The sequence below is a fragment of the Hevea brasiliensis genome, unplaced genomic scaffold (assembly GCF_030052815.1).
Source record: "Hevea brasiliensis isolate MT/VB/25A 57/8 unplaced genomic scaffold, ASM3005281v1 Scaf218, whole genome shotgun sequence".
In the NCBI taxonomy this organism is placed as follows: domain Eukaryota; kingdom Viridiplantae; phylum Streptophyta; class Magnoliopsida; order Malpighiales; family Euphorbiaceae; genus Hevea; species Hevea brasiliensis.
In genome coordinates this window covers 52,320-124,408 of record NW_026614716.1, presented here as the reverse complement: position 1 = coordinate 124,408, position 72,089 = coordinate 52,320, and the positions used below count along the sequence as shown (strand labels likewise).

General features: G+C 35.1%; 3 protein-coding genes and 1 pseudogene across 7 annotated transcripts; 3 read left to right on the top strand and 1 right to left on the bottom strand.

Annotated features, from left to right (window-relative positions):
- Window positions 1-6,962: 6,962 nt before the first annotated feature.
- LOC110640033 (COP9 signalosome complex subunit 4) lies at window positions 6,963-10,948 on the bottom strand. Of its 4 annotated transcripts, none has more exons than XM_058141742.1 (11): window positions 10,662-10,947; window positions 10,406-10,557; window positions 9,656-9,759; window positions 9,467-9,527; window positions 8,756-8,848; window positions 8,560-8,660; window positions 8,343-8,451; window positions 7,638-7,682; window positions 7,393-7,461; window positions 7,211-7,302; window positions 6,963-7,106 (listed from the first exon to the last, which is right to left on the bottom strand). In XM_058141742.1, the coding sequence occupies exons 1-11, from the start codon at window positions 10,789-10,791 to the stop codon at window positions 7,025-7,027; spliced, it is 1,038 nt and encodes a 345-aa protein (XP_057997725.1). In that variant the 5' UTR covers window positions 10,792-10,947; the 3' UTR covers window positions 6,963-7,024. The 4 variants fall into 4 exon arrangements, 2 of the variants coding, with proteins under 2 accessions (XP_057997725.1, XP_057997726.1); XR_009146629.1 differs by having other exon boundaries at window positions 7,058-7,106; window positions 7,393-7,507; XM_058141743.1 differs by lacking the exon at window positions 7,393-7,461 and having other exon boundaries at window positions 10,662-10,948.
- Window positions 10,949-29,803: 18,855 nt separating this feature from the next.
- Window positions 29,804-32,385, top strand: LOC110640027 (uncharacterized). Of its 2 annotated transcripts, XR_009146627.1 has the most exons (4): window positions 29,832-30,074; window positions 30,283-30,355; window positions 31,803-31,950; window positions 32,050-32,385. XR_009146627.1 is itself a non-coding variant. In XM_058141741.1 (3 exons), exons 1-3 carry the CDS (start codon window positions 29,990-29,992, stop codon window positions 31,813-31,815), a joined length of 171 nt encoding a protein of 56 aa, XP_057997724.1. In that variant the 5' UTR covers window positions 29,804-29,989; the 3' UTR covers window positions 31,816-32,041. The 2 variants fall into 2 exon arrangements, 1 of the variants encoding a protein (XP_057997724.1); XM_058141741.1 differs by lacking the exon at window positions 32,050-32,385 and having other exon boundaries at window positions 29,804-30,074; window positions 31,803-32,041.
- Window positions 32,386-53,984: 21,599 nt separating this feature from the next.
- Window positions 53,985-57,036, top strand: LOC110640049 (zinc finger protein GAI-ASSOCIATED FACTOR 1). The gene is made up of 4 exons (XM_021791207.2): window positions 53,985-54,575; window positions 54,700-55,096; window positions 55,208-55,401; window positions 56,087-57,036. Exons 1-4 carry the CDS (start codon window positions 54,434-54,436, stop codon window positions 56,845-56,847), a joined length of 1,494 nt encoding a protein of 497 aa, XP_021646899.2. The 5' UTR covers window positions 53,985-54,433; the 3' UTR covers window positions 56,848-57,036.
- A 1,334-nt stretch (window positions 57,037-58,370) lies between these two features.
- LOC110640034 (cytochrome P450 734A1-like) lies at window positions 58,371-60,381 on the top strand (annotated as a pseudogene).
- Window positions 60,382-72,089: the final 11,708 nt, after the last annotated feature.

Sequence of the window (72,089 nt, the reverse complement as noted above, 5' to 3'; positions counted from 1 at the left end):
CATAAAGTTTATTGACTTGGGCTAATAAATTATTGTAGAAATAGATGATTCTCATATTTTTCAATTAATCTGTACATGGGTATTTATATACAATTGATTCCTATAATTGTGTTATACTAATTAGGAAGAAATCCTAAATAAGAAATCCTAAATAGGAATACAGAATACAGAATATACACAGAAATAATATAATGATTGACTTTCCATAACACTTCCCCTCAAGTTGGAGCATAGATGTTAATCATGCCCAACTTGTTACAAATGTAGTCAATCCTAGCTCCATTGAGCTTTTGTGAAAATATCTCCTAATCGCTCTCCGCTTTGATATGTCTGTTGAGATGATCTGTTGTTGAATCTTTTCACGAACAAAGTGACAATCAATCTCAATATGTTTGGTCCGCTCATGAAATACCGGATTAGAAGCAATATGGAGAGCACTTGATTATCACACCACAATTTCGCAGTGTGGGGTCTTAAAACTGTCTCATCTAGTAATTGAAATATCCACATTACCTCACACCGATTGTGCCATGGCTCTGTATTCGGATTCAAGACTAGATCGAGAAACTACACTCGCTTCTTGCTTTTCCAAGACACCAAATTTCCTCCAACAAAACGCAATATCCAAAGAGTTGACCTCCTATCAACCTTAGATCCACCGGCCAGATCGAAAAACATTCAACATTCAAATGCTCATGATTACCATATAACAAACCTCTTCTGGAGCTCTCTTGAGATAGCACAAGATTTGTCCCAAGGCTTCCCAATGAGCAAAAGTTAGGAAGACATAAACCGACTTACCATACTAACGGCATAAGCAATGTCGGGGACAGTGATGAAGGTAGTTCAATTTTCCTACCAATCTCTGTATCTCTCCGGATCTTCAAACAACTCACTATCCCACAACTATGCTTGTAAATTTGGAGTCATTGGTGCACTACAAGGCTTAGCACCTAATTTTCCTGTCTCACAATAGATCAAGGACATATTTTCTTTGAGACAAGAAAATACCCTTCTTACTTCTCATAACTTCAATACCCAAAAATACTTTAATAATCCCAAGTCTTTGGTCCAAACTGGTTTGGAGGAAGATTTTAAGAGATGAAATACTGCAGAGTTACTCCCGGTGATGATAATGTCATCCACATAGACTACTGGGAGAATTAGACCACCTCGATTGCTTATAAAATCTTGAGTGATCACACTTACTCTTTTGCATACCAAATTCTCATCGCTTCACTGAATCTCCCAAACCAAGCCCTAGGACTTTGTTTCAAGCCATAAAGAGACTTAAGCCTACAAACTTTACCCAACTCCCTAAGCAACAAACCGGTGGTTGCTCTATATACACCTCCTCCTGAAGATCACCATGAAGGAAGGCATTCTTGATATCCAATTGGTGTAGGGGCCAATCATCTATAGCTGCTAAAGAGATAAACAAGCGAACAGAAGTAAGTTTAGCTACAGGAGAAAAAGTGTCGAGTAATCAACCCCATATGTCCGAGCATATCCTTTGCTACAAGGCGTGCTTTTAATCTAGCCACGTAACCATCAGGATTTACTCATCAGAATACCCATTTGCAACCAATAGCTTTCTTCCCAGTGGGCAAAGGCAACAGTTCCCATGTACCATTAGCATCTAAAGCCTCCATTTCCTCTTTCATAGCAGCACACCAGTCAGGATGAGACAGTGCCTCACCAACACTATTAGGGATGGGAATAGAGTCTAAAGAAGTAACAAAACACTGAGAACAAGAAGACAATTGATTATAAGAAACAAAAGAAGAGATAGGGTAAGTACATGAACGTTTACCTTTACGAAGAGCAATGTGTAAGTCTAGATAGAATCATGATCGATGAGTGCAGGATCTCCCAACGAAGTAGCCGGTGGGATCCGAGTCAGAATCTCCAATCTCTGGAATAAACATGAACAACGGGAGGCCGAGTAAGTCTAGAGAAGGAATAAATAGGCTGTGAGAGAGGACTAGAGATGGGTTTGACTGTATATATTAAGATATCATGTTCCTCCCCCTGACTCTCATAAACAGATGATTGAGAAAAAAATGGTGTGGACTCAAAAAATGTGACATCTGCAGAAACAAGATAACGATAAAGAGTAGGAGAGAAATAACGGTACCCTTTATGGATCCGGGAGTACCCAAGGAAGACACAATTGAGAGACTTTGGATCAAATATAGTAACTCATGACGAACATCACGTACAAAACAAGTACAACCAAAAATACGGGGTTCAACTGGAAACAAAGATTTTGTAGGGAACAAAGCAGTATAAGGAATATCCCCATTAAGGACAGAAGAAGGCATACGATTGATCAAAAAACATGCCGTAGAAATCGTGATCCGCCAAAAGTGTTTAGGAACTTTCATCCGAAAAGAAGAGCACGAGTTACCTCAAGAAGATGCCGATTTTTCTTTCGCCACGCCATTTTGGGATGGGGTATCCACACAGAAGATCGATGAAGAATGCCATTTTGTGTCATATAAGATGAAATTGTCTTGAAAAATATTCTTTAGCATTGTCACTTCTTAATATGCGTAAATATTAAATTGAGTTTTGATTTCATTACAAAAGGCACAAAAGATAGAAAACAACTCGTAACGATTCTTCATTAAATATAACCAGTAACACGAGTAATCATCAACAAAAGTAACAAAATAACGAAATCCGGCTTTTAGAAGTAAGTAACAAGGACCCCAAACATCGAATGAACTAACTCAAAAGGGGATGAAGCCCGCTTTATTGACTCTAGACACGTAAGGCAAACGATGATGTTTTGCAACCGATACGACTCACATTCTAAGATCGATAAAGATCAAATCGAGGACACAACTTCTTCATGGTAGACAAAGAAGGATGACCCAATCTACAATGAGCTTCAAGAGGTGTTAAGGTACTGGAGCAAACAAGCGATCGCGGTACATGATTTTCCGAATGTAGAGACCACCGACTCACGCCCTCTACCAATAATCTGGCCGTAAGATCCTCAAACAAACACCGATCAAAAAAGGAAATAGAACAATTTAAGGTAATGAGTAAGTTTACTAATGTAAAGTAGATTAAAAGAGAAATTTGGTAGACACAAAGCAGATGACAAAGAAATTGACGAAGTCGGATTCGCAGCCAGTAACCCATAACACAAGAAGTAGAACCATCGCTAAAGTAATGAGAGGAAGTGGGATTAGACCGAAAAGTAGATAGAAGACTAGAATTACTGTCATGTGATCTCGTTGCACGTAATCAATAACCCATTTGGATGAGGAAGACACAAGGCATGTAGTGGATTTACTCGACTCGATCGCATGATAGGGAACCGGTAGGCTTTAGAGATGCTCGATCGGGAAAATGCAAAATCCTCTCGGATACCAAAACAGCTTTTCAGAGGAAGATATCAGAATCCTCTCACGCCATATTTGCCATCCGTGATCGCTGATTTTTCCTCTAAAGTTATGGACAATTATATTTTGTATGGCTGCTCATGACAATAATAACAAATGACTCCTCTTAAGTCCCGATTAGAACTAGCCTCTCCATTACGATTATACATTGCACCGTAATTCCTCCTCTACTTCCTCTTCTATTACCCCGTTGTCCATTTGGATTACGCTAATAAGAGCACTACCGGTGTGAAGATTGGGTACTCTCTGTACAAAGGACCCGTGTGAATATTTCATGCAAAGAGGAAATCTCGTAATCGAAAGAATCGAGATTTAGCACTCATACTCGAAGGAAGGCTGCAAGAAAACTCATAATGACCAGTTGCTCCGTTGGGCTCTGAACTTTCACATCGTAACTAAAAGGCAACAATACATTAAGTTCCTCATATACCCGCTTAAAATCTATAAAATAAGCCGTGAGAGACTTATTCTCTTTCTCAAAGTAGAATGCCTTACAAACATCATAAATACGAGATATTCCTTTAGAATACGAAAATCTAAGTAATCCATCAATTCCTTAACAAATTCACGGTGATTAATTAAACTAATTACCTCACCGTGAATCGAGTTCAAGTCGCAAAAACAACCGAGCATCCTCCCTTAGCCAAGTTTGTTGTGTATCATCGTGAGGTGGATCTTTAGTAAGGTGATCATCCTTATCAATGCTACGCAAATAGACCCTAATAGCCTTACTCCACTCCGGATAATTCGAACCATTAAGTTTGTGTTCCGTGATCTTAGTCATCATCGGAATCACATCGAAATAACATTCTTATTGTCCGCCATTTGTTGAGACAAAGAAAACTAACCAAACGCTAATCCAAAGTCCGATAACAACAACAAAATAATCCAAAATCACAAATCAAGCAAATATCAAATAGGATCCGAGAGCCAAACCTCGAAGTCCTTTAATGGTGTAATCGGATCGAACAAAGACACAGTGGTGGAATGAGGGGATTGAGGCGACACTGCAATGTTGATTAGAGTCGAAACGCGGCCGCCAAGGTCTCTCCCGAAATGGGTGGTGAGAACAAATAATCACCCTAGATAGATGACACGCTCGATACCATGTAGAAAGAGATGATTCTCATATTTTTCAATTAATCTGTACATGGGTATTTATATACAATTGATTCCTATAATTGTGTTATACTAATTAGGAAGAAATCCTAAATAAGAAATCCTAAATAGGAATACAGAATACAGAATATACACAGAAATAATATAATGATTGACTTTCCATAACAATTATCAACCTTTTTTTCAGTCAATTGGGCTTTTTCAACTGTCAGGTCCATTTTTGAGTCAATTTTTTTCAGGAAAGCATTTTGAGCCTTGGCATTTAAAGTCTGCCAGTTGAGGACCTCTTCAGTATGAGTTAATGGCTAGGTTGTCCGTCTGAGCTAACAGCAAATGTTTGAATAAATGGCCTAGATGTAAGCTATTGTGCTAGATCAATCTGATGCCTGAGGGGTGGAAAATCGGATTCATATACGTCTTTTTGTGAGAACATCATAGAGGACTGTATAAGAGGAAGTACCGGAGGTGGTGGAGCAAGAACCATTTTCTCTTTCTCCCTTTCTTTTCACAAGATTTCTAAGGCAAGTTCATAGATTGGTAAGGGATTTTTCCTTTGAGCATCTTTATGAATACCAATCCAGGGTCCTGAATCTGGAAAGGAGTCCCTTCTAGGTTTCAGGGTTTTGCAGAGAGAGTCTTGCTTCTTTTTCCCTTTCTTGCATCGTGACAACCCATCATCATCATCCCATTGTTCTAGGTGAGTCACATCCTTCATCACACATTCTGAACCTAGAGCATCCTAAATGAAATGTCCATGAATTTTATCTCAGATAGATCGCCATCCATCTGCCCGAAAGGAGTGAACAGGAATCTTTTCTCTTTTTCCTTACACTGAAGAGATCATCATAGTTTGGAAGATTGCAAGAATTTATGAATTGCTTCCTAGTTCCTTGAAAACTGTCTTAACAGTACCATTTGCTTACCTATGAAACGTGGGCTCTGTCACTTGGATAGGTCAGGAATTATCATGCAGCTTTTCATAATCGGTAAACCATTCCCCTGGGATGATCTTTACTAAATCTTCTTTTGACAGTTATCAAGGAATCTGAATAATAGTGGGTGTGGTTTCTGTGTCTGCAAGGATGAATAAAGCATCAGAGGACACTCCTGGCTGAGATAAATCTATGACATGATCTTGAAACCTACAAGTTATATGGTGGTGTAAGGTAGCTGCTACAGAGAAGACAGTTTGTTCTGCCCCAATAAGCTGGACTTGAACTTTCAGTGTCGTGGGAAGATTAGGGTCTTGAAGAGACATGTTGTAGTTGGGGAAGAAAGTAAGAACCACACTTTCAGTGTTGAGAGTGGTTATACAAGTACCAATCACAGCATATTCATAATTGAGGAACCTGATATCCAATAAGGACAATCTGGCTGTCACTAGGAGACCTCGTCTGCCATGGAGGGTGACCACAAGGTGAAGAGGGATGGAGATGAGAATATCCCTGTCTTCTCCATGAAGAGATAAGAGCTGAAGAGATTTCAAGAGTCACATATTTTTCTGTAGTTGTGGATTTAAGAGCACACTGATCCAGACGTGAAGTCTGAACATACTCCTTGATAGCCGTTCTTCTGAAAGGGAATGAGAGTTCTAATGCTTCTAGTAAAAGATCCAGAGCGCCTATAAATATTATATGGACTTATCAGAGGAAGAAGAGATTCTTCAACCTGTGCGCCATCAGAGATGTGTGAAATTTCAACCAAATTGTCTATTTTAGAGGCTAAAGTTCGTCTACAGAAAAGTGATAGGGATAGAGAAGATGTGAGGTTAACTGAATCAAAGGAAGAGGATAAAGAAGATGAAGCTGGCTCAATAATGATGTTTAAAGATGGTATTGGTATTGTGCAACTCATGGTTAATTGATTCTCCTTACTTATCTCAAATTAAACCTTATTCATATCCCTCTCTTGGACAAAAATCTAGACTCTGATACCATCACTGGCCAGGAGCCCCTAAACCTTAATCATAGTTTTTATATTATTTTATTTTAATCTCTTAATGTTTTATATTTTTATTTTCGTCTCTATATTTTTAACAAAAATTTCATTTAATTCTTTTTAATATTTACTTCTCCTCCTCTCCACCTCCTACCCCAAAAACCCAAAACCCCAATGGTGAATTTCTAGTTCCACCTCTACTGGCAGAGCATTTACAAAAGCAATGCAAATATAGCAAATATAGATCATAGAATTTAAAGTCTTAAACAGGCACAAAAATTGGTAAAGCTTACTTATAGCCTGAGAGACACTAGTGAAGGTAAAGCCAATATTTTACATCCTGAGATACACTAGTGAAGAAGGTTGGGGAAACAAAATAAGCAACAGCAAAGTGTACACAAGAAAATCAAATTCTAATCAGATTGTAAAATAAAATATCGAAGTAGGAAGAAATATCGACTTGAACACATGATAAGCTTTCAGTTCTTTGTAAGCTAATGCAATATGCTAAATCAATGATAAAACTAACAAGAAAGCGATGAACAATATTATTAATTTTCACAACTATGGAAATTAGGATAGAACTGTACCTTGTTTGGAGGAATTCCCAGCAAAGTGCCCAACTCATCAAAACTATGACAAAGAAGAAGTGGAAAACCAAAGCAAATTATTTAGCTTATTACAAGATCACATCCAGGTAAAATTAAAATGAAATATAAAAGCATCATATCTCAAACCTTATATTTGAGTAGAGTTTACTAGCACTAAGAAGATTGTGCTCAATCATAGCACGATCCAGAACAGTAAAATTGTCTGGCAGGAGAGCTTTCTGTTGAGCCACCAAAAAAGAGACATTCATTATGCTTATATTGTTAAATGAACCTAAATCCCTAAATACAGTAGAAAGGATGTTTAAAACCTGATGTGCTTTTAGTTCTTCAGCAAATGCATCAATTTCCGGTTTTCTCAAAATTCTCTCTAAATAGACCTTTTAAATTTTGAATGAAATTTCCATTAGCAGAAACTGTAAGGTACTGGGAAAAAAGCAAAAATGAAAACTGCAATACAAGCAGATGTGCTGCATACATGCAAGTGTGAGTAAGCATGCATGCACATGAGAGAGAGAGAGAGAGAGAGAGAGAGAGAGAGAGAGAGAGAGAGAACCTTTTGCAATATAGGATAAATTTTTAGCTTCGAGCATCGTTCATCCTGCACCATATCTCAATACATCAGTATCTTGTAACAGTATAATGCAAATTACATTGGCCTAATCAGAGAAATAACCCAAATCTTTTCGTGTTTTGGCAATCTAATTCAAGCATTTAAATCTTGGCATAACTGGTCAGATTTTCAAACTTTATAAAAATTTTATCCAAAATTTTAGAAATTTTGAAAAACTGTTGTAATTTTATTGTATTTTTTTCAACATATTCTTTCACTCTATTTTCTCACTGATCCAACCTTATCACTACCATAAACTACTTCTAAACTTGATTTTGATATCTATGGTGCATCAAAATTCTTAGCCATTTGGTCAAATTGGATGGTTTTAGTCACATACATTCTCCACACTATCGCCAAATCTCATCACTATTTGATGCTCAATGATTATCAAAATAAAATTATGGAAGAGTAGGTGAATGTAGTAAAGTTGGCTGTTCAATGGTAGCTATAAACAAGTCGAAAAATGGATTTCAAAATTTGATTGACAAAAATTGGATAAAATTTTAAAAATTTTTAAAAATTTGGTTGATTTTGCCAAGATTTAAATGTTTGGATTAGATTGCCAAAGTGTGAAAAGGTTTGGATTTTTTTGTAATTAGACCAATTACATTTACATATGAACTTTTATCAAGAAATTGTTTTTACCTTGTACAAAGTGGCAAGAACACGAGAACGTTGAGGACCTGCAGCAGCCAAGATTGTACATGTCACAGCAGCAGAGAGAGCCTGTTCCAAAGCTTCTTCATCAATGGTTCTTCAATGAACACAACAGAAAAATAAGAAAAACTTCATTCTAAGTGCTATCATTTTCAGAACAATAAAATGAAAAAGAAGTTGGTAAATAAAATTCAGTTTGACATACTCATCTCCTATCTGCCTCTTCTCAATTTGAGATATATCATAATAACGCAGTGCAGCTTCCAAAAACTTCCTCTTCAAGTCCAAAATCCTGGCATAACAAACCTGACGACAAAATAGAAGAAAGCAACCTTAACAAAACAATAAAGCTTCGGTCGACATACTAAATTACCTTCAGAGAATACAGAATGATGCTGAACCTTGTATTGTAAGTTCAATACTTCATGCTGGCTGTTGCTAACCAGAAATGACGCTTTATTGATGAAAGCCTCTGCATTAACTGCATCGTCATCCTGTAAAAATAAACAAGCAAAGAAAACAGTCGATACAGTAAAAGTTTTTAAGACATACGAGAAAGAAAATAGGGGGTGAATTGGAACCAAATGAACCACTTCCAGCCCTAAACAAATCCTAAAATACAAAGAAAAGATCTTGGTTACAAGGTTATCAATCTACAACAATCAATAATATCTTCTGTATTAAAAGCTAGATTAGTTATGCAGTAAGTGGCGACGTATTCACAGCAGCTAGGATAGCACAAGCTGATGAGTACAGGCATAGAACATCTCAACCCAGAATAATGCCTAGGTCTAGGCAAAATAATCCATCTGGTGGCTGATAACTCTACTACACAGCCAATAAAAGGCAATATTGATGAAGTTTGTTATATTCCACCTAAATTTCTACATTTTGGTTTGAAATACAGCATCACTTGCTTTCAAAGGGTATGTAAAAACAAGCATGTTATTACAATTGTTGATGCTTAAGATATTATTATAGTGCTTCAATAATATGCTCTACTAAATTAAATTATATACCAAAATAATATAAAAAATCAGGCAACAAGGGCAAAAGGACTTCAAATGAATCCATTCACCATATAAGTCAATCTTGGATGAAAGAGTCAATACCTCAAGATATAAGCGAGCAATTTGGACACACTTTGACAACCTAAATGTATCATCAATGACCCTGATGAGGATAATAAGAATAAATGTTTTGTCAAATATGCATCATTAAACAAAAAAAAAAAAAGGAGTAGAAAGAAGCAGAAATCTACCACTTCCATGACAAAATATAAAAGAATCTTACTCTCAGACCTCATTCCAGAGTCTAGATCAATGCCACTGAGCATCTGAGCTGCTTTTGACCACTGTTGTTCAGACTCATATAGCTCAGCGAGTTTCTCTCTAATTATTAAAACCTGCAATTCACATAATAAACAATTCCTTATCAATAAAAAGACTTAAATTACAAATCTTACCCAGAAAACATGAAACATTTTTTTGGATCCTTAATTAAGCAGAGGAAATGACGAGAAATTTAATACGGGAAATGAAGCGAAAAGAAAAAAAAAGGAAATTTAATTTCCTTCACATTGTTCCAATAGATTATTAGAATAGAAAAATTTCTCCCTTAGAAAATAACTATTATACCCTTTTCTTTTCTTCTGACCAAGGGCATCTAAGTCCCACATTTCCTTCCATTTCACTCCAATTTAATTGAAGAGAAATATTTTGTCTCAATTAAGAGGATTTGAGAAATGTAATTTATCTTCCTTACTCCCATGTCCAAACAAAAGAAATTGGAGAAATCAAATTTCTTTTCTCCTCTACTCCCCAAACAAAGCGTAATAGAATAGTTTTTTGTCAACTACAAAAATCATATAACCGATCACATAAAAAGGAAACCAATAAAAAGTTCAACATGTATTGACAATAACATTAAATCAATCTAACTTGGGGAAAATCACTTGAGCATAAAAATGTCTCATGTGGAGATCCATTCCATAGAGAAAGCAGCTCATATTTTTATAAAGCCTATAAACCAATAAATGATCTAAAACTAACCTGTTCTTCAAAAGAAACAACCCGAGGCTGAATCTGAGCAAGAGTATAATGGGCAATCTCCTTTTGCGTCTCTGGCTCCAATCTCCCCAGTTCCTGCGCAAAAGTCTGTAATAGCTGCCTCGAAACCACCAATGGCACATCGTCCGACAACACTGCAAGTCGTTTTGACGCTTTCGAACTATTAGCTCTAAAAACAAAAGCGTAATTAAAAAAAAAATTAGGTGAATAACAAAACAAGACTGAGAGAGAAAGATACTGTGATCGATAAACTTCTTGGCCTGAATGACGTCGTTTGATGAGAGGACGGAAGCGAGAATGTGCTTGTACTGTTCGATCTTTTGCCTCTGGTCCGCGATTGCAGAGGCGCTCGCAAAGGCACTCTCCATGGCTATTAGGGTTTTTTTTTTCCTCCCCCAATTTCTACGAAACCCTAAACCCTTTCAATTTTCTTATTGGAGAATTCTCGGCTTCCTCAGCTACCGGTACAGTTTCTGCGACCAAAGGTGATAGTCGTGATCTGCGTTCGTTGGTTCTTATAGGGCGCGGGCCGTTCTTGTTAGCGTTTTTCTTACAGCAAATCAAGCATGCACACGTCATACCTTCATCGGCGTTTTCTATACTACTATACGAGGCGTACTTCTGACGTTTTACTTTGGAGCAATTATTAGGTGCACCCGATGGAATCCACTTCTTATTATATAAAAATGATTCACCTATTATTTTTTTATTTTTTTTAATGTTTTTGAAGTACCTAATAATTAACCTTTCCTTTCACCCAATCAAGCACAGACATTTCATAATTGCTATGTGGCAAAATTGTATACGCGAGTATATATCACTTTCCAAATCAGGAAACTAAAGGTTGTCTTAATGTATTTAAAAATAAATAAATAAATATTGTTTTTTTTTTTTTTGGAAAATGCATGCAGCTTGTATTAAAAAGCCCATCATACAGAATGATAAAAAGTTGAAAGGGACGATTGCTGATCCAATTGCAAGGAAATAAGCCACTCAAAAATAATTTAGCTATACAATTAGCAGCACGGTTTGCTAATCTTTTAACTATCGAGAACATAATGGAAGGGTGTGATGAGGATATGCTCTTGATGGCTGAGATTGTAGCATGGATTTCCCAACTGCTTGTGACTTTTCTCTTTAAGGCTGTAATAGCAATCTCCGAGTCTGCTTCCAAAATGAAAGAGCTTAAATTCATTGCATCTGCTAGCTTTTGGGCTTCTAACAGAGCTAAAGCTTCACCTATCAGAGGTGAGGCACATGTAACATGTTTAACTCTTCCATTAACAATTCTCCCTTGTGAATTATGAGCTATCACTGCTATTGCTGTGGTTTTATTCCCACCTTTCCACGCAACATCAGAATTGAGTTTGATAGACCCTTGTGGAGGTGGAATCCATCTATGAATCTGCAGATCATTACGAGAAGAAGAAAGGGTCGCATTAGCTGAGTTTGTAATCTGATCTAACTCGTTAACACACCTAAAAATATTCTTAACAGAAGCCATTGGATTTGGAACACAATTATTAAAGACAGCTTTGTTCCTAGACTTCCAAATCTCCCAGCATGAAAAAGCTATAGCAGCCAGCATCTTTTGATCATTACTGAAAATGATGTACAACAGACTCCCACCATTGAACAACATATCTGAAACCCATTAGATTTGGCTTATAGGGGCAAGGCCCTGCAAACCAAGCTACTTTGGAGTGATCACACCAAAACAAGATGTGTTCTATAGATTCCACCTCCCTTTGACATATAGGATAGTTAAAATCAAGAGCAATTCCTCTGCGATAAAGATTTTTTTTCGAAGGGAGAGCATTTAACATCACTTTCCACATAAACACTTTAATTTTTGGTTGAATATCAAGACTCCAAATAGACTTTCATACATCCTTAGATATGGAAAAAGACTGATGAGGATGCTGAGCATTAGCATTACGAGCTTTATTCACCAGAAATCTATAGCCTGATTTCACAGAGTAAACTCCCGATCTATCAAAGTACCAAACAATAGAGTACTGACATCCCATTGGTGCAACTGGTATTAACTTGATAGCAGCTGCCTCTTTTGCCTGAAATAAACTATGAAGAAGATCAGCTTTCCATTGGAGATTATTGTGGTCAATCAAATCAGCCACCAAATTCACATTTAAGGACAGTTTAAAGGCCTAGCAACTTTAAACTCTTGTAGATAAGGAACCCAAGGATCATCCCATAGAAGAATACTTCTACCATCAGCTACATTAAATCAAAAACCATCTTTAAGGACATCTCTACCTGCTAATAAACCTTGCCAAATCCAAGAATTCCTACCCAGAGGGTTAACTTGCCAAAAAGAGGAGTGGGAAAAATAAATTCCTTTAACTATCCTTGCCCACAACGCCCTCGGATTCAAGAGAAGTCTCCAACATTGTTTGGCAAGACAAGCTAGATTAAACATATTAAAATCCTTAAACCCTAATCCTCCCTGATACTTTGGGTAGGAAGCATTATACCAGCTGACCCAATGAATCTTCTGTTCTGCTTCTTTTCTTCCCCACCAAAAATTTGAGACCAAACCATTTAGCTGGTTGCAAAAACTCTTCAGATATTTGAGCAGTGCCATGGAATATGTTGGGATAACACAAAGAATTGCTTTGATAATAGTTTCTCTGCCCGCCTTGGATAATAATGTTTGCTTCCAAGATTGAGTCTTTGCCATGATTCTCTCTTTAACGAAGTTCAGAGCCTGAGCTTTTGACCTCCTCCATAGGGACGGGAGGCCTAAATACTTTTCTTCAGATTTCATCTCTCCCATAGAAAACATATTCAAAATCTCTTGCTTAAGAGATGTAGGAGTTTTCCTACTAAACTTAATGCTTGACTTATGAAGATTGACCTTCTGACTTGATGCTGCTGAATACCTGTCACGACCCAACCTATGGGCCGGACTGGCACTAGGATCTGGGCCAGCCTAAAGCCCCAAGGCCCGTAGTAAGCCTAACTATTAACTAACCCAACTCTAAGGCCCATTTGGGCCCAATATCAAGAAATTAACCGGACGGAGTCCGGCCATAAAGTGGACCTTTCAACGAGGAGTTTTTGACTCACCTGACCTGTAAACCAAATATATCATCAATTGGGGAGCTCGGCTCACCCTCCACATACTCATATCAACATAAAGATAAATGGGAGCTCAGCTCCCTCATCCAGTCCATTAAACATGCATATAGTAATTTTACAGGTCCACATAACAATTTATATTACAGACCCGAATCAATTAATATTTCTAACACATGCGGAAATTCTAGGAGTAAATAAAATTACACAAATATTGATAAACAACCTGCGAAGGAGAAAAGCGAGTTAACCACAATAAAATCCTCTGTAGCTTTGAAAAAATATTGAACAGAGTGAGCGTCGACTTCGAGAGTAAAATATCAATTTTAACCATAATCTCTATAACTATCTAAAACTAATGCACTCAGAGAGTGAAATGCAACACCAGAATAATTTCACATCATAACATCAAAAGGTAATTTGGAGCACTCACGCATTTGGTAATATCAATCATAATATATATGGAGCCGATCCTCTATACACTCTCTTAATTCCAATCTGCCAAGAAGTCATTTCGGACTTCCACTTAATAACCAAATCGAGTCCCAAATGAAGAACCTGCCGTGTCTACCCCAAGGACCGGTCCCCAAGATCTCAAGCCGTGTCTACCCCAAGGACCGGTCCCGAAAATCTCAAGCCGTGTCTACCCGTCCTATCCATAGTCCACACCACATCACACGCACGCCAACGCACGCACACTGCTCCAAATTACCACAACAACATACATGGCACTTTCACAGTTATGAATGCAACATAAATCGTGCCTAAAGTTTATCTACATAGATATATGCATATAAGTGATGCATGGGCATGCTTGAACATATAATAATAGTGAAATTACAATTAAAATTAATATTTTACTCACAGACTTGACAATGGTCACTGTGGCGGCTGGGCAGAGGAAGAAGGCTGTCCCGGCTCACCTGACAATTACATTATAATTATTTAATACAAATGACTCAATACAAATCAAGAAAAGACCAAATACGTCCTAAGTCGTGCCGAAAATCCGGCAGAGTCTCCCCTATACCTAGGACCTACCCAACCTGCAAAAGGGCTCAAAACACACTTCTATATTCGCAACTCATATATCCACAATTCAATCACATCACACAGCCCCTCCTGGGCCCATCAAATCAGTCATCCATCACAATATGTAAAATTTCAATTTAGTCCTTATAATTGATCATTTTTGCAAAAACTACCCAAACAAGCTCTAAAAATTCTAAAACTTTGCCCCGCGGTCCTTAGCAATATTACTAGGCTATTGCAAAAAGAATCATAATTTTCTGAGCTACCACGAATATTTTATGGATTTTTAATCCTATTTAAGCACTAGAAAATTACGAAAAAATAAGGTTCAGGTTTACCTTTGCCGATTCCAACTTCAGGGACGCGCTCGGGACATTTGACAATGCGGGTAGCCAAAACCTCGGTCCAATTCGGAGACTTTTCCGGTAACGGGTCTGTCTGGCCGGAAATTCATAGACCCGGACAACTGTCAAATTTCCGCGAATTGAGGATACCTACACGAAGCCCACAATACGGGTGTTAGTACATAAATTTTATGGAATTTTCTAAACTCATTTAATGCTCGGAAAAACACAACAAAGTTCCATGGGACCCACCGAAAAATGGTGTCGAAAAAATTTAAAATTTATGTCGCCGAGAAGCTCTCGACGAGTGGAGCGCTCTGGTACTCTCAGTTTTCTCATGGGGTTTACAGTTTGTGAGAAATCTAGCCCAAAAATCAAAATGGGTTAAAACTTCTCGGGCAAAAATTGGACAAATCGCTTGATGGATTTCGGTGTTCTTGGTGTCTATGGAAAGCTCTCGACGAGTAGATGAGTTTAGACACAAGATCCGATCCTATTGGTGGCCGGATCGGCCGGATTTTGGCCGGGAAGACGAACGGTCGCGCAAGGCGCGCGTCGTGAGTCGCTTTCCGGCGTTCAGAGGCGGCCGCCGTGGGGAGGGGTGAGGCGGCTACCGGCAAGTCGGGTGGCGGGGGAGGTGGTGGCGCGGCACGGGGAGGAGGGAGGAGAGAGAAAAAGAGAGAGAAAGGGAGAGGGGTTGGGACGCGTGGGGAGGAAGAAGGAAGAAGAAGAAAAGGCCGGTCCGATTCAACCGGTCCGATCCGATTCTTTTCGATTCGGCCAGTTCGATTCAGAATACAAAATTTTAAATTTTTACTATGCCTCGGGACCGAAAATGAGGTCCAAAAAATCCGAAAAAATTTCAGAAAACTCAGAAAAATTCGTAGACTCCAAATATATTTTTAGTTTTGCCACGTGGTCTTTAAATAAACTTTTAAAATCATCAAAGTTTATATTTTCGGAAAATCGAACCCGATTTTTAAAATCCGAAAAATCTCAAATAATTTCTTAAAATTTAAATAAAATTAAAATATCAATAATACTCATAAAATAATAAAATTTAAAATTTTGGGGTGTTACAATACTTGTCAATAATACTGATAATAGCCATAGCTTCACCTTTAATAGCTTTCCCAAAAAGCAAAGTATCATCGGCAAAAAGGACATTTGTAATGACCGGAGTGGTTCTATTGATCTTTAGGCCTTTAATCTGTCCTAATTATTTTGCATGAGCAATAAGACTAGAGAGAGCTTGAGAAACAAATAGGAACAAATATGGTGATAGAGGATCTCCTTGCCTGAGACCTCGAGTAAGTATGAAAGACTCAGATGGAGCACCATTGATAAGAATTGAAAAACTAACAGTAGATACACACTGCATCACAAGCTTCACCCATCTTCTGTCAAAACTGAGTTGGGTAAGAACCTTCTCCAAAAAATCCCAATCAACTTGGTCATAGGCCTTATGCATGTCAAGTTTGATAGCCATGGAATGACTTCTACTATTAGAAGTTCTTAAAAAGTGGAAAGCTTCATGAACTATTATAATATTATCTTGAATAGCCCTTGAAGGGATAAAAGCTGCTTGATCTTGAGAAATAAGATAATCCATCCAAGGTTTTAGCCTATTAACAATAATTTTGGAGACAACTTTGTAGAGGAAATTGCATAGACTTATAGGTCTATATTGATTAATTGCAAAGGGACTTTTACATTTGGGAATCAGAACAATATTAGTTCTATTGATTTCCCTATGCATATAACCAGATACAAAACAATTTTGATAGCACAAATGCAGACATCTTCCCCTCTGTATCCCAATTTTGTTGATAAAATAGCATTTGAGAAACCATCCGGTCCAAGAGCCTTTGATCCTCCTAAAGCAAAAGCAACAGCTTTTAATTTCCTCATTTATCACCAGAGCTAGCAGGAGTTGTTCATCTCTAGAGTAACACATTTGGGAAGGAAACTAATAACATCTTCTTCGCCTTGAGTGGGGCTCTTACTATATAAATTCGGAAGTAAGAAACTATTTCTTCCTTTATATGATGCTCAGTGTCAATCCATTCACCATCGGCTTCGTAATCTAACAATTGAATTGCGATGCCGCCTTTGGATGGTAGATAAATGGAAGAAACGCAGTATTCTTGTCCCCTCTATCACCATGATATACAAGAATGTTTTCTAGTGAGCTTCGTCTCTTTTACATAACTCATTGAGGCGAGACAATATCGATATTCAACTTCTCTATTCCTCTCCTCCATAGGATGATTATGCAGTTCTCCAGCTTGAAGATGAAGGTTCTTAATTTTAGCTTTATTACCACAAAACACTTGATTCCATCCGGCTAGAGACTTTCAACATGATTTTAGCTTCAGACCGCCGAGAACATGGGGGAACCTGTAATTGGCTGTTTCCAAGCTGTTGCTATGAGAGAGTTACAATCTGGATGCTGAAGCCATTTTTCCTCAAACCGAAACAAAAAAATTTTTCGAGTAATAGGAGACTCTAGGAGCACAACTATAGGCCCGTGGTCGAGCCTAACAAAGATTCATGTACAACATAAGCCTTGGAAAGGATTCTCTCCACTAAATCGAGACTAAGACTACTGTCAAGGCGTTCTTGAATAGCATTCTCCTCAAAGCGCTTATTGTACCAAGTAAAGGGAGGTCCTTGCACTCTAAGTCCAAAAGAGCGACTTGATTAATAAATCAGTATCATATCCTCGAACACGAGAGTTCCTCATGTCATTTCCTCCCCATTTTTCATCTTGAGAGATAATGGAATTAAAATCCCCAATACAAGCCCATAATTATGAAGTTGCAAAATTTAAGTTGCCCAAATTTTTAGAATGGTTCAAGCCCATTTCAGCATGGCGCTACAGCCTGAAACGCATCATAGACACCCATGGAATAGAAGACAGGCCCATTCTCGCTTTCAACATCAGAACCTTGTTCATTTTTCACAGGCCTTTCTCTAGAAGGCCCGATGGACTCCTCTGGACCCAGAATACTGAATATGAGTGGAGGACTTACGAAGGGTCAATTATTGACAAAGATGCCATGGGACCCTTGAGAAAGCAACTAGCTGAGTACCTCTGTGAAATCAACAGCTATTATTGCCCGGTGCCTCCCCATGTGAATTGTACATCACTTGGTCCCATCCGGTCTCTCACTGATGAGCCCATTGACTGGACCCATCCCATGTGGCAAGATTCCCAGGATCCAATGGACACAGAGTCACGAGATGCCATTCAGTGCCCAAAGGACTTTTTTAGAATCGACTCTGACGACTCTGACTTTGACACCCTTAATCTGTCTGCCACTCCATGATAAAAGTTAAAAAGTTTGACAGTCAATAATGTAATAATGTATCTGTCTTTATTTTGCTTTTCTTTATGTTGCTTTAAGAGTGTCGGTAGCCAGTTTCTAACCGGTTGCCTGTAATGTTAAGAGCCTCCTCGCCTATATAAGGAGTTGCTCTCTTCAGTTGTGTTCAGACTCAGTTTTCTTTCAATAATATTCTCTGAAGTTCTCTTCTATGGCTTTCTAAACTCTTCTCCTTCTCTCTGAAAATCTTTGAATGTGTATCATACTCTTATAATCAGAGATACGTATGCTCTACACTTGCCTCTTTAAGAGGATCCTGTGTATCAGAAATATCTTTGTTTTGACATTAAGGTGCGACGGTCCCATTATCACTTGTATAATGAACAAAAGGGCACAGCCAGAGAGTACCTATGGATAGGGAAGAGGCATAGCATGAGTTCATTCTATGAGTGGTAAGGGCTCCCGGCTTATCTTGGTATCAGAGCCTGGTTATGATTGTATTATACATACTTCACTGGTGAGTAGGGGAGAATTTTTCCAGCTCTGGTATTTTCTCTTAATCTTTGTATCTCTGTTTTCTGCCATCTTCTCTTACCTTGGTATATCACTGAAACCAAGAATCGCTTAATTCCTTCCTAGAAGGTAGAGCGATCTCTGGCCACAACGCCACGTACCAAATATGGCTTGCCAAACACTTAACCCTGTTTCTGAAACTCATATCCAAACCCCTTCTCCCTCTGAGATTGTTAACCTCACCTCTTCTCTTTCTTTCTCTTCACCACTTCGAAGGACACTATCCTCCAAAATATGAATCGGGACTAAACGAATTGGAATAGTGTCTGGGCCATAAGTGGATTGGGAAGATTGGATATGTTGGGCCAGGTAAGACGGGTAATGGGCTTTAGTATCCGAACTGGATTCTTCTGAAGTGATTGAGTAATCTTCTTCTGTTCCAGTATCCATTCCAAGGGCAAAGACTGTATCTTCATCGGGCTCATCCTGTTCAGAGAACAAGGATTCGACATCATCATGCTCCAGGGAGATGTGAGAAGCCTGTTGTATGTGTTGTAATAGCTTAACTACCTTATTGGGGTTCTTAGGGCAGTTCTTGGCATAGTGGCCTCGGTTGCCACAGATATAGCATCTGTCAGACTTCTTTGTACCCGTCCTTTTCTTTCGAAAGTATTTTACTGACCTTCTTACTTTCTTTTGCTTGAAAGGGGGTTTGAATCCAGAGGGGGCTTGGGCCCTAGCCGTGCGAGGCCCATGGAGACTGAGAGCTTATGAGGAATTTGGTGCGCTACCCGAGCAGGATATCCTTTTCGGGCTAAGTGGTATCAGAGCCTCGTAACGTTCCGGGAGTCTCGGCCCGAGTCTCGCCCTGCGAAAACGACTCTGCTAAGAGTGGGCCTGGCGAACCCAGAGTCTGCGCAAGTGGAGTCGTGGTGGGCTTGGGCCCTGGCCGTGCGCGGCCCATGGAGACTGAGAGCTTATGAGGATTTGGTGCGCTACCCGGGCAGGATATCCTTTTCGGTCTAAGCCACAATATTGCTAGAAGAAGCCAAAATATTTATATGAACGTTATCATTCCACCAAAGGGCTAGTCCTCCTGAAAGACCATTCGGCTCCACATAGTAGCTGTTCCCAAAATCCCTTCCAATTCTCCTTCGCAAGAACTCCATAAATCCTACCTTATTCTTTGTTTCCATGAGATAGATTATGGAGGGGTGATATTTCTTTATAAGCTCTCTAAGAGCTCAAACTGACCAGTGGTTGCCCAATCCTGGCGCTTGTGCAATGGTTGTCATGGTTTCACCGGTGGCTTTAGGCCAGCCACTAAGGCCTCAGAGAAAACATCATTCTTCTGTGACTCCTTATCTGAATCAAATACGACACCTCCCCTTAAACCAACACCTAAGAAGATTCCCTCCCGATCTTGCGAACCTGAAGAACCATCTCTAGCCATTCGCTTCCATTTTCTTGCTGGCATTACATTCTGTGAAGACATAGGGGCTGGCAAATTCTCTCCAATATCACCTGTAGTGGACACTGGACCTATATTTACTTGTGGGCTTATCGATGTTTGAGTTTTTTTTATCCCTTAGCTCGCATTGATCCAAAAGCTAATTAGGGCCCTTAATATTTAATATCTCAACAATCTCCTTTGGATTTGGGCCCGCCACTATTACATCAGGTTTAAAGAGATTGCAAGCAAGATGTACTAGAAAGTCAAAGGGTCTAGGCTCACAAATTTGAGGATCAAGTGGGTTGGGCTGTGAAATTTTGAGACTACACAAATCAGCTTGGAGGGATCGTTTCCTTAGGGCCCAAGTGTTTAACTTATTTGGGTTATCTGAGCACACCTGGACCTCTGGATTCGAAGCATACCAAGTCCTTTTGAGGCCCATATTCATCTGATCACCTTCTCCATCAACGTTGCATTTTATCCGAACATTTGAGCTTGTAGAAACAGTTCTCAAGATAGCATGTGCCTCCAATTGCTGCTCTTCATTAATATGCAATTGCAGAGGCTCAAGGGTATCCTTAACAATACTTCTAGGAGAACCCTTGTCAGTATCTTCTGCCCTCCCTTATGTCTCTAAGATGGGACTTTTGCCTTTGTCAAGGAAATCTTTGGGTAGAGCACTTAAATCAGAAATATCTGCTGCGACATCTGCTAAAGCAACAGAAGGTTGCTCATTGGCCTCTTTACATTTAATGCTGATAGGGACATCAAGCAAGATGGGAGATTGATTTTGTGGCAGAGCGTAAAGAGGACACGCTCCCGATGCAAGGTGTTGAACAGATGAAGAGTTAGGTAAGGGAGGAAAGAGGCATTACAGATTTGAGACTTTGTCTTGAACAAAAGGACATTTTGAAGCTGAGGATTTAGCCTGAAGCCAAAGGCCAAATTTCAGGCGAGGAACTCCCAGCATCAACTCGTTCAAGGAACTTATCACAATTCCTCGTTATATGGCCAATGATTCCACATCGGAAGCAAAAGATTGGAAGCTTTTCATATCTAACTTTCACCCATTCCTTTTATCGCCATAATTAGATAAGAAAAACCAAGAAGGAGTGTTTTACTTACCTCAACCTGACTTTGATTTGCATAGCAGCTAGCCATTCCTCCATACACTTGTTTGCATTGTCCATCTGAATAAAACCCTTGAATAAATTGCCAATTCGATTGCATTCTCCTCATTCCAGTTGATAGGAGGAAGTCCCACTATTTGAATCAGAAAGCATTTGTAGAGAAATCAATCGCCGTTATTGACTTATCCGGTGGCCATTTCTTTAGGACCATTGGTTATTATCAATCAACCAAGGTCCCCTTCATATATTCTTTCCTTCTCCTCTGGATCATCGAACATAAGAATGAAAACACCTTGGCCCTCTTCTCACCTGAATTCGCTTTTGATTGCCCAGATCTTGCCCATCACTATTTTGATAACCTAAGGATTGTATTTCCTAGCTGCAAGGATCTTTGCTACTAGCTTGTTATCTATCAGCTGTTGTCCTGACTCAGAGGATACAACCAACTCCAGCATCGGCTCTTCACAATTATGAGTTTCAGTTTTATTGATAAGCTCCATTAATGAGTCATCAGTTTGACTCATGGTTAGACAGAGAAAGAAGTTAAAGGGAAGAAGGATAGACAGAGAAAAAGAAACTTGATAGGAAAAGAAAAACTTGTCCCTGACAAATCTTGAGAGAAAAACCGCTCCTCCTACAGGAGAAAACTTACGCCTCAAATGGCAGACAAATATTGTTTTTTTTTTAAAAGAAAAATTATATATATATATTAGTTTTGACAAATTACCTTAACTATATAATTGAGGCGGTTCTAGATAAATAGTGAAATTGAAATTAATTTAACTAAATTGAATTACGTACTTTCTTATCTCTAGTCATTTTTCAAAATGATAGTATTTTATGCCTCCCTCTTGTTTATTGCCTTTTTGTATTACGCTCATATTTCAAATATGATGTATCTTACGAAAACAATGAGATATCAGGTAAAATTTTTCCTTGATAAGTTAGAATACTTTTGATATTTGATAATATATATATATATAAAGTGTGACGCTCCTTACCCGTCTACAATGTAGCCGAGTAAGATATGTCACATAGTGTATCGGAATACCATATTCTATCCCAATTATTTTTATCCTTCCCTAATTTATTACTTTATGGTGATAAAATTTAATTTGTGAAATTTGACTCATTTAAGTCATTTATTGAAATTATAAATTCATTTGAAGTTTCGAAAATTTTATAGAAAATCCAACAGAGTACCGGCTAAAAATGGAGAAAACAGTTCTTCGGAACCTGTGGAAAACACTTCCAATACATTTTCAATCATTCTCAACTCCATTATATCAACATAATCTTAATATTTCTCAACCATTTCTCATAAATTTTTCTATTTGTCATTCATGCATTTCACATGATAATCATATACAAATCATAAATAAATACTCAATTTTCATTTGTAAACACAAATTACAAATATTTACATTAATACCAAAATATATTACATGAGTTTCAACTATACATGAGAAAATAAAAGTTTAATTACAAAATACCAAAATGGAATCTAGTGTTCTACCAATGCACTGAAGTCTGTGAGGTGACACAGATACTATGCAGAATTGTAAACGGCATCACCCAGTCTGTGGTCTATTGGGCTCTCTGTCAGTTTCTCCAGAACCTACACATGGCAAAAAGCAACGCGCTAATCAATAATGCTTAGTAGTGCCAATAATAAAATAAAAAGAACTAAAATAAATTAAATATGCAGTGTATATATTAATGTCTCATGCAGATAAATTTTTAATAATTATTTGTAGTCTATTTATTTGGCACTTGTTATATCAATTATTTCATTAAATTTATCAACTTCCATTTTTGGTTGCCAAATAACCTATACTGGATGACTGGGGTGGATAAACGAGTAAATTGGCACTAACTGGATAAATGGGTAAACTGGCACTAGGTACCAAGTACCTCGGATTGTCACACCATTGGTCACGTATGTATCTCCTGGCAGTGGCAATGAGCGACTAATAAGTAATAAACATTGGGCACAAGGCCAAGTATCACACTGATATCAGAATGGCTAAAAGCCATAAAATCATAGAATGACACAATGCAATGTGCAGTACTGCTAACTGAACCCTATTGGCATGCCAACCTATCCAAACCAATCTTACTAGGTGTACTAGGGCACATTACAAAGTTGTTGATTGAATTTTCATGTTTTACATATAAGGTTACTATTTATTTTACTATTTATGTCAAATTATTGACTTTTCAATGCATAATAGTTACATGAGTCCTAATCATATAAATTTATCACATTTTGGTTCCTAAAAGTGTTGGCATTAGTTGCCAATCTATACTTCTAACCAATGGAGAATAAATCGAAATTTCAATTTTTGGGTGCTAGAGTTTACTATTCTATTAAGCCATTTTACAGTGAGAATTTGGCCAAATGTTCTTCACCAAAGTTGTTCCTTATTGTGTCTAGTTACATTTCACTTTTGGAATCACTCCATTTGGAGTTTTGTAGCTCAAGTTATGGCCTAAATACCATAACTGACCGGATTATAATTTTTCCAGAATTTCTGGGTAGAATCAATTCTGCAATTTTGATGTCCTAATTTTGATGGATAATTTCATTTAGTTCTGGTCAGAATTTAGAGTCATGGTCTTCATGAAAGTTATCCTAAATTGTCTAAGCTTTCCATTGATATCAAATTAAGGTCAAGTGGACATTTTTACACTGAGTTATGACCAAATGAATAAACATTATTCATTTGGTCATTTTCCAGGGACAGCATATTGGTCATCCGGATTAAGTTAATTTTTAAGGCAACTTAGGTTGGTTTTCTGGGCAGGGTTCCTTCATCAAAGTTGCGGCATTATGTATCTAGTTTCACCTCCAATTGGCCTTACACCAATTGGAGCTATACAAGTTCAGTTAAGGCTCTACAAACACACTAGACTCCAAGAGTCTAGACTGCAGCACACAAGGCAGCCTACCCTTTTCAATATTCAATAACTCAATTCACTTCATATTAAGTTTAAAACTTACCAAATGGTCACTAGTTGACCATTAAAATGTTCCTACACTATTATAGGAGCAAAACCTCAATTTGCTCAAAACCCTAAGTTCTCAATTTCTCTACTCTTCCATTAACTTACAATTCAATGTGCTAAGTGTTAAGTTCATATCAAAGGCAGCTTATATACTCATTTAATCTAAGGAAATCATCAAAACCCTCATAAGTCCATGGTTGTCGAAAATGAGGTGACACTTTAACATATTTATTTTTGATGGAATTTCACATATCCTAGTTCAATTTATCATTCTAACAAGAAATTTGAAAGAAAGAGAAAATGAATTGGACACTAACCTTATTAGAGCTAACTCCCAAGTTTGCAAAACCTTTCTTTTCCTTCTTCTTTTTGCTGGCTAGAGAGAGTTTAAGGGGTGAGGAAGAGGTTTTGTGAAACGAGCTTAAAATTTTAGGGTGTTTTATCAAGAATTTCTAGTGAGAAGTTGTGATCAACAATGGTGAGAGGAGTGAGAGGAGGATGAGCCGGCTGAAATGGGAAGATAAGTTACAGAATTTTGTTTTCATTTTTACCTCAACTCATTTGTATTTATCTCTTTTTAATTGGTTCGTCCATTTCCCATTGGTTAGAATTTATAATTTGTTGGAAATTTTCTTTTATGCATTATGACATAATTGCTTATGTAATAATTCAATTTACATTTTATTTTATTTTCTCATTTCTTTTACTCATTTTTAATTATTTTCTCACAAATATTAATTCATATTTTATGTCATAATAATTATTTAGTTAACTGGACAAGTTGGCCAAAAATCATCTCTGAAGACGAAATGACCAAAATGTCCTCCGTTTAGCTTAATGAACTAAAATTGTCTGTATCTATTGAAAAAAAAAATTTAAGCCTTTTCTTGGCATTATAATGCCATAAAAACCTCAATGACTCTTCTTTGGAGTCCCAAAAATTATTTCATGAATTTTCTCTCAATTTTAGGGCTCCTAACTGCGAAAACCGCAACTTCCCACTAGGTTACCCATCACTAGGGCACCGGCTCATTTAACTTGGTTATATTTTATTTCTAAAATTTTTCCTAAATTTCTCTTATTAATATTTGAGTTATTTATGATTTCTCACTCTAATCTAAATATTTTTCTAAACGTTCTAGCTGTCCGGACCAACACCGGTCACCGGAACTGTGGAATATACGGAATTGCTACAGTGAGGGTGTTACATAAAGTTTTTTAAACTTCTCAATATGTGTTCTCTAAGAAAAAAAAGTCTTATTAATTTTCTTATTTATATTATTAACAAATTTTCAATATATTTGAATTAAAAAAAAATTTGAGATCAATATAATTGAAAAATTGGAGAGTTTTCTTACTTAATAAAAGCTTTCTATTTTTTCTAGATATCTTTAAAAAATATATAAATTATGTGTTTATTAATTAGAAAATTGAAAGTCCAATTCTTGGAAAAACAGATTTTTCTATCTTCCCATTTCAAATTGATGTTAATGTCACGACCCAACTTATGGGCCAGACCGGTACTAGGACCTAGGTCAGCCTAAAGCCTCCCAGGCCCGTAGTAAGCCTAACTATTCCTTAACCCAATCCTAAGGCCCATTTTAAGCCCAATTTCAAGAATTCAATCGGATAGAGTCCGGCCATAATATAGACCATGTAACGGAGAGTTTTTAACTCGCCGGACCTGTAAACACAATATATAATCATTTGGAGAGCTCAGCTCACCATCCACATACTCATAATATCATAAAATCCAATGGGAGCTCAGCTCTTTCATCCCATCTAGTCATGCATGCATTTAATGTTCATACAAATTCAACATAATATTATATTACAGTCCCAAATTGATTAAAATACTTCTAACACATGCGGAGCCTAAAATTTGACTAAATTATATAAAATACATTAGATATACTAATTGATCTGCGAAGAAGAGGAGCAGGTTAGTCACAATAAGTAATCCTCCTATAGCCTGAAAAAATAAGATGAAGAGGAGTAAGCATTCGACTCAGAGAGTAAAATACTAATTTTAACTACAATTTCTATAGCTACCTAGAGCTAATGCATCCTAAGGAGTGGAATGCAACACCATCAAAATTTTCATACACATTATATCATAACAGCGAAAATGCAATTTGGAGCACTCAAACACCCAATAATATTCAAACAGTACATATATGGGAGCTGATCCCCTATACAGCTCTCTTAATCCAACCTCTGCCAGCGAGTGTCTCTCAAGCCAGACTTTCGCTTGATAAACCAAATGCGGGGGCCAGCGAGATCATCTCGAGCCGTGCCTACCCCGACTTATCCATAAAGGACCGGGTCCCAGCGAGTGTCTCTCAAGCCGCGTTTACTTGTCCTATCCATATCCAATACCATACCACATGTACAACAACACACGCACACTGCTCTAAATTATCACAAACAACATCCATGGCACTTCATCAATTAAGAATGCAATATAAAACGTACCTAGTATTTAACTACATAGGTAAATATTTATAAGTTATGCATGGACATGTCTAAACATATAAAACTTTAAAAAATTAACAACCAAACAGTTAACAACCACAGTTTGAAAAATTATAATTTAGTCCCTACAATTACCCCTTTTGCAAAAACTACCCAAATGAGCTCTAAAAATTTTAAAACTTTGCCCTGTGGTCTTTAGCAATATTATTAAGTTAATGAAAAAGGAATTATATTTTTCTAACTTATCACGAATATTTTATAGATTTTTAATCGAAATCAGGCACTAGATAATTAAGAAAAAGTAGGGTTCGGGTTTACCTATGCCAATTCCGACCTTGGGGACGCATCTAGAACATTTGAAAATGATGGGGTAGACTATAATTTTGACCCAATTCTGTAACTTTTTCGATAGCCTATCTGCCCGGCCCGAAATTGTAAACCCAAGCAACTGTTGAATTTCCGCAAATTGAAGGTACCTACACGAAGCCCACAACATGGGGGTTAGTATATAATTTTTATGGAATTTTCTAAATTCATTTAATACTCAGAAAAATAATGCGAAGTTTCGCGAGACTCACTGGGAAACGGTGTCGAAAAAATTCAAAATGGGTATTGCAGCGAAACTCTCGTCGAGTGGAGCACTCCGGTACTCTCAGATTTTTTGTGGGATTTACGGTTTTCGAGAAATCTAGCCCAAAAGTCTAAATGGGCTAAAACTTCCCGACCAAAAATTGGACAAGCCGCTTAATGGATTTTTGTATTCTTTGTGTCTATGGAAAGCTCTCGAGGTATAAATGTGTTTTGAGATAAGACTCGGTCCGATTGGTGGCCGAATTGGCCGGAATTGGCCTGGGAAAGTGAGGAGTCGCGCGCGCGCGAGGAGGAGTTTAGCCCGATCTTTCCGACGGCCTGGAGGCTTGCCGGCGACTGGGGAAGGGCGGGGGAGGTCGGAGACAGCGCAAGGAGGGGTGGAAGAGTGGTGGTCGGCGCGGAGGGAGAGGGAGGAGAGAAAAACGGGAGAGGGAAGAACGGCGTCGGGGAAGAGAGAAGGAAGAAGAAGAAAGGAAGAAGGGACCAATTCGATTCAACTGGTCCGATTCAATTCGGTTCGATTCGATTGGTTCAAATCAGGATACACGAAATTGAATTTTTACTCTGTCTTGGGACCAAAAAGGAGGCCTAGAAAATCTCAGAAAAATTCTAAAAAATTCAGAAAAATTTGTAGAGTCTAAATATATTTTTAGTTTTGTCACGTGATTTTAAAATTAATTTTTAAAAATCACCAAAGTTTTAAATCTTCGAAAATCGAACCCGATTTCAAAAATTTGAAAAATTTCAAATAATTTTCCTAAAATTTAAATAAAATAAAATATTAATAATTATCTAAAAAATAATAAATTTAAAAATTAGAAGTGTTACAGTTAAAAAATTCATTTTCAATTGCTTTAAAGCAAAAAGAAAAAATAAATACAATACTAATATGGACTAGTTTGATTGTAAATACAATACGATGAAATTAATCATCTTTATAATGAGAGGAGACTGATAACTTTCTTATGTTTAAATTTTAAAAAAATAAAATAAAATATAAAATATAAAAACTAAGTACAATATTGTCTTATTGACGAAAGACTTAATCCTTTTATTGTCTTTTTCATTTCTCTCAATCGAATGCTTATTATCGTATCAAAAAATTTAAATGTTAATATAGATGTAACTATAATTTCTTATAAAGTAATAGTTCAACGTCATGCATCAAAAGAATTGGACAGAATGCTAACTCATCTATCCCACTAAGATGACTTGATTTTAATATAATTAATCAAGGTATACAAAATAAATTATAAGTTATGCAGAAAAATTCTATAATTTTATTTATTTGTATTTAGTAATTACATGTTAATAAATTTGAATAATTTGATTAGAAATAGTTTCTTATTCTAATGCTAAAGATGAGCTGCATTCAATTATTATGAATTTTATTCGCAATGTAAATTTAAATTTTAATTAATGATTGTAATTATTTTATATTAATGCAATATACTTAAGTTAATACAAAAATAATTTGATATATATATATATATATATATATATATAATAAAATATTTTAAAATATGAACTCAAACCAAATTTGAGTTAGACCAAAATAAAAAATTAAATTAAATTTAAATTAAAATATTAAAAAAACTAAATAATAACCGAATAAAAATAGAAAGTTGATTAATAATTTTAAATCTATCAAATATTTGGTTCTTATAATTTATTGGTTAATTTAACTAATTAAAAGGTTATTTTAAAATAACAATAATAGGAGTGGCAAGGAATCGAGTTTTACATATACTCAATTTAATCGAACCCTAATAAGATAAATTTAGGTAATGTATAATCAAGTTTTAAATGAATTTAAATTTAAAGAATAATACACATGATGAGTTTCGGCTGAGTTCGAGTTTTACATATTAAGTATTCGTCACCAAACTAATTTATATATATTTAATTAAATATAAAATATATATATTTTTTTAATAATATTTATAAATATTTACATATTTTATTTGAAATAAATAAAGTTTAAATATTTTATGAAATTATTAAAATTTTAAAGTAAAAATTATTAATAAAAAATAATTTATATATATTATTAATTAAAATATATAAAATTAAACAATTCAATAACTAAATTTGAAATGAATTTAAATAATAAAAAGTAAACTTTAATCAAATTTCAAATAAATATAAATTTAAAAAATATTAATTTGATTCCAATTTTATAAATTTTCACTGGTATTGTCCCTGATCAGTATGAACTAAATAATTTATGAATTAAAAAAATATAAGACTGAACGATGGATATTTTAAAAGAAAGAAAATAAATTATTAATTTATTAAAATATAATAATTAAATAGTAATTTACTTTTTTTTGTTAATCGACATTTTTAACATGGATCGGATTTAAGAATATCGCATCAATTCATCATCAGATCCATCGACCCGACTCGAAAATAATACTCAATTCATTGGATTCGGACCCAGTCGAATCCGACGATTCAAGACACTGACGATTTTAAGACAATGGATTTTTGCTCTTCGCATTCATCGTCTCGGAGACTCGCAGTTAACGACGTAAATTATCAACTGTCGCTGCCTTGATTAGATCACGTTGTTCACAGGTTTGAGAGCCATGAACTGGGTTCAGCGCAAGATCTATCTGTATAATGTCACTTTTGGTCTCTACATGTTGGATTGGTGGGAGCGTTCCCTTTTCAGTATCCTTTCTTTTTTTCCTTATTTTCACTGGATTCGAATTCTAGATTTGATTGGTCTGCTCCATGCAATTTGTTTTGAAGTTTAGTTTTTTAATTGAATGGAAATTTTATTATTATTATTTTTTCATTTGGATTTTAGGGATTTTTTTCCCTTTCTCTGTTAGCTGTCTCTGTACATATTTGTGCTTTTGAGTTTCTGAACTTTCAGATACTTTGGTGATCGTGCTGATGTGGTTCATTTTCTACAATGGGTCGCGATATGTGACCGAGTTCTGTAAGAGGTAACAGTGATACATCTGTCTCTTAATTTTCATAATTGATTTGAGCTATTTCATTTGCCATAACTGAACTTTTAGAACTAGTAATTGCAAAAAGTTGCTGCTAAGCATTTAGTTTGTGCAGTATAGGACTTCAATAACATGGCTCTCTTACATGCTCTTTCTTTTTTTTTTGTCTTTTTTATGATTTGTTCATCGATTCAGCTAAAAGTCAGAATCAAATCAGAATGGATGTTAGGAAAGTGGGGAATGATAAAAACCATCCTTGACTAGCATGTTGGAAATTAAATACTCGAAGGGTAGTGTTTAGAGCTTACTGTCCCTAAATGTCTGTATCCGTTCGAAAATTCACAGTTCTCATGAATGCTTAATAACCTTAATTAAAGTAATAGAAATTTATGGTAAAACCAAGTATTTTAGTCAATCTCTCACACCCTGGCCTGAATTGAAGGCAACTTCTACATTTGACTTGCTTGATTGGTTAAGTACCTCTATCTTTCCATGCAACAGTCTTTCAGTGCTAGAATATCTCCAGGCTTTAGTTCTAGGAGTAGGGTAGTGTTTATCTGTGTGCTCATTGGAGATGGGCTTTTACTTGTTAATGTTATTAAGCATGACAAGTGTTAAAAGGATTGAAGGAATGCATTTCTTATAAACTGGTATAATTGGATCCATGGCTCCCATAATATATCTTGTTAGTATGAAGGTTAGCTGGCCAGCATCATTATCTGGTTGCCTCCTAATGCCAGAACTGTGCATCTTCTGCCTTTCGATTTTTGCTCTTGAAGACTTCGTTCTCTTTCCTTTTTGCTCAGGTTCCAAGTAACCCGTCCATAATCTTTGATCCTCATTTGTTCCTTGGAAAAACTGGGTTCCTTCCTTCTGTTTACTCTCGGAATGAATCTTCTTCATCACCACTTCCAACTCTGACTCCACAAGTTTCCATGCAAACAGCCCATTTCCCTCAGATTTCCCTAGGCTGTCCTGCATCAGGTGGTGGAGAGCTCATTCACTAGGATTCATGTTTTGTATTCTCTGTACAGATCCCATATTGACTGTTATTTTGAGCAGTCAACTGAATTAATGTTCTTGCCTATGATTGTATGTGTTGCTTTTCATGGTGCTTGGGTGCAGCAATATTTGCTTACCAGTTTTCCAAAACCGGAATGAGTTGGCAACTTGTAAGATAGACTTTACTTGGTTCTTCTGAATCTTAATTGGTGATAGTACTATATGCCATCTTGCTATTGAACAAAATGAGTTTGGAGCTGTGCATGACTGATTTTATCTCCCTTAAACCGTTGAGAGCATTCAGATTGTGACAGGCTGACAACACTTACTCGTTTGAAACTTTGTATCTCAATAATGGAATGCTACTTTATGAACTTAAGACAATGAATGGTTTATGAGAAAAAAAAATTTGGTCTAATTAATTTTCTTTCTATTTCAGGCATCTATGGTGAAGCTCAAACTCAGACGTCAATTTGGATGATCAAAATTATAATGGTCATGTAGAATGTTTGAGCGTTGCCGTGAATATCAAATCCATTTGCTTGAAAATTTCCCTTGTAGTCTTCCTACATCATAGTGTACACCTTGTAATGATCATCTATACCCTTGTCTTAAAGATTTGAGACTTTCACTTTGTTGTAATTATTCAAACTTTCCTAATTTTGACATTCCACTTAACTCTGCAGACTTTGGTTCTTTCCTTTATTCAATTATCCTGTGTAATGTTGATGATGTCCTGCTTCTATCCTGAAGGAGGACGGTCAAAGCACATATAAAACAACATGTTCAGTGAAGGAAACTCTACTGTAGAAATTACATAGATAATATTTAGTATTAAGTTGTGCTATTTTATTGTTTTAGATGGAGTTGAGTACATAAATTAGATTCAAGCCATGTGATTTTTTGAAATTAACTTTCATATTTGTTATAATGTCTATAAAAAACAAAAGTTTGATTTTCTTTCTAAAAAATGACAAAATAAAATAAAAAAGCTGTGTACGGTGATTTGGCTTTGTCTATAAGCTGGGTTTCAATTTTGGTTGATTCTTTCACGCCTTTTGTTCTATTACGTCGTCGAGTACCCGAAGCCCTACAATTTGAGATTGGGAAGAGACGAAGGCTCACAGGCTTGCTCTTTTGGAGAAGACAGACGCAGGCGCGTAACTATAGCACATGCCAACTGATGTGATGGCGTGAAATTTTCAACTCATGCCCGCCAATCCACTGAGTATTATTGTTAAAGTTAACACATGCCAATTGATGTGATGGGGTAAGATTTAGAACTCGTGACCACCGATCCACCATGTATAGTTGTTAGCTTCCTATTGAGTTCCCTTTGTTGTGTACTAGTTTTGCTTTTATGCCTGATTTTGGCTTTGGGTTTCATGGTTAGCATTTTATTTTATACCAAATAAAAGTGAGAAATTTAACTATTCATCAATTTACCATATTAATGATTCAAGGAACAAAGGGCTCTATTAGTTTTTCATTTCTTATTTTTGAGTAGCTAACTGCTAAGGACTCATCAGAATCCTCATTAAAAAAAAAAAATGAGGTGAGAAACCTAAGCTTATTTAAACTCTACATTGAAATATTATACTTTCAACATCTTTCTACTCAACTCGAAGGATTCCCACCTGAGAATGAATGCGAATCAAGCAAGTACGGCTATAGAAATAGTAATTAAGGGGTTTCTTGTAGCTCAACATCTCTTTCTTAGTTGTTCAATTGAACATAAAACGTTAAGGATTTATTGGGTTGGGGGGGGGGGGGGGGGGGGGGTAACAAACCAAGGGAAATTTAAGTTCCCAATAAGTGTGAAAGAATGACTTGTTTGATTGCCATGATTATTTAACTTACCAAGAAGTTGATGGGTGTAACACCCCAAAATTTTAAATTTTATGAGCATTTTTGGTATTTTAATTTTATTTAAATTTTAGGAATTTTTTTGAGATTTTTCGGATTTTAAAAATCGGGTTCGATTTTCCGAAAATATAAACTTTGATGATTTTTAAAAAATTAATTTAAAGACCACGTGGCAAAACTAAAAATATATTTGGAGTCTATGTATTTTTCTGAGTTTTCTGGAATTTTTTTCGGAATTTTTGGACCTCGTTTTCGGTCCCGAGGCAGAGTAAAAATTCAAAATTTTGTACTTCGAATCGAACCGACCGAATCGAACCGGACCGATCGAATCGGACCGGCTCCCTTTCCTTTTTTCTTCCCCGCGCGCGTCGTTTCCTCTCCCCTTCTCTCTCTCTTTTCTCTCTCCTCCCTCCCCTGCCACCGGCCAGCCACCTCCCCCTGCCACCCCAGCCGACCGGCGCCGCCACCCTGTCACCCCAGCCAGCCGGCCGTCGCCCAAAACGGCCAGAAACTGCGCGCGAATTCCCTCCCTCGTGCGCACGGCGTTTCGGCTTCTCCGGTCAAAATCCGGCCGATCCGGCCACCAATTGGACCGGGTCTTGTGTTTAAAATCATCTACTCGGCGAGAGCTTTCCATAGACACCAAGAACGCCGAAATCCATCGAGCGGTTTGTCCGATTTTTGCTCGGGAAGATTTTAGCCAATTTCGACTTTTGGGCTAGATTTAAAACCAGTGAATCACGAGAAAACCGAGGGTACCAAAGACGCTCCACTCATCGAGAGCTTGGCGACATAAATTTCAAATTTTTCCGACATCGTTTTTGGTGGATCACGGAACTTCGATGTTTTTCCGAGTATTTAATGAGCTTAGAAAATTCTGAAAAATTTATGTACTAACCCCGTGTTATGGGCTTGTAGGTATCCTCGATTCGCGGAAATTGACAGCTGACCGGTCCGAAATTCACTGCATGCATTCTAGGAAAAGTCTCCGAATTGGACCGAGGTTTTGGCTAACCCCCCATTTTCAGATGTCCCGAGCGCGTTCCCGAAGTCGGAATTGGCAAAGGTAAACCCAAACTTTGCTTTTTCGTAATTTTCTAGTGCTTAAATAGGATTAAAAATCCATAAAATATTCGTGGTAGCTTAGAAAATTATGATTCTTTTTGAAATAGCTTAATAATATTGCTAAGGACCGCGGGGCAAATTTTTAGAATTTTTAGAGCTTATTTGGGCAGTTTTTGCAAAAATGGTCAATTATAGGGACTAAATTAAAATTTTACATGTTGTGATGGATGATTGAATTGGTGGGCCCAGGAGGGGCTGTGTGATGTGATTGAGTTGTGGACATATGGATTGTGAATATAGAAGTGTGTTTTGAGCCCTTTTGCAGGTTGGGTAGGTCCTAGGTATAGGGGAGACTGTAGGATTTTCGACGACTTAGGACGTATTGGTCTTTTCTTTGTTTGTATTGAGTCGATTTATTAAATGATTGTAATAAAATTATCAGTGAGGAATGACCTTCTTCCTCCGCCCAGCCGCCACAGTGATTGTCGTCAAGTCTGTGAGTAAAATATTAATTTTAATTGTAATTTCGATATTATTATATGTTCAGCATGCCCATGCATCACTTATATGCATATAATGATGTAGTTAAACTCTAGGCACGATTTATGTTGCATTAATAACTGTTAAAGTGCCATGAATGTTGTTGCGGTAATTTGGAGCAGTGTGCGTGCGTTGGCGTGCGTGTGATGTGGTGTGGACTATGGATAGGACGGGTAGTCACGGCTTGAGTTCTTCGCTGGGACCCGATCCTTCGAGGGGTAGTCACGACTTGAGTTCTTCGCTGGGACCCTCGATTTGGTTATTAAGTGGAAGTCCGAGCTGAGTTCTTCGCTGGCACCAGGTTGGATTTAAAAGAGCTGTATAGGGGATCAGCTCCCATATATTATGATTGATGCTACAGGGTGCGTGAGTGCTCCAAATTACCTTTTTGATGCTATGATGTGAATTTATTGCTGATGTTGCATTTCATTCCACAGGTTGCATTAGTTTTAGATAGTTATAGAGATTATGGTTAAAATTGATATTTTACTCTCTGAGTCGAACGCTCACTCCTGTTCAATATTTTTCCAGGCCACAGGAGGATATTTTTGAGGTTAACCTGCTTCCTTTCCTCGCAGGTTGTTTATCAATATTTGTGTAATTTTATTTACTCCTAGAATTTTCGCATGTGTTAGAAATGTTTATTTGATTTGGGTCTGTAAACTAAATTATTATTGTGGACCTGTAAAATTATTATATGCATGTTTGATGGACTGGATGAGGGAGCTGAGCTCCCATTTATCATTATGATGATATGAGTATGTGGAGGGTGAGCTGAGCTCCCCAATGGATTGTTTATTGTGTTTACAGGTCGGGTGAGTCAAAAACTCCCCGTTGGTAGGTCCATTTTATGGCCGGACTCTGTCCGGTTGGTTTCTTGAAATTGGGCCCAAATGGGCCTTAGAGTTGGATAAAGGAACAGTTAGGCTTACTACGGGCCTCGGGGGCTTTAGGCTGGCCCAGGTCCTAGTGCCGGTCCGGCCCATAGGTTGGGTCGTGACAATGGGTTATATTTCCTTTATGTAGGGGAAGTAAATTCCCTTGCCTAAACCTAGAACCTTCATGTAACAACCCAACCTATGGGCCGGATCGGCACTAAGACCTGGGCCAGCCTAAAACTCTCGAGACCCGTAGTAAGCCTAACTATTTCTTAACTCAATCCTAAGACTCATATTGAGTCCAATTTCAGGAAATCAACCAGACAGAGTCTGGCCATAACATGGACCACCCAACAAGAAGTTTTTGACTCACCCGACCTGTAAACACAATATATATATATAAATTTGGGGAGCTCAGCTCCCTCATTAAATCTAACCATACATGCATTTAATAGATTTATAGATCTAACATAGCATTATATTATTGACTGAAATCAAATAAAATATTTTTAACATATGCGGAGTTCTAAAATTTAGTAAAGTTATACAAAACATAACAGATATTACTAAATGAACTGCGAAGGGAGAAAGCATGTTAAACTCAATAAAGGACTTCTTGTATCCTGAAAAAATAGGTGAATAGGAGTGAACGTTCAACTCAGAGAGTAAAATACTAATTTTAAGTACAATTTCTATAACTATCTAATGCTAATGCATCCTAAAGAGTGGAATGCAATACCTTCATAGATTTCATACCAGTCACATCGTAAACAATAATAAGGTAATTTAGAGCACTCACACACTTATATAATGTTCAAACAATATATATATATGAGAGCTGATCCCCTATACAGCTCTCTTATTCCAACATCTGCCAACTAGATCAACTCGAGTCGGGCTTTCTCTTAATAAATACGAATGCGGAGACCAGCGAGATCAACTCAAAATCGTGCCTACCCTAACTTATCACATCAAGGATCGGGCCCCAAGCGAGACTAGCTCAAACTGATTTGCCCGTCCTATCTATATTCATTATCACATACCACACGCACGCCAACACACGCACATTACTCCAAATCACCATCAAATAATCATCACAATAATCACCTCACAAAAATATGCAGTGAAAAGTATGCCTAGTAAATTAACTATGTAGATATATTTATAAGTGATGCATGGGCATGCCTGAACATATAATGATATTGAAATTATAATTAAAATTAATATTTTACTCACAGACTTAAGCCGGAGTCACTGTGGTGGCTGGGTGGAGGAGGAAGGCTGTCCCGGCTCATCTATGCCAATTCTGATGCTAGAAAAGTGTCCGAGACGTCTGAAAATGGTGGGTTAGCCTATAATTTTGACCCGATTCTGAAATAGTTTTGGCCACCTGTCTGTCCGGCCCCAAAATGCAGACCCGATTGATAGTCCAATTTTCGTGAATCGAATGTATCAAAAAACGGTATCGAAAAATTTTGAAATAGGTATTACTGCGAAGCTCTCATCGAATTGAGCATGTTGGTGGTCTCGGATCATCGATCCAACGGTTAGATCGTCGGAAAAGTGGCCGAAAAACTCAAAAAGCTATACTTTCTCTCTCTTCACCGGCCCCGAAAACGACTACCAACTCTGGCATGATGAGTCTCATTTGAAATTACTCTTCACCAGGAGTCCATAGCAATTTGAATCACTCCAATCGGACGTCGGGATAGCCAGATATGAGCATTCAAAATTTGAGACCCATTTTTCTCTCTCCTCTCTTTGTGTCACCGGAAAACTGCCATGTGCCACCGTTCTAGGTTCCTAGAGGTCGCCGGAGTCATGCCTTGCTACTGGTGGTGTCGCCGGCCGATCACCGGATAAAGGAAGAAGAAGAAGAGAAGGGAGGAGATGAGGGAGACTTGGGGGGGGGGGGGGGGGGGGGTGGGAGAAAGCTCCCTCTCGTTGAACTTTAAATTTTTTTTTTTTTCAAAAGCTAGCGATGATAGTGTTTTTCATTGTCACACGCCAACTTTCAACATCAACATCATTTTCGTCTTTTTTTTATATATTAATTTATATATATAAATTATATATATATATATATATATATATATATATATATATATATATATATATATATGGTATAATCAAATAGGTCCAAAATTCTTTTTCATTGGGTCTCAAAATACAATTATGTGTATAATAATAATAATAATAATAATAATAATAATAATAATAATAATAATAATAATAATAATAATAATAAAATTATGAACAATTTAATCAAACTATATTTTGATAATTGATTAAATATTAATGTATATAACTAACAATTTCAATTAAAATTGGACTATTAAATAATTTATAAAATATGTTTAGAAATAATAATAATAATATGTAGATGGAGTTTTACAAAAATTATAATTTAGTTAGATACTATCAAAATAATATTTAAATACCACATAAAATTATATTTTTAAAAATTCGAGTTATTATAATCTTTCCCCCTTACAGAAAATTTGTCCTGAAATTTTTATACAAGGCAAATTAAAGAAACGTTATTACATATTGAACAGATAGGGGTACTTGCTGTGCATGTCCCGCTCTAACTCCCAAGTACACTATTCTACTGTTTGGCTCCTATACAGTACTTTAACCATCGGGATTTGCTTTGACCTTAATTGTCTCACTTTGTAGTCTACTATGGTTACTAGCCGTTCCTCGCAGGTCAAGTCCCTACTTAGCACTATGGTGTCTAGCTGCAATACATGGGAAGAATCATGGATGTTTTTTTTTAGCATGGAAATGTGAAATACTAGGTGAACATGGGAGAGATTAGGTTGTAGCTCTAACCAGTAGGCAACTGCTCCAACTCTGTCAGTAATCTCAAAAGGTCTAATGTATCGAGGTGCCAACTTTCCCTTATTCCCAAATCTCATGACTCCCTTCATCGGAAAGACCTTTAGGAATACATATTCGCCTACTGCAAACTCTACATCTCTCTGTCCGGGATCTGCATAACTCTTCTGCCTACTGAAAGTCATTTTCAATCGTTCCCTGATTAAAGGAACCATCTCGAAAGTGTATTGCACTAGGTCTACATCATGCACCTTTGCTTCTCCCATTTTCGTCCAATACAGAAGAGACCTACACTTTCTGCCATATAGTGCCTCATAGGGTGCCATCCCAATGCTAGAATGATAGCTATTATTGTAGGCAAATTCTACTAATGATAGCTGATCATCCCATTGACCTCCAAAGTCTAGAGCACACATATGAAACATGTCTTTTAATGTCTGAATAGTTCTTTCATATTACCCATCTGTCTGAGGATGGAAAGCTGTACTGAAGTTTAACTGCATGTCAAGTGCCTCCTGTAATTTTCCCTAAAATCGAGAAGTGAATTAGGGCCCTATGTCAAATATTATGGAAGCAGGAACTTCATATAATCTGACTATTTCTCGAATATAGAGCCTGGCATATTGTGCAACAAAATAGGTGGTTCTCACAGGCAAGAAATGAGCTGATTTAGTCAGATAATCCACAATTGCCCATATCAAATTATATCCCCGTGTGATATGAGACAACCTAGTTACAAAGTCCATGGTAATTAGTTCCCACTTCCACTTTGGGATAAGGATCTCTTATAGCTTTTCTGATAGCCTCTGGTGTTCAAAATTCATCTTCTGACAAGTTAAGCACTTGGACACAAAGTTTGCTATGTCTCTCTTCATGCCATTCCACCAGTATATATCTTTCACATCATGGTACATCTTGGTGGAGCCTAGGTGGACATTGTAGGGTGTATAGTGTGCTTCTTGCATGATCTCATTCCTGAGGTTGTCCACATCGGGCACACATATCCTAGAACCTTGCATAAGAGCACCGTCATTAGCAAATCCAAATTCACAACCTTTGCCCTGCTGTACTCTTTCTTCTATAATCTTCATCAATTATGGGTCTCTATACTGGGAAACTTTGATTCTGTCTCGCAGGTCTGGTCTTATCGAAAAATGGGCCAATAATATCCCTTCATCTAAAATATCCAATATCAGACCTCAATCCATCAACTCATGTATTTCTTGAATCAACGGTCTCCTTTCTGTTGATATATGCTCCAAGTTGCCAGAAGATTTTCTGCTTAAAACATCTACTACCACATTGGCTTTCCCAGAATGATACTGTATGGTACAATCATAGTCCTTCAGAAGCTCCATCCATCTCCTTTGCCTTAAGTTTAAATCCCTCTGTTGGAAGATGTACTTCAAACTTTTGTGGTCAGTGTATATCTCGCACACTTCACCATACAAATAGTATATCTAGATCTTTAATGCAAAGACTATAGTTGCCATTTTCAAATCATGGGTGGGGTAGTTATGCTCATGCCTCTTCAACTGCGTTGATGCATAAGCCACTACCTTTCCATGTTGCATTAAAACACACCCCATTCTAACTCTCGAGGCATCACAATATACAATATATCCCTCACCACTTACAGGTAATGTCAATACAGGGGCTGTAGTTAGGCACTCCTTAAGCTTCTGAAAGCTTTCCTCACAATCATCTGTCCAAATGAATGGAACATTCTTTCGAGTTAACTTGGTTAGGGGAGCTACTATTCTGGAGAAATTATGTACAAAGCGCCTATAGTAGCCAACTAGGCCCAGAAAACTTCGCACCTCAGTGACTATTGTAGGTCTAAGCCAATCTGTTACTGCTTCTATCTTCTTGGGATCCACTTGAATGCCTTCACTAGAAACTATATGTCCCAAGAATGAAATGCTCTCAAGCCAAAATTTGCATTTTGAAAACTTGGCATACAGTTGATGCTCCCTCAATGTCTGCAACACCATCTTTAAATGCCAAACATCCCAAGAATGCACCAGAATGTCATCAATGAAAACAATGACAAAGCAGTCCAGGAATGGCATAAATACTCTGTTCATTAAGTCCATAAAGGCCGCTGGTGCATTAGTGAGTCCAAAAGACATAACCAGAAACTCATAATGACCATATCTAGTCCTGAACGTTGTCTTTGACATGTCATCACTCCTGATTCTCAACTGGTGGTAGCCTGATCGTAGATCTTTTTTGGAAAAGAATCTAACTCTTTGGAGCTAATCAAACAGATCATCGATCCGAGGAAGTGGGTTTGTTCTTCACAGTCACCCTGTTTAGCTGCCTATAATCAATACACAACCTCAAGGACCCATTCTTCTTCGTCACAAACAAGACAGGAGTGCCCCAGGGGGAGGTACTTGGACGGATAAAACCCTTGTCCAGAAGCTCTTGTAGCTGCTCCTTCAGTTCCTTCAATTCTGCTGGGGACATTATGTAAGGTGGCATTGATATGGGGTTTGTGCCTAGCACAATATCTATGTAGAATTCTATTTCTCTCTCTGGCGGTAACCTTGGAAGCTCCTCAGGAAAGACATCGATAAATTCTCTGACAACAGGAACATCCTCCATTTTAACACCTTCAACAAATGTGTCTCTCGCCAATGCCAAATACCCCTGACATCTATGGCTCAACATCTTTTTGGCACTAATTACTGACACCAAGTTATATGGAGCCACACTCCTGTAACCATTAAAGCTAAACTCTTCCACACCATGTATATGAAAGTACACATTTTTGTTCCTGAAGTCTAAAGTAGCATAATGATTTGCCAACCAATCCATTCCCAAAATTATATCAAAGTCTATTACTAGTAGAGGAACCAAGTCTGCTGGAAGAATCCTCCCATCCACTACCACTAGGCTACCCGGATAAACCATATCTATATATATATTGTCACTAAGAGAGGTAGCGACAAATAAGGGGTAGCTACAAATAAGGGGCATTCTAAAGTTGTAGGGTTCCTACCCAACCTTATGGAAAAAACAAGGGAGACAAATGAGTGCGTAGCACACAAATCTATCAAAACACGAGCCTCATAGAAACAGACTAGAAGAATACCTGCCACAACTGCATTTGAAGCCTGAGAATCCTGGTGGGTCAAGGTGAAAACCCGAGCTTGACCCCTACCTTGCACTACAGAATCCTGAAGCTGACTCCTGCCTCTTGATCTGCCTCTAAATCCATATCCTCCTTGTCCTCGGCCCTGTTGGCCACTGAACTGACTACCCACCATACTGGAAGCACCAGGATATAGTTTACAAGGGACATTTATAACAGAACCCTATGACCCCATCTGTAGCTCACTGAATAGGGGGCATTCTCTAGCAAAGTGACCCTGCTGGCCACATCAGAAACATCCTCTTGAACTCATCATATAGGACCCTGAATGTCCTATTCCACACTGTGTGTAAAGTGCCAAGGAAGATCCTGAACCAGACCCAGAACTACTATAGCCCTAACTCTGACTGCTGCTGGAACCATAACCTGGTCTAAACCCTCTAACTTTATGATTATTGCCTGCCTTCCTGCTTCCTCTAACCTTTCCACTATAGTGGCTTTGACTGCCACCCATACTGCTTATTTATGGCACGTTGGACGGCCCTTCAACTCTGTTTTTCTTTACTCTACTTCCATCATCACCCATATAATTGATTTCAATCTGTCTGGCTCGGTCCACCACTAAATCAAAAGGCTGATCTGATAACATAGCCAGGTTTGCATACTTTCTGTCTAGTCCCTTTAAAAATCTCTTTACCTTCATGCTTTCTATAGCTACAACCATAGGGGCATATCTGCTTAGCTTTAGGAATTCTGAGGCATACTCATTTATAGATCTACCATTTTGTCTCAAGGCCTCAAAGGCCCACTGTTTCTGATCTTTGAAGCTTTCAGGCACAAACCATTTGATAAATAGTTCCACAAACTGAGTCTAAGACAAACCCTCAATCTGAGGTAGTACATAGTCGGTCATCTATTGCCTAGGTACAAGCCCTATGACATGCTGTACACACTCTAAAAGTCTCCTGTCAGTCAACTGCAACTCCATTCCTACCTGTTTGCACGAGTCTAAAAATCGGTAAGCATCATCTGACACATCATAAGTACCAGGTACTAACTTCTTGAAGTTTATGATATGCTTGTAAGGTTCTACTCTTGGTGCTGTGGGTTGCTGCTGTTGTGGAGGGTGAACCATGTACTGTGCCATCATATCAATGGTCCTCTGTAAACCGGCTAAAGTAGCTGCCATTGGATCCATAGTACCTGGGCCATAAAAGACTATTCCTGAACTGGTACTTGCAGCTCTTCTACTTAAGCAACATTAGGTCTCTTGCCCTGTCTCTTTAGGGCAGGTGCCTCATCTGACACTTCCTGCTCTAATGCTGTGACAACTCTTCTACTTCTATGCATTTTCCTGAAATTCAGCAGCATTAGCCCACAAAATCCAAGACAAAAATAATTTACTTATCTACAACTTCATAAACATATACAAGTACACAAAACAGAAACTAGATGCAAAGATGACAAAGCAATAATGAATAGGGACCTTATACTCCGCATGTGACTACTAACTAGACTTTCTTTTAAAAACTTAGACACATGTTTCCTATAAATCTGGAGCCTAAGCTCTGATACCAACTTTGTCACGACCCAACTTATAGGCTGGACTGGCACTAGGACCTAGGCAACCTAAAGCCCTTGAGGCCTATAGTAAGCCTAACTATTTCTTAACCCAATCCTAAGGCCCACATTAAGCCTAATTTTAGGAAATCAACCGAATAGAGTTCGGCCATAATATGGACCACCCGACAGGGAGTTTTTTACTCACCCGACTGCAAGCACAATATATATATATATATATATATATATATATATATATATATCAATTTGGGTAGCTCAACTCACCCTCTACATATTCATCATGTCATAAAATCAAATGGGAGCTCAGCTCCCTCATCCAATCTAACCATACATGCATTTAACAAATTTACAGATCCAACATAGCATTATATTATAGATCCAAATTAAATAAAATATTTCTAACACATGCGGAGTTCTAGAATTTAGTAAAGTTATACAAAATATAACAGATATTACTAAATGACCTGCGAAGGAGAGAGCAGGTTAAACTCAATAAAGGATCTCCTGTATCTTGGAAAAATAGGTGAACAGGAGTGAGCGTTCAACTCAAAGAGTAAAATACTGATTTTAAGTACAATTTCTATAGTTATCTAAGGCTAATGCATCCTAAAGAGTGGAATGCAATACCTTTATAGATTTCATACAAGTCACATCATAAACAATAATAAGATAATTTGGAGTACTCACACACAATATAATGTTCAAATAATACATATATGGGAGCTGATCCCTTATACAACTCTCTTATTCCAACATCTGCCAGCGAGATCAACTTGAGCCAGGCTTTCTCTTAATAAATCCGAATGCAGGGGCCAGTGAGATCAACTCAAAGCCATGCCTACCCTGACTTATCACATCAAGGACCGGGCCCCAAGTGAGACTAGCTCAAGCTGATTTACCCGTCTTATCCATATCCATTACCACACACCACACGTACACCAACACACACATACTACTCCAAATCACCATCAAATAATCATCACAATAATCACCTCACATAAATATGCAGTGAAAAGCATGCCTAGTAAATTAACTATGTAGATATATTTATAAGTGATGCATGGGCATGCCTGAATATATGATAATATTGAAATTATAATTAAAATCAATATTTTACTCACAGACTTAAGCCGGGGTCACTGTGGTGGCTGGGTGGAGGAGGAAGGCTGTCCTGGCTTACCTACACCAATTCTGATGCTGGAAATGTGTCTGGGACATCAGAAAAAGGTGGGTTAGCCTATAATCTTGACTCAGTTCTGAAGTAGCTTTGGCTGCCCGTCTGTCCGGCCCCAAAATGCAGACCCGATCGATAGTCAAATTTTCACGAATCGAATGTACCCGAAAATGGTCTCAAAAAATTTTGAAATGGATATTGCTGCGAAGCTCTCGTCGAATGGGGTGCGTAGGTGGTCTCTAATCCCTGATCCAAATGTCGGATCATCGAAAAAGTGACCGAAAAGCTAAAAAACCCACACTTTCTCTCTCTTCATCGGCTCTGAAAATGGCCACCAACTCCGGCATGGTGGGTCTCATATGAAAGTACTCTTCACCAAGAGTCCATAGCAACTTGAATTACTCCAATCGAACGTCGGGATCGCTAGATATGAGCATTCAAAGTTTGAGACCCATTTTTCTTTCTCCTCTTTTTGTGTCATTGGAAAACCACCATGTGCCACCGCTCGATTCCCGGAGGTCTTGGAGTCGTGGTTCTTTGGTGGTGTCGCCGCCACCACCTGGAGAAAGAAAGAAGAAGAAAAGAGGGGAGGAGATGAGGGAGAAATGAGGGGGGGGGGGGGGGGAGAGAAAGCACCTCTCGTTGAATTTTAAATTAAATATTTTTCTTTTCAAAAGCTGGCTATGACAGTGTTTTTCACTGTCACACGCCAACTTTCAACTTCAACATCATTTAATTTTTTTTATATTAATTTATATATATAAATAATATATATATATTTTTTGGTATAAGTAAATAAGTCTAAAATTCTTTTTCATTGAGTCTCAAAATATAATTATGTGTATAATTAAATAATAAGAAATAATAATAATATTTATAAAATTATTAACAATTTAATTAAATTATATTTTGATAATTAATTAAATATTAATGTATATAACGAACCATTTCAATTAAAATTAGACTATTAAATAATTTATAAAATATATTTAAAAATAATATTAATAATATGTAGATGGAGTTTTACAAAAATTATAATTTAGTTAGATACTATCAAAATAATATTTAAATACCATATAAAATTATATTTTTAAAAATTATATTTTTAAAAATTCTATTATTACACTTCAACTCTCTTAGCGTCAAGTCTTTTACTTCCAACTTTACTACTCTTGATTTTGTTTATTATTATGTCATGAAAAATTATATGTTGATTATTATGTGAGTTAAGTATTTATATAATATAAGATATGCTTTATTAAATTGAATATTTCAAATATTATACTTATATTTGGAGTAGAGATATTTATGTCATTTTTATTATCATTTTCTATTAAACACTTTTACTTCTTGGGGATTTAGTATATCAATCAAACATATTCAAATTATACTTCCTGGGAAATAGTTTCCCTGGAAGTGTACTTCCCAGTAGACTATTAATAAGAGATAAATTTTTGTTGATTTTATATTTTATTCAAACGTTTTAATTTGTAATTTTAATTAAAATGTGTGGCTATAATTATAAATTAGCATAAACATTTGGCCTTTTACATCCAATTGTAAATTTAATTTTAAATTTTAGTTATAATTGAATCCAATATAAAAAGTTGTGATATTTAATCCAAAATTAAAATATTTGAATAAAATTACAAAATAATGCAAACTTTTGATTTTTGTTTTTTTTGTCTAATTGCCCTTCTTAGTTATTACCGCATGCATGTTTTGTCGGACTTGAACACCTTCATTTGCTGTTAATGGCAATGAACTAATGTTTATAAAGTTAACTATCCAAATCCATTTCTCTATTCCCTCCTCCCCTCAATAAGTAATAGTAGTTGTGGTGGTAGCCATAGACCCGTGAGTGCACACTGCACACAAAGACAACGCAGGATCTGGCCCCTACATTCTACATCATATCAGAATTGCAAGATTGGCTCTTATGGAACTACTCCTTCCCTTTTGCAAAGGGGAAAAAGGTATGGAAACCCATCAAGATTCAAGATAATCAAATTGGTGATCATTGCTTGGTTACCTTTCACTCAATTTTCCTCGTTGACATTATGCTTGTTCTGTGCTTTTCTCATGAGTTCTAACCGTACTTTTACAATTTTTTTCCCTTTTGTTTGTCTTTTCTATTCTTATTTTGATTCAACTTAGAATCTTGTTAAGAATATTTTTACTTTAAAATTGAATTAGTTGGATACCTATATAATAATTCATTATTTATTATGTTGTCTCTATGCTAGTCAATAATTGGTATAATGTGGTTAATTTTTTAAGAGTAATTATTACCTATACCTGAGTGTATACACTAATCAATCATGTATGATCTACTCTCTATATTATAGAGAGGATCTACTTTTCTGTGAGAGAATGAATACTATTTTTTAGTGCTCTCGGTGTATCTAATAATTAACCAACTTATAAACTAGACTAATCATACTTAATTCAATTGTTTGAGAACTATTTTATATATTTTCTTGAAAAGAACTAATTGAATTTTTAGATAATAGACCTTCCATTGCATTAGGCTTGGGAATGAGTGTGCGAGTGCGTGGACATGTATAATGCAAGGGAAAGAGAGGTGGGGTGGTATATAGGTTGTTATGGTCCCATTTAAAATTAAAATAGAGTCAGTTTAATTTAGAATAAAAATTAATTAAATTTAAATTAATTAAAATTGAACTTGAATTAATCAATATGATTTTAGATTAAAATCAAAATTTTCTTTTAAAAAAATTGTTAACTAATATCAAATGATTGAAAATCAAAATTAAAGATCAGTTCTAATCTTTTTAGTCCTGAAATCAAAATTAAAGATCAGTTCTTTTATTTTTTATGAGTGATAGATATATTATTTTTTAATAATTTATCGCTGACACGGTATTATTGCTTTACTTTATAATGTCTCCTGTTGTAGGGTGGTCCTTGACAGACAAGAGGCGGTGGCTTCCCTGGCCTCTTTGGCCCTTCCTCCGCCACTGTGTTTCTTTGACAAGGACTAGCAATTTTACTGATTCTCAGATTCTCAAAGTCTCATGCATAACTTCCAAATTTCCTTTTTGGTTTTTATTTGCGGAACCCAAAGGAATTAAATCTGGAGAGAGGAATATCCTTCGTGGAATGGATGATTGATGCGTGGGACATAAAAGAAAAGAAAAAGGGCATTAATTTTTGCCTTTAATTCCTGTTTATAGAGCACATCTTCACATGGCGAGTCATTTTCCCAGCACCTTTCTTTGAACGTAATCAAGCCAATTTTGAACTCATTGCATCTTTGATTTGTGTTTTATCTACATCTAGCAAGTGTATGTGCTCTCACCCTTCACTTCCCTTGTTAGAAGGTAAGACTCAACACATCATTGTTTGCTGCTAGTCAACATCAAATTCAATATACAAAAGTCAACAAAAAAATTATTTAACTCTATTTCTCTCAAAATTAAAAAATATAAATTATTCAAATAATTAAATTTTTTATTTATATATCACATATTCTTATATCATATTAAAAATAAATATTTTGAATAATTTAAAAATACATCACTACAAAAAAAATTAGCAACCAAATGAATCAATTGTTAATTCATTAAAATCGGTTACTAATTGATTTAGCAACCGATTTAATCAGTTGTAATGAGACTAATTGCTAAATCGATTAGTAATCAACTAATAGATCAATTGCTCTTAGTAATAAATTGATAAATCGATTACAAATAGCAACATAAAACGGAAATTGATTGCCGATAGCAGTAAATACATAATTAATTATGAAAAAATCAATGTCTTTAGTTTAATAATTTTTAACAACTTTATAAGTAGACTGCTATTTACAATCGATTTAACAACCGATTGTTGGTTGTTAATTTAAAAGAAAAAAATTAAAAAATAAATTTCCAAATAATAAATATAAATTCTCATTTATAAATTATTCTAAAAATTACTAAAATAATAATTTATTAATAGAAACTTATTCTAAAAATTAATAAGATAATAATTTACTAATAAAAATTAGTTCTACAAAATTAATATAAAAATAAATTATTAAAAATAATTATTAATCAAAATAATAACAAAAAAAATGAAATATAAAAATATATTTATAAAATTAGTAAAACAAATTGACATATATATATTATAACAAAAAATTAAGAAAAAAATTAATTAGTATTAAAAATTAGAATTAACAAATAATTTACTAATAAAAATTATATGAACAAAAAAAAATTATAATAAAAAATAAATTAAAAAAAAGATAAGAAAGAAAAAGAAGATAAAAGAAGAAGTTAGATGAGAAGAAAAATAAAAAAAAAAAAGATGATAAAAAAGAAAATATCGGTGAAGAAGAAAAATAAGAAAGAAAAAGATAATGAAGAAGAACATAGATGAGGAAAACAAAGTTGATGAAGAAGAAAAAATGAGAAAGAAAAAGATAATTAATAAGAAAATAGATGAGAAAGAAAAGAATGATAAAAAAATAGATTAGAAATGAGATTATAATGAATAAAATAGATATGAGAGAAAAAAAAAGATGATTAAGAAAATGAGAGAAAAGAAAATAAAGAGAGAGAAAAAGAAAATGAACAATGGGGAAATGAGCAGTAGTTTATATAAATGAATTAGCAACTGATTTTAGCAATCGGTTATAGATTGTTAATTTTTTCAAAAAATTGGGTGGAAATTTTTAAGAGAAAATTTTGTAATCGATTTGCAAACAAGTTATAATTAAAAAAAAAATTGTGCGGAAAGTTTTAGGGCTAAATTTTACAACCGATTCTTTATTAGTTGTAAAATTGAGATTTCATTTGATTATAATTCATAAATTGGTTGCAAATAATAAAAAAATCAAGTAAAAATTTTTGGGAAAAATTGAACAACATATTATCAGGTAAATTTGAAGTTTTTTTTTTTAAATACTCCAAAATTGCAATCGATTCCTTATCGGTTGCTATTAACAACTATTTTTTGCAACTGAATTAGCAACTGATTTTAGCAATCGATTGTAGATTGCTAATTTTTTCAAAAAATTGGGTGGAAATTTTTAAGAGAAAATTTTGTAATCGATTTGCAAATAAGTTATAATTAAAAAAAAAATTGTATGGAAATTTTTAGGGGAAATTTTATAATTGATTCTTTATTAGTTGTAAAATTGATTACTAATGGCAACCGATTTCATTTGATTATAACAATCGATTACTATTAACAACCGATTTGTAAATTGGTTGCAAATAATAAAAAAATCAAGTAAAAATTTTTAGAAAAAATTGAATAACTTGTTATCGGTTGTAAAAATCGATGGCTAAATTTTGAGTTTTTTTTTTTAAATACTCCAAAATTGCAATCGATTCCTTATCGGTTGCTATTAACAACTGTTTTTTGCAATCGAATTAAATCAATTACTAATGACAACTGATTTTTATAACTGATTGTAGATCGATTGCTAAATTTGAGAGCTAATTAAAATAATTTTTTAATTTAGCAATCGATTTTTAAATCAGTTGTTAATTTTAGGAACCGTTTCTTAATCGAATGTTAATAGCTATCAATTTTAAAATCTATTGCTAATCATATATTCAAATTTTGCTAATATCGATTAGCAATTAATTTTTGAATCGGTTGCTAAATTTTTAAAAATTAATTATTTTACTTAAAAAAATTATAAATAGGTTGTAAAATTAGTTACTAATAGCAACCAATTTCAATCGGTGAAAAAAAATTAATTGTAAAGCTAATTGTCTTTTTGTAGTGTATTTTGCACATCAATTTGATACATCAGCTAAGTATATTTAGATTCTTAAATTACTTTTCCCTGTTAATTAGTATTGATTAAAAAATAAAGAATTACATGTTACGTTAAACTAATTAAATGCTTAAAAAAGGATTTATCATTCACACTTTGTAGTGTAGAAAGACAAATTATTGTGATTGTTTCCTTATTATTATAATATGAATCAACATCAAAGGTTTAATCAAGCATAAAACTTTCAAATCGTATTTGCATCACTTAGCTTTTAATATGATCACATTTTATATAGCGAATCATTTTAATAATATTGTAATCTAAATGTTGCATCTGCCACATTGCATTTCTAATGAATGTTGAGAGAGAAAGTGATCACCCTTGTAGCACCTTATGCTCTTGCATATGATTTTCCTTGTCATCCTTGGTATAAGCTTCTTGCTAGGTGGGAATGATGAGCTATTCCAATGGAAGGTGACACACCTAGAAAGACTCTTCTTTTCTTGTTGTCTTTAGCTTCATCGAAAGAAAGAGAAAGAACACAATCACCTTCTTTGAAAAATGTATTTTTCTTAGTTTGGCAAATTATTATTGAAAAATCGAAAATATCTTTACTTTGAATGGTCATTTTAAATTTTAAATTAGATTGAAAGCATCTTTTTACCTTAATTTTCATTTAAAAAGTTACTTGACACTTTCACCTTTAGTTGCATCTCATTTGATATCGAAAGTATATAAAATTGTAACTATTTAATCCCTATAATCGGTAAACATATGAAGGTGACTTGCTCACACTTTGGATTTTCATTATACTTTTATAAAGTTTTAAATTTTAGTAAATAAACTTTGTAAATTTAGAATTTTTTTTTAAAAACCAAAGATAAGATCAATTGCATTAAGATTAAAGCATTATCGATTTAGGCCTCAAATAATACAACCAAAGGAAGTACAGCCCAGTACACATGGGTATCCAATACAACAGAATAAGGGAATGAGGTCCCATAGGCCCAATGCAGATACATATATCAATCCTGCACCGCCGATCAAGAACTAACAGAAACAACTCAACATCACTAGCCAACTGCTCTGATTAAAGCTAGGTCACCAACTAGGTGGGAAGATTGTTGTCATCCATAATAAAGCTTAGAGCGAGCTAGAGGAAATTTCATGAAAAGCCATCCAACCTCACCCAATGGCAATAGAAGCTCAAAGCCTCAAAACTAGAACCATTTACTGGGGGAAGGTGATGAGGGCAGAGTCGCCATCCAGCAGCGGAAGTGGCATTGTAACTTCGGAGGTGCCAAACATCTCGACCTCTCAATGAAACCTTTCCCATTGAGCCAAACTCAGCTATAGATCCAGAGCACCAAAGCGATCTAGATAAAACCCATATGTAAGTCAACAACAACATCCCTCTCCATAGATCTACAGGACCTATACACAACAAGAACAACGCAAAAGTATTTACATAAACTCAAAGTTGAGGAGGATAAGCCCATTATCGAGGCCATAAAGAAGCTCTCCCCAGGTAGAAAGGGCAAGGGAAGGCCACTATACAAATAGCTGCAAAGGATGAAGCCTTGGAAGCAGATGAAGAAAAACAAAAAAGGGAGAGTCTCTCTCTCCAAAATTTCTTGCCTTCTTGGTAATTAACTCTATGTTTGGATGATGATTTGGAAAGATTTCATATTGCATGATGTGCTTACTTTACATGTTCAGGAAGATTATTTCTAAAAAATAATAATTTATTATTATAAAATAATAATTTTGTCATAACTTTTTAAATCACGAAATTGACAATTTGATATAATTTAAAATTTTTATTTTTTCATTTTATTTTTACACAATACATAAAATTTTAATTATATAATTTTAATGTTATATATTTATTAAGTATATTTAATAATTAATAAAAAAATAAAATGTGCTTTTAATTATTATTATTATAATAATATTATTTATAAATTAATATTTTATTTAAATAAATATTTTTAAATTATTTATATATTTAAAATAATAATAAATAATATTTTAATAATTTTTATATTTATTTCACCATATCATATTTCCTAATCAAAATTTCTATTTAAGATAAGGTTATTGAATTATTTTATATCATATATTTTTGTAAATACATTATTAATAATAAGAATATATTATATAATATAATATTATAAAATATAATACATTAATAAGTTAAACATAACATAAGTATGATGAAAGTATCAAATAATTTTTCTTACGAAATTCAGAAAGGTGCTTTCGGCCTTCAAAATAATTAAAAGGGAGCTACATGTAGCCTGACTATGCTAGATGGACCCCTACATAAAAGGACAATAGTGAAATTCACCTTTCCAAGTTAAAGAGATGAAGCAATTTCATCATACATCCGAATCTAGCCTCTCCAGATGGATCTGCCTAGTAATCAATAATTGAATTTCGCATTGGCGATACCATCGATAATGTAATGCACAAGCACACATAGAATCATCGCTCTGTCTCTCTTCGAAGAACTCAGGGTGCGCACATGGAGCTGAAGCTTGCAGAGCCATTTGTCATTCGCAGATTGCGGTAACGCAACGAACCGCCTTCCAATAGAGACTTGTAACTTTAACATATCGAAAATGCCCTTATAACACAGCCTTATTCACGGAATTGCCACTAGGCCACCTAAACTATGTCGTCTTCCTAAGCAAGTTAGCATTGCTTGCAAACGAAGGTATGAAAACACGATTGAGCAAACAGCCGCACGTTTTTAACAAGCGCTCTAATCCTCGTACTTTTATTGACTTTGTCGTTTTCTCTAATATAAACTGCGAACTAAAATTTGAATTATATCAATCTTTTTGAATATTGACAATAAAGAAAGCTTAACATGCAAATCTATGCGCTGAATTTCTACATAAAATTGATTTTGTCATTTTTCTTCATTTAAAAGGGCCAACAAAAGTGTGTATTTAAATTTTTGCGATAAATAAGTTAATATTGCAATGAGAAATTAAATCATTCTAATAAAGTAAATTGCATATATAATATATTAATTTGAAAATATATAACAGTAAAATATTAAAATTTTAATTTATAATATAAAATTTTTAAATTTATTTTATTGATGTAATATTTATTAAATTAAAAATTATATTTTTTTATATTATAAAAAAATTTACTTTTCTATATAAAAAAAAAAGAATATTATTATTACGTGCAACGAATATTCTATAATTTTTCTTATTGATATAATTTACCCCGTAATTAAGCAAACCGTGCAAGCTTTTGAAGGGAATTCACTACAATGCCATTGAAACAAGGACAAAGCTTAGAAATTGTCTTGCTCGCTGCCCATCGGCCATCGATGCTCCAAGTTCAAGCCAGTTCGTGCAATTCAACACAAAAAAATATTGTCTCGAAACAGAACACGTGACCGTAAGCTAGAAGATATAATAAAAATATTTAGTTTTGGTTTTTTTTTTTTTTTCTCATTACTTACACGTTGTGTTCTTTTCGAAAACCCCATCCTGTCCTGCCGTTTTAACGGTGGAAGTGGCGGCAAGTCATGGGCTTTACTGTCTTTTTGTAGTAGTGCTTCAAAAAGGTCACAAAAAAATATGCACGATAATTTAAAAAAATTCTCTCCGCTATACGACAAGCACCGCCTAGTTCGACTACTTCCGACAAATGTCAGCAACTAGGAAATTGAGACACGTGGATGGTCAGATTGGATTCGGCAGCCGGGGGATGAGAGTCGTAGCTCACGTATATGCGCTTAACCATGGTTAGATACGAAGGGTTTCAAGCTTTAACCATGGTTGATTACCGCCGCTTTAACTCATTTTTTTATTACTTTCTCCGCTTCATTCAAATCCTATTTTTTCTCTCGTTCTGCTTCATGTTATTGCTTCCGTATCTCTCTCTCTCTCTCTACAGAGATGAGTGTGAACTGATGCAGCCGCTTTTTGGGACCGTGAACCACCGGTCACGGACATAGTTGAATCGGTGTTCTTGTTTCTCTTCACTGTGAGGGAGTTCAGAGAGTAGAATTTTGTGGAAATAAGTTCTTTTCTTTTTCCTCTGGAATGATCCAATTGCGGAGACAGAATCAGAGTTCTCTGTATCCAAACATCAATTGTAGTTAATTGTTGTTTTGGGTAACTTACGATTCATTCATCCAGAATAGGTTGGTGTAGCTTGTTTGGTTGGGTTCACCATTTCCCTTGGCAGTCGAGCTTTTTAATCGAGAACTGGAAGGGTGTAGTCAACTTGAGGTTGATTTAGCGTTGAAGGAAACAGAATGGTGGAAGTTGAGAATTCTTCACAAATGACAATTTCTATTGCTTCTGGAGAAGCCACCAGTGTATCTTCTTTTGGCAATCAAGAGGCGCTACCCTCAGTGCCGCCACCAAAGAAGAAGCGAAACCTTCCTGGAACGCCAGGTAAATAATATTTTACCAAACCCCAAAACATCTATAAGACTGTCTTTCTTTTGATATTTCTAAATTTCTAGTTTTACCAGGCTAACAATCTGTATCTCTGTGCTGTTGATTCTGTGCGTTTCAGATCCAGATGCTGAAGTGGTTGCGTTATCGCCAAAGACCCTATTAACTGCAAACCGTTTTGTGTGCGAGATCTGTAACAAAGGCTTCCAACGCGATCAAAACCTCCAGCTTCACCGCCGCGGCCATAACTTACCATGGAAACTAAAGCAGCGAACCACTAAGGAGCCACGCAAGCGGGTCTACGTGTGCCCAGAACCAACTTGTGTTCACCATAATCCAGCTAGAGCTCTGGGAGACCTCACTGGCATCAAGAAGCACTTTTGCAGAAAGCACGGTGAGAAGAAGTGGAAATGCGAGAGGTGCTCGAAGAAATATGCAGTTCAGTCCGATTGGAAGGCCCACATGAAGACTTGTGGCACTCGAGAGTATAAATGCGATTGTGGCACTTTGTTCTCCAGGTTCTTAATCCTTTTATATCTGATTCTACTTTATTGCTTCTTTCAGGGTCTCTCCTGTTGGTTTACTGATATTTCTGTTTGGTTTTCTTTTTTTTTGCTTTGGGAGTCAAGGAGGGATAGCTTCATAACGCATAGAGCGTTCTGTGATGCATTGGCGGAGGAGAGTGCAAGGGCACGAACCCTAACGATTTTGGGTAAGGAGGGGAATACGAATGTGAAGAGCGCGGTTGCTTCACCATCTCCTCCACCTCTTACTCCATCAACCACTGTGGTTTCTCCGGGTCTGTCATCAGTTCAAAGCTCAGGTAAATAATTTGGTCTTAGTATTTATATAAACACGGCTAGTTTTTTCCCCCTCTCAGCATTTATATATGCATTGCCTATTTGTACAGGTCAAAACGAGGCTTTAAACTTCTGATTAAAATCAAAAAGATTTAAACTGCTTCGGTTTTGATTCATTTGTTTTTTCCCTCTACTTGTGGCTGAGAAGAAAAGGTTTTATGTGTGATATGCATACTGGGTTTGGTATTTTATGAGTGATTTGTCTTTATGTTGATGTCGTTCTCGCGTGGATGTTAGGTTTTAGAGAATATAACAAACGTGCCTGTCTGTCCCACAGAGAGAGAGAGAGAGAGAGAGAGAGAGAGAGAGAGAGAGTGGTTTGTTGAAGAGGGAGGTTTTGTTGTGATTCACTTGCGCTGGTTACACAGTCTCAAAGCTCAAAGATCGAAAAGCTGATTTAAATTGGATTGACATTTGAGAAAAAAGACGCCATGATTGCTTATCGGCTTTTTCTTCTGTAATAAAGCTTTCGAGTTGAAGCCGTTAACTTCAATGGCAGTAGCAACCCCTTTTATCATCTAAAAGTGCCATCATTTACTCCCTCATGTAGAATTTTAGTCAGCCATTATATCTTTTAAAGTTTAATTTTTTTTTTCTCCTCTTGCTTTGGTTATCTGGTCCTTTCTTATCTCTTACTTCTGGTCACAGAATTAACAGAAAATCCAGTTGGACTTTCAGCGGCAACGCCAGCAACTACATGCTTGACTGCCACAGTTACGAGTACCAGCTCCACCAGCTCTATCAGCAATGTATTTGCCAGTGTATTCGCATCCTCATCAATAGCAGCGGCAATCTCACAAGCAGCATCCCATGCATCATCAGCCTTGTTTCCCAGCCTTTTTTGCGCCTTAACTCACTCAGATTGCCCAACTACAATACCAACACCTAGAGCCATAGAACCTCCATCTCTTTCACTTTCCTCTTCTCTTTATCTCTCCAGCAATGCCTCCTCCCTCTTCCCAGACCAAGACCATCGACACTATACTCCTCCCCAACTTCCCATGTCTGCTACCGCGTTGCTTCAAAAAGCAGCACAAATGGGTGCAACATCGTCGAACTCATCATTTCTCCATGGCTTGGGATTGCCAGTATCTTCTTCTTCAGGTCAAGATATCAACGGCAATCAACGGGATGTGAAGCCAGATACAAATATTGTGGCATCTGGGCTCGGCCTCGGACTTCCCTCCGGGGATGTTATGATGGGTGCATCTCCATTGTTTGGGAACAAGCCCACCACGCTTGATCTTCTTGGGCTGGGCATAGGTGCTGGCTCTGCTTTTCTAAATTCCTACGGTGGCAGTTTCAATGTTGGAGCAGCTGCTTCTGCTCCATATGGAGGAGGAGGGAGTCCTGAAGAAACATGGGATGCTGCAGCGGAGAAAAAGTCAAATGGTTCAGCCTCGCATTAGAGAGCTTCACTTTGCCCAAGTATATTTGTCACGGGTGAAAAAGTTGAGCTCTCACATCTCTCTTGCTTTTCGATCTTTATACCCTTTTGTTTCTCAGTAGGAAAAGGCCAGAGAAGGTCCATAAGAGTTGTTTCAAGACGTACCAAGAGTTATAATCAAATATATAGATATATGTATACTCTTTGGGCAGCATGGTGCTTTAGTTTAATTAAAATCTGTGGAGTAGTTGCTACTTAGTGTCAGGAACGGACTGAGGGGTGGATTAAGAGGGTTACTGAGCTCTTCTGAAATTTTAAAAATTTATTTTTAAAATTTTTTTTATTTTTATATTAAATTTTAAAGAGTATGAAAATTTAAAAATTTTAAATAAATTTAATAATAATTTTATATAAATTTAATTTTATAATTACTATATTATTAATTATTTAATTTTTTTAATTAATATTTAAATAAATAATTTATGAATAAATTATTTATTTAAATTGAACTCTCTTAGATTAAAATTCTGGCTCGTGGATAACAAATGTAAGTGAAATTACTTTGTAATAGTTGCTTTGTTTCATTCCTTCTTCTCCTCCAGAGCGAGAGAGGGAGAGAGAGAGTTTGCTGTAATTAGAATTAATGCTGAGTTATGGCCAACATGGGTATAACCTATTTTTCGCTATTAACAAAAAAAAGTAGTGTCAAGGACATGTCAGATGACAGTGACGTCGTGCTTTAAGGATAACTCTGGGTCGGGAAATTATATTTTGCCGAGATAAGAATGTAGCTATAATTTATTTTTTTTCGAAAAAGATTTTTAACATTTATTATTATGATTGATTTGTCATTTTTTTAAAAGAAGTCTAAATGATATAGCGTCTGTTTGATAGTAAAATTAGAGAATTAAAATTATATTTCAAGGAAAAGGTATAAAATTTTGTTAGATAATATTAATTATTATAAGAATTATGAATTATTTTAATAAATATTAATTATTTTATTAATTTTTAATTATTAAATATTATTTATTAGTGATTAATTATTTATATAATAATATATTTAATAAAAATAATTTTTAAATTATATATTAAATATAAAAATAATGATATTATTTATTGATTATAATTAAAATATTTTTTTAATACTTAAAAGTTAAAAAGTAACTTTTAAGAATATTTTTTTAATATTTAAATATTAATATAAATATTATTTTTTTAAATAATATAAATAAATTAAAAAATATTTTAATAATTAAAATATTAAAAATTATTATACTCTAAAATCACAATATTAATAAAAAAATAATTATTATTTTAATATTTTTATTATTAAAATATATTATTTTTAATTTTAAATTATTTTTTAATATTTTATTATTAATATATTTTAAAAAAATAATTTTTTAAGCAACAGTTAACATCAATCTTGTCAAAATGGATGGCACCCCAGTGAAATATAGGAATTGATTTTGAAAGTGAGCTCATCATCAAAGAAATTATATAAATTACTGATTAAATAAATTATGAGTAAATAAATTACTCATTAAATAAATTATGAGTAAAACTAAAAATCCCAATCTTCCAGATCTCGCCATGCCTCTGATGCTGCTGCTTCTTCAAATCCGGATCCTGTCACTGCTCATCTGCTTCCTCAAATTTATATACTCTCCACCATATGGCTCCCTCTCAGAATCCAACATCACTTCAAGAAGCAAGGCATAATTGGTCCTAATTACCGTCCGATCACCGGTAACTCAGCAGAGATCCGCCGTCTATACATTGAAGCTCAGTCAAAGTCAACGTCGTCTTTGAACCCCGATATGCTTCACTGTGTGACTCCACTTCACTACTACTGGTCACGGACATATGGAGGGATGTACGCGTTCTGGTTCGGGTCGACGCCCAGGGTTGGTTATATCTAATCTGGATGTGATTAAGGAGGGTGCGTTTTTCAAGAGGGCAGTGCAAAACCCTCAGGCTAAGAAGCTATTTGGGGAAGGACTCGTTGGGCTGGAAGGCGAGATATGGGCCTTTCATTGATGGATCGCAAACCAGGCTTTTAACATGGAGCGGGTTAAAGTAATCTTACTAGTTACTACTATCTCTTCGATTTCAACGTCTGTAATTTGAGGAAAATTATTGCCGGAGCCCATGGGGATAATGCTTTCGACAGGGTTGGGTGTCACACATTGTGGCTAGCACTGGGAATATGCTAAACAAGTGGGAGGAAATCCGGGGAGGGAGAGATGAGTTCGAGATGGAAGTGAATAAAGAACTTCATGACCTCTTAGCAGATGTTATATCTAGAACCGCTTTTGGAAGCAGTTTTGAAGAAGGGAAGCGAATATTTGCCTTACAGGAACAGCACATGCACCTCTTCTCTCAGTCTGTAAGAAGCGTCTACATCCCGGGCTTCAGGTCATGACTTTCTTTTTGTCCATTTGCTTTCCAAATTCATCAATCTAACTCTAAAGCATATTCCGTGGTTCAAGTAGTTTAGTCTATCAATTCAATCAATGAGATGTAGTTTAATATTCGGAGGATTTTAGGGGCCTTTTTCTCTTGGTTGTGAATTCATGCTTGCAGGTTTTTGCCTACCAAGAAGAACAGAGAGAGGTGGAGACTAGACAAGGAAACTTGTGAATCTATTAGGACATTGATCAAGACTAATAGTAGAGCGCGAGAAAATTCAAGAAATCTACTTAGTTTACTAATGTCTTCATATAATAATAAAGAGGCGGAGGAAGAGACATTAACAGAAGAGGAGATTATCGATGAGTGCAAGACTTTCTACTTTGCAGGAAAGGAAACTACTGCCAATCTTTTGACTTGGGCACTTGTTCTTTTAGCATCACGTCAAGAATGGCAACACAAGGCGCGAGAAGAAGTGTTTCGAATCTGTGGAAGAGGGAATGAGCTTCCAGTTGCAGAAAATTTGAATGACCTTAAGATTGTAAGTTACATTTCTTACTTCTAATTTCCCAGTTTCAGGCTTTTCTTCTCTTAATATAAAATTTTCGTCCTTGGCATTTTCTAACAGGTGAGCTTGATAATAAATGAAACTCTGCGACTCTACCCACCATCTGTGATTCTGTTGAGGGAAGCATCTAAAAAGGTTAAGCTGGGGATACTTGACTTTCCTGCAGGAACACAACTGTTATTCCCACTGGTCGCTATCCACCATGATCCTGATATATGGGGAGAAGATGCAAATGAGTTCAATCCCTTGAGATTTAATGAGTCAGGAAATCACTTGGCTTCATTTTTCCCATTTGGAATAGGCCCCAGAATATGTGTTGGACAAAATTTAGCAATCGTTGAGGCAAAAATTGTCCTGGCGATGATCATCAGAGATTTCTCTTTTGCATTGTCAACAACATATGTTCATGCTCCAATGCCATTTTTAGCCTTGGTGCCCCAATATGGTGCGCATATCATCTTTAGCAGAAGTTCAAGTTGAAATTTTGTGTTAATTTATTTGGTTTCCTTACCTGTAAAAGCATTGAAAAAATTTCACTATTAATTCATCAAATTGAGGACCCATTTAGGGGCATCCTTCAGTCTCTTTGTGTGGCCAGCTTAGTTTTAGGATGGAATAAACTTAAATTAGGCCGTACTTATTGAAAAGTTTCAATTTAATTATTTTTAACTTTTAATTTAATTTAGTTTAGAAGTTTTAATTTATGTTCAATCTAATCAAATCTCCCTGATTTGTGTTACATGCGCCATTTATTAAATATTTTTTTATTTTTTTATTTTTTAAAAATTAAAATGTTTTTTATATTTTATAATTAAATTAAAATATTATTTGTTTTATTTAATTGTATTAATTAAAATGAAATATGAAAAAATTAGTTTTTATTTTCATATAATTAATGAAAAATAAAAATTATAATGATTATACTTAATTAAATTGAAAAATAATAAAAATATACTTAATTAAATTGAAAAATAATAAACATACATATTTGATTTTTATATAATTAATTAAAATTAAAAATTATGATAATATTAAATTTTAATTATTTAAATTTAAAACATTATTTTTTATATTTTCATGCTTTTAATTAAAATTGGAAAATTATAATTAAATAAAATTAAAAATATAAAATATAATAAAATTAACTAATTATAATTATTGAATTAACATCAAAAAGTAATTAACTATATTAAAAAAATTAAAAAATAATTAACAATAAAAATAATAAAAAATAATAAAAAAAGTAATTCACACATCAAATGAGAAGTGAGTTGCATATTCTTTAATTTTAAGTTAAAATAGATATAAATCAAAATTTTTGAACTAAATTGAATCAGAAGCTAAAAATATGCTAAACTAGACCTCTTTGTACGGAGCTAATTGAGCTTTATTCCATTTTAGAATATTAAGTCTTTAAAAAATGAGGCAGCATATGCTAAATAAATAAATAAGATAGGCAGCATACTAATGGTGCACTGTTGACAATGAGCAGTAACTTAATGCCTTTTTCTTTTTGTTAAATCCTTTCCTTTGGTATTTCCTTCAGCTATAAAAACTTAACTCAACTCAATTAAACTTTTATCCTAAAAATTTAGGGTCTGCTATATGGATTCTCTTTTTCCACTCTAAACGATTTTGGGTTAAATCCTCAGAAATATATAATGCTTCTAGGTCATGTTGTACTACTTTCCTCCAAGTCAATTTAGGTCTACCCCTTCTTTTCTTTCTATCCTCCACCCTAATGTGCTCTACTTGTCTAACTGGAGCTTTGTATGCCTACGCTTCATATGACCAAACCACCTCAATCTCCCTTCTCTCAACTTATCCTCAATTGGTACCACTCTAACATTTTCTCTAATACTCTCATGACGGAATTTATCTAGTTTAGTATGGCCACTCATCCTCCTTAACATTCTTATCTTCGCAACTCTTATCTTAGACACATACGACTCCTTCAGTGCCCAACACTCACTACCATATAACATGGTCGGTCATATGGTTGTACGGTAAAACTTTCCTTTCAACTTATTGGGAATCTTGCGATCACATAAAAATCCTGTGGTACGTCTCCACTTCAACCATCCGGCTTTAATCCAATGACTAACATCCTCCTCACATCTCCCATCTACTTGAAGGACTAAGCGGAAATATTTAAAGTGATTACTTTGGGACAGTATCACTCCATCCAAACTAATTCCTTCCCTATCACCAGTTCGGCCTTCACTGAACTTGCAATGCATGTATTCTGTCTTCGTTCTACTTAACTTAAAGCCGAGTACTTCTCCAAAGCTCTAGCTTTCTATTAACTCCTTCTTGTTCTCATCTATCAAAACTATATCATTCGTAAACATCATGCACCAAGGGATACTCTCTTGTATATGTTTCGTTAATTCATCTAAAACTAATATAAAAAGGTAAGAGCTTACAGCTGAACCTTGGTATAATCCAACTGAGATAGAAAAATCTCTTGTGTCCCCTCCCACTGTGTGCACAATAGTAGTTGCTCCTTCATACATGTCTTTCAACACTTGTATGTACCTAATAGATACCCCCTTTTGTTCTAACACTCTCCATAAGAAATCTCTTGGAACACTATCATAAGCCTTCTCCAAATTAATAAAAACCATGTGTAAATCTTTCCTTGCATCTCTATATTTCTCCATCAAGCTTCTAATGAGAAAGATTGCTTCCATAGTTGAACGACCGGGCATGAATTCAAATTGATTGGGAGAGATAGAAGTATCATGACGAAGTCAATGTTTCACAACTCTCTCCCACAACTTCATAGTATGGCTCATGAGTTTAATTCCCCTATAGTTTGAGCAACTCTGTATATCTCTCTTATTTTTAAAAATAGGTACTTAAATACTTCTTCTCTATTCATCTGACATTTTCTTTGAATTTAGAATCTTATTAAACAATTTAGTTAACCATGTCACTCCCATATCTTCCAAAAACTTCCAAACTTCAATTGGTATTCCATCGGGTTTACAAGCTTTACCCACTTTCATTCTCTTAAGTGCTTCCTTTACTTCTAAAGATCTAATCCTTTTAGTATAATTCACATTCTTTTCTATTGCTCTATAGTCTATATTCACGCTATTACCATTTTGAATATTATTAAAGAGATCATCAAAATAATTTCTCTATCTTTCTTTAATGTCCTCATCTTTCGCCAATACTTTTTCTTCTTTATCCTTAATGCACCTAACTTGATTGAGATCTTGACATTTCTTTTCTCTCCTCCTTGCTAATCTATAAATAACATTCTTCTCTTCTTTAGTTCCAAGTTTCTCATATAACTTTTCAAAGGTCTGCACTCTTACTTGACTAACTACCTTTTTTGCTTCTTTCTTTGCTATCTTGTACTGTTCATATGTTTCATTATTATCAAACTTAGGTAATTTCTTATACCATTATCTCTTTCTCTTCACTACCTTTTGTACTTCCTCATTCCACCACCATCTCTCTTTTGAGGGTGGTCCATGTCCTCTAGACTCTTCAAGTACTTTTCTAGCTACTTCTCTAATCTTTGATGCCATCTATATCCACATATCATTGGCCTCCATATCCAGCTTCTATGCTTCGGACTTGAGAAGCTCATTTTTGAACTTCACTTGCTTTACTCCTTTGAACTTCCACTACTTTATTCGAGCTACACTATTTCTTCTAACCTTACTTGAATTTTTCATAAACTTGACATCCAAGACCATTAACCGATGTTGACTTGTTAAAGCCTCTCCTGGAATGACCTTACAATCCTTGCATAGAGCTCTATTTGTCTTCCTGGTTAAGAGAAAGTCAATTTGACTTCTATGTTTCCCACTTTTGAAAGTTACTAAATGTGACTCTTTTTTTATAAAGTAGGTATTTGCTAGTATTAGGTCGTATGCCATAGCAAAATCCAGAATGCTCTTTCCCTCTTCATTTCGGTTGCCAAATCCAAAACCTCCATAAACATTCTTATAGCCTTGCCTATCACTTCCTACATGTCCATTTAAATCTCCACCGATAAAAACATTCTCTTCATTCGTTATGCTTTGCATTAGATCATCCATATATTCCCAAAACATTTATTTACTCGCACTATCTAGTCCTATTTGTGGGACATAAGTACTAACTATATTTATTGTTTTTCCTTCTAGTACTAGCTTTATTAGTATAATTCTATCTCCTACTCTTTTCACAGCTATTACAACATCTTTCATTGTCTTGTCTATGATTATGCCCATACTGTTCTTATTTCTCTCTTTTCCGGTAAACCACAGTTTGTACCCTAAATTACCCACTTCCTTAACTTTTTTCTTCTACTCATTTAGTCTCCTGAATGCAAGCAATATTCACCCTTCTTATTTCCAAAGTATCCACAAGCTCCATTAATTTTTGTGTAAGTGATCCAATATTCCAAGTACCAACCCTGATTCTCCTCTTATCATATTCCTTCCTAATTGATCTCCTTCTATGATATCTTCTATTATTCTCTATGCCTATCAAATGTTCTATTCTACTATTTGTTCTACTATCTGTCTTATAGACTAATTTCTTTAACCACACCCATCCATGATGTGGGAACCCTTGCTCATTTAACACCACACCCGAGCGCCGACATGGCATCGCTTTCGGTGAACGCCCTACACCCTTTCATATTTCTCACACCACCCGGGCTCCGATGTAGCGCGTCGTAAGTAGAGGACGACCCAACGTTTATAATTTGAATCCATATCATAAGATGTGGCGAAATTTTTATACTGGTTGGCACCTACCGCAACTATTCTCCTTTATCCAGGCTTGGGACTAGCTAAGCACAAACTACTTAGGCGAAGTTTCCTTCAGCTATAACGTTAATGAATTCTATTGGCTTCATTCGGTTTAATCCTTAATCCTCACAAAATTTATCTATCTCACAAATTATGACATGTAATCCCATTTTATTGTGAGAGAGGAAGCACCAGAAGAATCTAATAAAACCTCGCCCTTATATAAGTGAATTTTTGAAGTACTTGGGCCCAACTCAGGGATCCTATGCTCAGAATTTTGAGAAGAATTTTGCACGTTATAGTTCTCAGAAATATTTTTGTTGGTAGCCTACAATCTTTCATGATCATGAGTTAAGTTCACGTTCACTATACCAACTGATGACTGTGAGCTTGCCAGATGATTGCGACAACTATCTGTGACTAGATAAAATGTTTATAATGGATTACTAGCTCCAGTTAAAGTTCATTCTGACAATGAAATTAGATACTGAAATTGCTATGTAAAAGCAATAATCTTGAATTTAGTAAGAATATTAACTTGTAAAGTGATAAATGTGAGGACTTTCAATCCATATTAACACACTCTTTCTAGATTTCTAGGGAGAGAGAGAACTCTTTGCTCAACTTAGTTTGGGTTTCAGCTGAAGGTTTCATCTTCTTTCACCTATCGTTTTCAGTGGCCTCCCCTGCTCCATTCGGGCAGGGAGCATCCTTTCCTTGCCTGGAAGGTGGGTTTCTCCCTCCCATTTTTGGGTGGAGTCTCTTTTTTGGATCCTTTACTTTTCAGGTCTAGGCTTAATAGAAGGGATTTTGGAGACCTTACTCTGCGTTGATGTGGTTTAATTCCTCTATTTTGGTTTCGAGTTTTTTAGCAAGTTTGGCGCAGCTTTCTACTCTAGGGGTCCTTATGTTGGTTGGTATCTCTTAGGGATATTCAAGACGCCACTTCCGTTCCCTCAACGGCCACAAGATATATTGAAATTGCCAAAAGAGCTCTGCTTGCATCCCCGAAGAGTCTTGAGCTTGTTTTTCCTTTTTGACGGTGTAGATGGCCAGACGACTATTCTTAGCAGGGGACCCTTTTGGTTTCAATTGGCTAACCTATAGCCTGTGTCTTTTCTGTGACCAGATCTTCCCTACCATACTTCCTTTTTTTTTTTTTTAATCAAAATGAGCATATTTTATTCATAAAGAGTGAAATACATGTAATCCTTTGAGATTCCACGTTGATTGTGGACGGTATGTGTGTGTTTTATATGAGTTAGTATGTCTTAGTAAAATTGTCATGATTTTATGAAGAATTATATCATGTTACTGAACTGTGTATATGCGTCTATCTGCCTTTGAAAAAAAAAAAATACAAGATCCAAATGGCCTATTATTATAAGTCCGGCATCTGAGATTCGGATACTGTTGACAGTGCTATCACTTCTCCTCTTCAATAACAAAAAAAAGTAAAAAAAAGAAAATATAGGTTACATGCAAAAACTGCTGAAACTTAAAAATAGAAGGAAAAACTTGAGCTTATAAAAAAGTTGAAATTTTTAATAAAATAAACCTGAGGGATGAAGATATAATTGAGGATAAAATCATCTTCGAGACTGAGAGAGTGAGAATTAAATATGATTCGGTCAAGTGAATAATATTTTTTTAACTATTGAATAATTCAAAGCATATATGATAAAATCATCTTCTCAAATTCTCCTAATTTAATCATTATAATTATATAAAGTAAAGCACAAATTATCAAGTATATTTGAACCTTACAAGTAATAAGTAGCAGCTTAAGGATTTCCCTTGTCTAAACTCAGTTTATTATAAATTCAAGACATAATATGTATGATAGATTTATCAATTAAATATATGAGCGTTACATATTTTGTGTTGAGTTCATAATAAGCCGATTTTGATAAAAAAATTTCTACAACGTAATTATGAAAAACTGAAAACATCAAAAATACAATTATTTAATGTGTTTGACATGCAATGCAAGGCATGGATGATGGATTCAACCTTTGATTGGGAATTCCATACTCTATTAGGGTGAGTATAAATAAATTAAATTTTTAGTAGATAAAAATAATCAAATCGAATTAGGAAAAAACAAATATAATTGAATTGAGAAAATCAAAATTTTTAACAGGTTAAATCGAATTAAATAAAATTAGAGAGAAATTGAATTAAATTAAACTAATTTAATTTGATTTATCAATTTAAATTTTAACTTGAACTTATTTTTCAGATTCATTTTTAATTCAATTTTAGTTATACTTTTTATTTTAATTTGAGATCTAATAATATATAATTAAAAAAAATTTAATTTAATTTATTTCAATTCAATGAAAAATCAAACTGAGCTGAATAAATAAAGTTTCATTAAAATCAAAAATCAAACCAAAATTTCAAATTAAAATGATTCAATTAATATTTTTAATTTAAATCAGATTCTATCCATCCTTACTGCTTGAAGTGGTTTTAAAACTTGAGATAAAGTCGGTCATTTGTCAATTTTTTTTAATGATATGATTTGAATTTAGATTTAAAATTCAAAATTGTATAAATTTGAAATAATTTTAACATTAATAAATTAAAATTTAATAATTTTTTTTATGATGATCATAATATTTTAAATTAATCAGGGGATTCAATTTAATAAATTACAATACAAATTACTTTTTTTTATGATCTTTTCGAAGCGTAATAATATCTTTTATTTGATTAGAAGTTTAAAGCTAAAAAATGTTACGATTTCAAACTGGCTCTATTTTAAAAAAAAAAAAAATCCATTTATTTTTTGGCTAAAAATAATATCAAATTTTAAAACTTTTCATGCAAAGAAAAGATAATTTTCTTTAAAAAAAAATAAATGGATGTAAAGATAAACTTATATTAAATTAGATAAAATATTATGTTTTGTTATTAACAAATATTGGAAAATATGTCACCGTATTTATATGTCATCATGCTAAAAGGCTAACAATGGGGTAGAAATTTATGTCCACTGATCCTAGAGCCATGAATATCTCCTTAACCTGAGCCTGTCTAAACAGATGTGATAACCCTGGAAAGCGAATCCCTTTATCCAAGTCCTCTCTTGGGCTAATAGAACCAAACTCAACACCATTCAAACTATAGTAACACACAACATGATCATAATCACCCATCTATGGTTGAAACCCAACTGCATACTCCCAATCAACTCCACCATACACCTTACTAATGTCAACCTTAATCACGATCTCCCCTCTTTTGTGTCTTGTTTTCCTCTTCATATGATGGATAACTTCAAATGCTACCATAACATTATCTGTGATAAGGAACTTTGGAACAAAAGTTGATTGTACAGGAAAGATGAGATTGAGGGAGAGAAATTTCATTTTTTTGGCTAGGACTTTAGCCACAATTTCGTATAGTGTATTACAAAGAGAAATGGGCCGCAAATCCTTTAAGGCTGTGAGCTTCTCCTTTTTGGGAATGAGGACAATGATGGTATCATTCAGAGAATATGAAAATACTCCAATCCTAAGTCATTCTGTACAATTATGAACAATTGAGTAACTAATGATATGACAAAACTTCTGATAGAAAGCTGGATTGATCCCATTCGGTCCAAAAGACTCATTAGGATGCATTTGGAAAATAACTTTCTTGAATTCTTTAATAGAGAAAGAAGCAAGCAATCTATCATTATTAGCAACTGAAATTTTCAGCTCAATCCAATTGACCACTTGGGAATAATCAGCAATGGTTACAGAGATAACTCAGTAAAATACTCTAAAGTAAGATTACCCATAACTTCCTTATCTTTGAACTAACGACCCGCAGAGTCTTGTAGGACCTCAACATAATTTGATTTTGTCACACCCGTCCCTAACCTATAGAGACTGGTATAACCTGAAAAACTGACATAGTTTCCCCTAAATTTGCAGCTGAAAGAAACCATGGAACCTATTGAAATACATCTGATATATATAATATGGCTCTGTGCCAATCAAACAACAATAGATAATCAAATGTACATGAATCCTCTTTGTGAGGATCAAAATAAAATATTTACAAATCAGATCTCCTTGCTGTCTTTACTTATGTACAATAATTTAAAACAAAAGAAATATCCAAAAATAACATATTGGCTCAACCTCCACTCGACGCTGGAGTTAGTGAAGTGGATGAGAGGACAATATTGAAAGAGAGGCTACTAGTAGTGGAGTCGGCAAAAGAAATCTGAAATATTAAAAAAATATATGAGAGAGTGAGTACAACTACTCAGTGAGCGGATAAATAAATAACAAAAGGGAAACAAATAAAATTTCGGTACTTAATAGTATCAATTCTGCTATGTTAAAATACGTCAACTGAATAAATATCATTTAATCTAAATCATATAGCTGAGCTAAAACACAATTCATGCTGTAACAATATTGCTGAAATTAATATATTAAAATCATGAAATCTGTAATATCCTTATACACTCGCAATATGTTTCTTATAGATAATGCTGGCATCTCAGGTGCAATAATAAACTCTAGCAGTCTAAGGGCAATGCTGGCATATTGGGCTCTATAATGACACAACAATAACTCAAGAGCAATAAAAATGCTGGTCATATACATGTGCAAAGCTACCCCCAAAGGGTGACCACCTGATATACTCTCCAAAAGCCATATGTATATCAAGCGTTGTCCCAAAGACAGTTTAAATTTATGCTGAGTTGAAATTAAATCACTCATCATTAATGTGTTATCTATCCAGTGCATATATTAAGTGTATTTGGCCATTAATCAGCTGTAATTATAAATTTCATTTTATTCAATAATAAAACATGAAATTACCATTTTCTATTCTCATTTACATAATTGAAATTAAGAATAATATAAATAATTTACAGTTAATAAAATACCCGAGTTATATATTTATCTACTCACCAGTACTGAAAACAGACCGAGGCCTAGACCGCTGGAGCACCTCTAACATCTACTATAGGAGCTGGATCCTCGTCTAAAGTTAAAAGATAAAAATACATCCAGAAAGGAATTTAAATCCTATCTGAAATTGTAGAACATAGCATGCATGATTTATGTACAAAAATTTTAAAAGAAAGCCAGCAACATCTCAGCATAACCTGAACGTTCCCAAAAATTTCAACAGCTCAACAAGCCCTCAACTATTTACCACATATTAAAAATAATTTTAAAACATCTTCCCAAAACCTACACAAAATAATATAATATATTCCACATTTTCTTCATTTATTTCTCTTCCTCCCTTTAATATATATGTCTTTCTCCTTTTAACATTTCATGTCAAAATTCATTTCCTTTACTGCATCAAAATTCTTGCTAATTTGAATACAATTGATCTCCATTAATAGCTCCACAATAATCACATCATATTTTAAATACTTCATTATCCACCTAGCAATTAAGATATAAAACTTAAATCTACCTCTTCACTCACAAATTTTTCTATTTATAACAACATTTGAAATTTTTCACTAGCTTATAACTTCCAATAATACTAGAGAAACAATATTTAACTCTATTTCTTATGTACACAACATGTTAAATTTCTTGCATTTTTCTAGTTAAGATTTAATATACTCAACAATTATCAAACCATTAGTAACTTGACCATCCATCCCAAATTTGTTCATTCATGGGTCATATTCTCCAATTAAAATTAAATTTAATCCTTACTACACCATCTTAATTCCATCTCTTCCTATAGAAACACCATGTTTTAATTCAATCCATTAAAAAGCACCTACCTAAAAGTTAGAATTTTCACATCTCTTTTAACCCACATACACCCATTGTTCCAAAATAAAATTCATCTCCTTATTAGTCTTATGCCATAAAAATTATCATAGAACATTGGAATATCAAATTAAGCTTGAGAAATTGAGAGCAAGAAAAGAAGAATTTACTCACTTGAAAGAAATTATTAGCTCTTGTAAGTGAAAGATGGTTTTGAGTTAGGTTTTGTGTTGAAAATAGGTGTTTAATTAAAACTTGAATGGATTTATGGGTTTGATTTGCAATATGGATGTGAATAAAATGAAGAGAGGAGAAGTGCTTGGTGTGGAATTCCCTGTTTCTGCTCAAGGGAAACAAAAGAAGGGGAATTTTTTTTTTCTGCTCTTAAAGCCAACAGGAAACAATTCCCAAATAATTCTGCTCCCTTATTATTATTATTATTATTATCTAGAGATATTTTAAAGCTACAAGACATGGGTCTCATCACTTGTGTCATAGGCTCTCATAAAGTGGGTTAATGGGCTGAATATTACAGAATTCTTTCTAGAAGAAGCCCTCACATGGAAAAAATGGGTATTGCTATCTCATTCTTTGAGCCAAGATGCTTTAGATCTCCAAAAGACTTACTCATCTGTCAAGATTCTGTTAAGATCATCTTTAAGCCCATTCTCAATAGCAGTAGAAATATCATCCCCCTTGTCTTGAATGGCATCCAACTCTTTATGAACACGATTGGAATCTTTTATGAAACTGCCCTGAAGGGACTTACCCCATTCATGAAGCTTTTGACCGCACAAAGGATCCTTTGAATAATCTATTCCCCAATGGAATCCTCCTAAAAAGACTTAGTAACATCATAATGCCTGAATGAGAGAGCTAAAAATTTTCAAACTAAAAGCGCCTCATACTACCCGACCAGCTATTACGCTCAATTTCAAGAATGATAAAAAATTGATATGAAACCAAAGCACGAAGATTAGAGAGTTTACAATTTGTGAAAAGGCTCAATCAAAATTGGGAAACCAAAGCTTTGTCAAGCCGCTCCCCTACCCATTTCTCCGTACCTCTACCTCTCCTACGTAAAAAAAATACCCATGATGCGAGAGCTGAACAAGCTGACAATTATCTGCAGTTTCTCTTAACCCACGGTAAAAATTATCAGGACAGGGATTACCACCCTTTTTGTCATTAACATTTAGCCAATCATTAAGATCTCATAGACAGGCCCATGGAAAGTAAAGCAACCTGCCAATGCGTTAACCGATTCCAATATTCTAACATTTTAAGTTTTTTTTTATACATTGAAAAGGTAATTTTTTTTTTTTAATAAATGGATGTATAGATAAATTTATTATACATTTCCTAATTATATTAACAAATATATGAAAATACTAGCTAAATACTTTTACTTTTACACGTGAATTTATTAATTTTTATTTTTAGCATTTAATTGTTAATATATTTATATTTATAATTAATATTAATTAATTATAATATAATAGATATAAATTTAATATTATATAAATTACTAAAAGACATATCTCTAAAATGTATTAAAAATATATAAAATGTTAAAAGAAATAATTATTAGTATAAACTTACGTAAATGGCTCAAATAATTAAAAAAATTATAAATAAAAAAGCAAAATAAAACATAAAAAATATACTTCCATTTAAAAAATTACAATCAATTCATTTTAAATATAATATTATCAATTAATAAATTTTATTATTTTCTGATTTATAATATTTAAAGTTGATTCTAAAA

Bases quoted from the DNA above. Each gene is read 5' to 3' on its own strand.
- LOC110640033 (XM_058141742.1), bottom strand. From the start codon at position 10,791: ATGGAGAGTGCCTTTGCGAGCGCCTCTGCAATCGCGGACCAGAGGCAA. The intron at 10,558-10,661 runs GTATCTTTCTCT...AACGACTTGCAG, and splicing joins CAAGAAGTTTATCGATCACA to TGTTGTCGGACGATGTGCCA. The intron at 8,661-8,755 runs GTTCAGCATCAT...TTTTGTCGTCAG, and splicing joins TATTGAACTTACAATACAAG to GTTTGTTATGCCAGGATTTT.
- LOC110640027 (XM_058141741.1), top strand. From the start codon at position 29,990: ATGAACTGGGTTCAGCGCAAGATCTATCTGTATAATGTCACTTTTGGT. The intron at 30,075-30,282 runs GTATCCTTTCTT...CTGAACTTTCAG, and splicing joins GTGGGAGCGTTCCCTTTTCA to ATACTTTGGTGATCGTGCTG.
- LOC110640049 (XM_021791207.2), top strand. From the start codon at position 54,434: ATGGTGGAAGTTGAGAATTCTTCACAAATGACAATTTCTATTGCTTCT. The intron at 54,576-54,699 runs GTAAATAATATT...TGTGCGTTTCAG, and splicing joins AAACCTTCCTGGAACGCCAG to ATCCAGATGCTGAAGTGGTT. The intron at 55,097-55,207 runs GTTCTTAATCCT...TTGGGAGTCAAG, and splicing joins TGTGGCACTTTGTTCTCCAG to GAGGGATAGCTTCATAACGC.